The sequence below is a fragment of the Rhipicephalus sanguineus genome, chromosome 7 (assembly GCF_013339695.2).
Source record: "Rhipicephalus sanguineus isolate Rsan-2018 chromosome 7, BIME_Rsan_1.4, whole genome shotgun sequence".
Classification (NCBI taxonomy): domain Eukaryota; kingdom Metazoa; phylum Arthropoda; class Arachnida; order Ixodida; family Ixodidae; genus Rhipicephalus; species Rhipicephalus sanguineus.
The window spans coordinates 167369375-167441227 of NC_051182.1; the positions used below are offsets into that span (position 1 = coordinate 167369375).

At 45.9% G+C, this 71853-nt stretch overlaps 3 protein-coding genes across 3 annotated transcripts in view; 2 read left to right on the plus strand and 1 right to left on the minus strand.

Moving 5' to 3' along the window:
* The first annotated feature begins 12353 nt into the window (after positions 1-12353).
* On the plus strand, positions 12354-53811 carry LOC119400528 (MICAL-like protein 1). Its single transcript, XM_049417588.1, has 11 exons — positions 12354-12899; positions 19179-19513; positions 20316-20425; positions 28648-28833; positions 30681-32294; positions 39614-39782; positions 43321-43423; positions 44566-44639; positions 45838-45952; positions 52016-52065; positions 53506-53811. Exons 2-11 carry the CDS (start codon positions 19180-19182, stop codon positions 53679-53681), a joined length of 2931 nt encoding a protein of 976 aa, XP_049273545.1. The 5' UTR covers positions 12354-12899; position 19179; the 3' UTR covers positions 53682-53811.
* Positions 53812-60289: 6478 nt separating this feature from the next.
* Positions 60290-61070, minus strand: LOC119400527 (ribonuclease P protein subunit p29). Its single transcript, XM_037667588.2, has one exon. It carries the CDS (start codon positions 60990-60992, stop codon positions 60327-60329), a length of 666 nt encoding a protein of 221 aa, XP_037523516.1. The 5' UTR covers positions 60993-61070; the 3' UTR covers positions 60290-60326.
* Positions 61071-61641: 571 nt separating this feature from the next.
* LOC119400529 (DNA topoisomerase 2-alpha) overlaps positions 61642-71853 on the plus strand; it is a 24964-nt gene continuing 14752 nt past the window's right edge. The window contains exons 1-5 of the mRNA XM_037667590.2: positions 61642-62442; positions 64964-65152; positions 67516-67764; positions 68607-68801; positions 70943-71290. Of these exons, the coding sequence (XP_037523518.1) occupies positions 61831-62442; positions 64964-65152; positions 67516-67764; positions 68607-68801; positions 70943-71290 (1593 nt within the window). The 5' untranslated portion in view covers positions 61642-61830. The remainder of the gene's footprint in view (positions 62443-64963; positions 65153-67515; positions 67765-68606; positions 68802-70942; positions 71291-71853) is intronic.

Below are 71853 nucleotides of genomic sequence, written 5' to 3' on the forward strand. Positions count from 1 at the left end.
CGTGCCCAACGTTGCCCGATTTTACTGCGCGGCCGCCGACACTAGTAGCAGCCGAGCGGAAGTAGCGGGACCCACAGTAGCAACAACGGCGCTGCGGCAAAGACTTGCTCGGATGGGCACATTCAAAGCCGTCACCAAGTTGCGGTTGGTCTCGTAATCCTCAGTACGAAAGTGCAGCGAGCACACACGCAGAGGTTTTGACTGTTTAGCACACTGGCGCAATGGCATGACACTAAGCCACTTCGAGCGTAAGGGTTCATTCCGCGGCACCCAGTAAAAAGACACACCGGTTTCCTTGCTGCAGCACTGGCGTTGTGCACCATTCGGGCATCCGGCAATATCACACGCATGCGGCATTTTGTCGAACTTTCTGTCAGAGCGACTTTCACGAGCGCGCAAAACACGCACGGCAGTACGCGATCCCGAAACTACGACTGAGACGGGCGAGGCGCAGTTCGACGAAAACGGAACCTTTGAACCACGCGCGCCGTTCCCCATGGCAACGCCACGGAGGTTTTGTTTTCCATGAATCAAGCGGAAACGAACAAACAGCATTTTATTACGTCTTTTGATGCTCGGAATGTCATTTTTTTACTGCTGCTAGTTTGATTACTAGTGATTTATTCTAGGCCGACTTCCCTACGTCATCGGGATCACTTCGAAAATGTCCCACTCGTGGCGCTCATCATGTGATACATTTAGCTTAATTTCTCGGTAAGTAGGGCACTGCTGTTGGTAATATTGCCGTTTTAGAAGTTGTCATACATTGGGCTTTCACTCTGACATAAATTGTTATTTGCCTTTAGTGTCCCTTTAAGGAGCTTCGCCCCTAAAAAGAAATTGCTCAGGGTCATGACGCGCGCTGACGAAGGGCAGCTGGCGTTGCGAAAGGCCGCGTCTTCTTGCCCCCTTGTCACCCCCCTCCCTGCGTAGCTTTCAGAGCACTCGCGCTTCAAGCGTGCGACGAATCCTTTTAAAGCGCGAGACAGACTAGAGCACTGCACGGGCCGGATTTTACGGCCCGGGCCCGCTTTATGAAGCCCGAGCCCAGCCCGGGCCCGTGGTTCCAAGCCCGAGCCCGGCCCGGGCCCGGGCGTACTTGACCGTATCCAGCCCGAGCCCGGCCCGGGCCCGTCGTTCCAAGCCCGGGCCCGGCCCGGGCCCGGGCGTTCATTACTAAACTAATCCAGGGCGCGCTTGTTCATGACCAGGCCCGACCCAGGCCCGCTAGAGGATATTAGTTGTATATGATGATTATTAATGATGCCGTGCGCTTTGTAGCGGGCGATCGGACGGAAAATCCGGTGTGTAGTACATGCATAGAAATGTTGCTTTGCCCACGGTGGTAGCTCAGCGGTTAAGCTGTTTCGCTGTTAAGTCCTAGGACGCGGGTGCGATTCCCGCGGCCACGGCGGCCGCAATTTGGTGGGGGCGAAATGGAAGAACACCCGTGTATATACTTATCTTTAGGTGCACGTTAGAGAACTCGAGGTGGTCGAAATTGATCCGATGCCACTACGGCGTGCCTCGTAATCATGCCGTGGTTTTGGCACGTAATACTAAGGAATATAAATGAAATGTATCGTATGTGTCAACCTCGAATAAAAGACCGAAATCTTTATGCCTCCCATGGGAACAACCGTGATCTGGCCCATTGTTACTGCTGTTTATATACGTGTCACTTCAGCTTGGCACAGTATACCTTAGACCATGCAATGCATAACCTTCGCGTGTGCTCGAAGGCCCGACTTACGCCTATTAATGAGCGGGCCCGAGTCCGGCCCGCAGCCTCAAGCCCGGGCCCGGCCCAGGCCCGCGGCATCAAGCCCGGGCCCGGCCCGGGCCCGCACTTTGAAGCCCGAGCCCAGCCCGGGCCCGCTGGAAAACGCTTCGGACGGCCCGGCCCGGCCCGCGGGCCGGGCCGGGCCGGGCTCGGGCTTTCGGGCCGGCCCGGGCCCGTGCAGTGCTCTAAGACAGACGGTACGATTTTCCATTCGATGCGACGGCCGACGCGGCCGTGCGGCAGCTGGAATGGTGGCTCTCCGATGCTATGAAAGGTCACCACTCCGGTTTCCCCACGGCCGCGTCGGACGTCGCATCGCATGGAAAATCGTACCGTCTGTCTCGGCCTTAACTCCGCTCGTACTTGACGCATTCTAAAAAAAAAAAAAATCCGGCATGTGATTCGCGAAGCGTCATGCGCCAATACTGATACTATTGCTCAGAAAAGTGTTGCAGGGCCCCTTTAAAAACCAACGTAAGTCCGAGTGGACGCCGTCAAAATGCATGACGTAACAGCTAGTTGATGCGGGAACTTCAGGCTGGCGTCGCATGTTCTTTTTGCGCGTATTCTCGCTTACAAAGCGTCTTCTCGCGGTTAGAGTTGTGCATTATAGGTATTGTGAAACGGTAGTTTACTAATACGAGAAAAATCGTATGTCTTTTTAGTGCCCCTTAAAACATGACTAATCTTGCCTGACACATTCTGTTCGACGTATGCCTTTGTGCTTTTCTGGTTTTCACGTGGAGCATGAGAGCAAAATTTAGCTAAGGTCACGTCGTCAATGCTCAGTCGGAGGTGTTATTATATACATTCGTCAGGTACAGCGATCGCTTAGTTGATAATTAAGGTAGCACCTACAATAACGGAGCACAAACAGCTGATGCGAATAAGCGGATACCACTCGCCAAGCCCCAATTTCTGAAGCACGAGTGCTCAGCAGTATAGGGCAAATGCCCCAGCAAGTGCTTTAAGCAAATTTCTTAAAACCCCTTTGGTTTACGTATTTAAGGCTCCATGTGTAGACTTATGTGGTTAAGGGGAAGTGAACGAGGATTAAGTGATCTCTCTCTCTCTCTCACACACACACACAAAACAAAACAAAAACAAAACGAAACAAAAACGCACCATAAAAAGGCAAAGATGGGGGGAATCGCCTGTCGCATCACACCAATCATTGGTATTATGTTTTTGTTTACTAAAATGAAGAAATGGCACATGTTGTATACTTATGCCAGAGTATAAAGAATGCGAAATGCAATGATGAAATTCAACTACCTGCACAATACATGACTGTCCACTTCTAACGAAAAAAAAAAGTTATTTTCGATCAGTCAGTTGATCCGACGGAAGTTTGTTAATTGACCCTCTTCAAACCTTAAAGCGACACTACACAGAGGAAAAGCATGTTTTTTTTCTCTCGTATTACCATTTTGCAATACTAAAAGAACCTCTGTTATGCCGTGTATACGCTTGGTCAGCGAGAAAACGCGAAAAAAAAAATACTAACGGCGCCGCCGCCTTGAGTTTTGTTGCCACAGCTCGCCATGATATCATATACCATGACGGCATCTCATGGACTGCACAATTCCCTATAAAAAAATGAATCACGTTGCATTCTAGGAAGCCGAGACAACGTACTAACTTCATATAAGGGATAATACGATTTGCCTGAGTTCGATATTAACTATTCAACTTCAGCATTACTATCAGCCTTGTGGAGGCTCACGCTGATACTCACTTCTACTCACAGATATTTCAACGCACTAGCGTTCATACGCCAGCTCAGTATTTATTGATCAGAGGCGTGCCTTGACAGGCGGCGTTGGCCTTGAACCCCCCCCTCCCGCAAAGAAAAAACAAACAAAAAAAACAAGGTTTTTCAAAGGAAGTTTTTGATATAGATATCTCGTGTAACGGTCATATCTTTCAATAAAAATGTGCTTACTGGATTGCGATACCTGATCACTAGTATGTGAAGGTACGAGATCGAAATACGTATTGTATAGTGCACCGATTATGCGAGATATTGGCGTTTAAGTGCGTTGACATCCTGATCAAAAAAGTTAATTATGCGCTAACGGACTCGTATAATAATATCTGGGGTTTTACGTCCCAAAACCACGATATGATTATGAGAGACGCCGCAGTGGAGGGCTCCGGAAATTTCGACCATCTGGTGTTCTTTAACGTGCACCTAAATCTAAGTACACGGGCCTCTACCATTTCGCCTCCATCGAAATGCGACCGCCATGGCCGGGATCGAACCCGCGACCTTCGGGTCAGCAGTCGAGCACCGTAGCCGCTATACCACCGCAGCGGACGCTAACGGACTCGTGACTAGACTCACTCAGACTAAGATCTATAGCCGTGTGTCTGAGCCTGAGTGAGTCCGAATGAGTAATATTTAGGCGAGTTTGAGTCCGGCTGAGAAAAAGAAATTAGTGAGTGTGAGTCCGAGTGAGTGCAGTTTAGGAAAATTTTGGTGAGTCCGAGGGAGCCCTAAGGGCGAAATATATTCCATGAGTGAGTCGGAGCGAGCTCGACATTTTTTGCCGACCTATATGGTACCAAGTTTCAAGACATTTTATTGAGCCAATGTGGCCAAAATGCGAAGAAAAGATTAAAACCGGTGACACTGACATTCAGGTGCTGGGGTTTATGCGCAAAATAAAAAAAATATATATACTTCCAGTTTCTTTTCTAATAATGAAGCTATGGAGGCGAAGTCAACAACAGAATCAATAAACAGCGCGCCGTCCTGTTGTTTCCGAATTTCTCTGCCTCCGTCCTTTGCGCTGTTAATTAATTAGTTTATACCACGCCAACTCGCCCAGCTTTTCAAGGGTGCTATTGTTCCCACTGTAGAAGATACCTTTTTACTAACGTGTTTCACATGACCGTTCCACGTGATCCACATCAGTATTCCTGTTACCAAAAGTTAGCTTTCTCTAGTAAAACGAAAAGGTGCGCATAGAGACATCAAAAGGGTGGTTGTGATGACGAGTGATGCAAAAAATCATCACGTGGTGATGTCACCCTACGACGCCCCAGTTCGACAAAATTTGTTATTTAATGTTTAAGTTCTGTGTCCCTTTAAAGGGGTACTGACACCTTTTTTTCGAAGGAGAGCTTGCTCTGCCATACATATCTCCTGTATGCAGGGACGGCTCTGAGCAAGTGTGAAGCTCAGCGAATGCTGATAAGATATTTTATGATATTAAAGTCAATTTTTCCATGGCGCACCTACTGACATCGACACTAGCTTGACGTCAGGCTGCAGTACAAATTCTGGTGACTTCACGCAGCAGTCTGGCTAGTTGTGATGACGTTAGGTACCAAAACTTCCAAGATGGCCGCTTGTGCGTCATCAAAACTTCCAAAATGGCCGCTTGTGCTTCACCAACGTATACAGCCACGGTGCGGAGCGGCCGTGGAAACGTCATTATATATTGTCCGAGCACGTGACAAGAAGCTCATACCGTGTTGTGACGTCAGGGTACAGTAGGAACCGAAACTAGCTTTTAAAAACATACTGTAATTAGTTTTTCAGGGCGCACTCGCGCTCAGCACTACCTTTTCTAGGCTCTTGAGGGTTTGGCCTTTCATTTGACGCAAAAAAACGACAACTGAAAATATTCGTGTCAGTACCCCTTTAAATAACCCCTTGCAAAAGCTGTAACCAACGGGGCGCCGGAAGAACGCCACAAGGCTTCATTCAACCTTGCCCACTAATTCCGGCGTTCGCGTTCCTGCTCTGGGTCCACAGTGTGGAAGGTCGTACTGATGAAGAACGTCGTCGAAACGAGGCCGAGACGATGCGACGGCAGGCCGAGTCGGGAGTGGGAAGCGCACAAGGCTCGTTTGGCTGCAGTGGCTCTGAAGCGAAGTGCCGAAAGCGTGCAGCAAAATGAGAGCGGGCATGGAGGGTTAGCATTTGGTGCTGAAGCCTTGTGGCGTTCGTTGGGGGTTATTCCTTCTGTATCAGGGGTATTACGATATTGCCACGCGCCCTTATCTCTGTATTTTGATGTGATCGGGTTTCATCCACAAAAAACTGTTAGCATCGCTCGGCGCAGGTGTTCCCTCGGGAAACTTCGCGATTGTTTCAGATTGTTCCATTGAGATTACGCGCGGGACGTTATTAGTCAAGTTTATTCGAGAGCTTACGCGAGCACCAGCAGAATTTGCCTTGTCTTGGCACTCTTTGGCCAGAACCAGTGGTGTAGACAGGGGGTAGCACACCGGGCCCGTGCTCCACCCCCCCCCCCCCTCAAAATTTTTTTCTGCCATGGAATAGCGATCACAGAATACCTGCCCGGACCCCACGTCGGATCGAGGGTGTGCCCCCCCTCCCCCCTTCTTCCCCATCCCCCGAAACAAATTTCTGGCTATACGCCACTGGCCACAAGTGGGACTTGCGCTATATAAAACACCGCATATCACCATCATTATTTCCTGGGCACAAGTTCGCCCACAAAAGATTTGCGTATTTAACAGCCCGACTGCTTCCTCCTTCGCCGTCATATCCACGTGACAATAGGATTATGAGGCTCCGGAAATTTCGACCATCTGGTGTTCCTTAACGTGCGCTGACATCGCACAGTACATGGGCCTCTAGCATTTCGCCTCCATCGCGTTGGTTACCTAAGGAGACACTAAATTGCGAAACAATTGAATTAATATAGACTGATGAGTGATTTTTTCCAGAACTATGTTGTTAATTTCACCATCGTAGGTTTATTAAAGGTACACTAAAGAGAAAAAAAGATTTTTGTTGTATTAGTAATTACTCTTTCGCGATACCAAAAACACCACGCTTGCCACGAGAAGATGCTTGGTAAGCGAGAAAACGCGCAAAAAGAAAATGCGGGTGGCGACGCCACCTCGAAGTTGCCGCACCAGTCGACGTGACGTCATAGATTTTGACGGTGTCTTCTAGGGCCTGCTAAGTTCCTAATCGGTAAATATGATGCACATTGTCTTCTGAGGGAGCCAGAGACTTGACGTACCAAGTTTCAAGAAATTTCGTTTGGTTAACGTGGCCAAAATACGAAAAAAAAAAGAAAACACACTGAAATCCGTGACGTCACCATGGAAGATGCAGCACAGGGAGGTGCGACAAATTAACTTCAAGACAAACATTGAATCATACAAAAAAGATCAGTAAAATCATACAAAGAGATGCAGCGATATGGTTACGTAAGAATATTTCAACAAAAAGATTAGTTAGTAAACGTATGGAGAGGGATGTGACAAAATAATATCAAGGTTCATGTACATCACAAGCTATGCGTTATGGATTCAAAGACGTGTAAATAAGATGGTAACGTCGGGCATTCCACTACAGCAGAGTGGAGGGAATCCCAATGGGTCAAAGTTCTTGGGGGAAAAAAGATACAAATCTGCTTGTGTTACATAAAACTCAGAAAAAAAAAAAAAACTCAGAGGTTCCCTTATGCCCTCACCTAGGACGACTGGAAGGCGCAAGCCTCCTCCTCCTCCTCCTCCTCCTTCTGCTTCTTCTTCTTTGTATTGTTCCCGCCCCGCCACCCTCCGGAAGCTTTCTGCACCTAACGTGGTCTTGCACTGCCTCCGTGATCGGCCCACATTTGACCAAGCTACGATGTCATGCGATGACGTCATCATGTGACGTCACGATGAAGTCATAATGACGTCACAAATTCTGGTGATCTGTGACATCATGATGACGCCATATGTGGTGACGTCATCGCGTGATGATGATTTTTTGCATCACTCGTGTGGACGCCGGTCAATTTTGGCGTTTGATGAGGCATCTAAGGCTTTCGCCTTAAAAGTAAGGCATTCACTCAACACCGTTAATGTCGATGCATTGGAGTCTGTGAAATGGGAAGTACCAGGCACGCTTCAAAGAAGTTATAAATGGAACTATCCATTCGAGGCCTTTATTTTACGTTAACTTCGTATCAGTAATTTTATTCACCGCGAGAAAAGCAGAGACGCTCACCTCGCCTTTTCTACACTGTACTTCTAAAGCTTGCGGTTTCTTCGAGGTATATTCGAACTAAGGAAAATAATTACCATCCTTTACAACTCCATTGCAAAATGCGTTATTTTTAGAGCTTATTTATTGTTCGCGTACTGGCGTGAATGCAGTGTTCCAGACCAATGCTTGCTTTAAATGAAACAGGTGTGTGTACGAGGCGTTGACCGATTACTGGGCGGTTTTTTTTTTTTTCGGACTCCCTCTGTTTAGGTGGTGATGACATTAATTGACATCTAATTTTAAATGGTCACCTAGCCTATGTGGTCTAATCAGCTTTTACTGTATACTCCTATGGCAGTGTGCCATTTTTTCCTATCTCTCTAATCTCTATTAAAACTGTTATCTCTGTATTTTACTGCTACCCATGCTTGTAATGATTCGGTTTCTATCAATCTCCTCTCTGTTCCGTCTTCTTGTCATGAATGCTTATATAGTCTTTTTTCCTATCTGGACTGTTTAGCAAATAATGATTCCGCCCTCGATGAATTCCAGCGCTTCTGGAAGACGGGCTCTCCACGTTTCTGAAGCGACATCAAATTCGGAGATTGTGTGCAGTCCATTTGACATTGAGGAAATGGGCTCACATACATTGACGCATGCACAGTATAATATCATTCACACTTGAGCGTCCTCATAATTGATATAGCTTGCAAGTGACTTACTGATTTTGATGGAACAACATATTACAATGACAATGTACGGAAACGGGTTGAGAGATGTACGTATGTACACTCGGCCGTGGTACACTTTTGCGTGTTACGTAATTGATACTACAGCACCGCACGTTGTTTTCAGTGGATGCAGGCTATAGGCTATTGCGCGTCTTCGTTTGATAGGCAAGACCTCACATGGGATGCTTATCGAAACCTTCATGTCATTTTATACCTACTACTAAGTCATTGGTTCTCAAATGGGGGTCCGCGAAACTCATCCTCAGAAAAAAAAAGAAAAGGAAACGCGTTGTTTTGAGGCACATTATGTTCCGTTACAGCGGCCCTCTTCTGATTTTTTTGTATGCTGCACCGCATTACATTGTTGCATTGCGACGGAGCTGACTTATCTTTCTCCTTCTTCATGAGATGACTGTAAGGCGCATGTTGCAGTTTTCTACGACATATGCACGCGAGCATACTTTTTCTAGGTTTGCTTATTTCAAAAGCAAAGATAGCGAGAAACAGCTTGAATGTGGCTGCAGACCGCACAACTTATTGAGAAGCTGTTGAGAATTCGAAGTGGTGTGGCACTTTAGTTTGACCATTCTTTGCCACGGACAAATGAAAGGCAGCTACTTCACGCTGCATGTTGCGTTAATTTATTACCCCCCCCCCTTTTTTTTTTTTCTCTCTCTCACTGCAACGGGTCTCCCATCACTTCCACCGGTCCAGAAACATGCATGGCTGAGAACCACTGCTCTAAGTTGTTGCACATATGGACAGTGAAGTCCGCCGCGGTAGTCTAGTGGTTGTGCTCGACTATGGACTAGGAAGGTCGCGGGATCGAATCCCGGCCGCGGCGGCCGTATTTCGATGGAGGCAAAATGGTGGAGGCCCATATGTATATATATACGAGGGTGGTCTGAAAAGTTCTCAGCCTCAATAAGAATCACGCGAGCGAGAACTTGTAGCACTCATGTGCACGTTCATACAAGTCTCTGCAAGTCTCAGATGAAACGCCATCTAGTGCTGATTAGTAGTTTGGCTTTGAGAGTCGATCATAGTGGGTGTAGTGTGAAGCATCGGAAGGCATGGAGAAGCTTGAGTACCGTGCGGTGATAAAGTTCTTTGTAAAGGAAGGTTTATCTCCGAATGAAATTCACCAAAAGTTTGTTAAAGTTTACAAGCAAGATTCACCTTCATACTCCACAGTCAAGAATTGGGCTGCTGAGTTTAAGCGGGGGAGAGAGAGCATTGAAGATGGCCCGCGCGAAGGGCGCCCAAAAAGTGCAACAACTCCTGAACTAATTGACCGCGTGCACGATATGGTTTTGGAAGACAGGAGAGTGAAGTTGCGTGAAATTGCCGATGCTGTTGGCATCTCAGTGGATCGTGTATGTCACAATTTGCATGACGAATTACACATGAACAAGCTCTGTGCAAGATGGGTGCCGCGCATCCTTACTCCTGAGCAAAAACGCAACCGCATGACTATGTCACAGCGTGCTTTGGAGCAGTATAACAAAAATACAGCGGACTTTTTGCACAGATGTATAACAATGGATGAAACTTGGATTCACCATTACACACCGGAATCGAAACAACAATCAAAGCAGTGGACTGAACCCGGGTCCTCCGCACCAAAGAAAGCCTAGTCAGTTCCCTCCGCAGGAATGGTGGTGGCCTCTGTTTTTTTGGGACGCTAAATGCATTCTGCTTGTGGATTATCTTGAAAAGGTTAAAACCATAACTGGGGAGTATTATTCTGACCTTTTGACTCAATTGAATCAGAAAATTCGTGAGGGAAGACCAGGTTTGCAGTAGACGAAAATCATCTTTCATCAGGACAATGCGCCGGTACACAAAGGACATCTTGCAATGGCTAAATTTCACGATTTGAAGTAAGAATTGTTGGAGCACCCACCCTATTCTCCTGACTTGGCCCCGTCGGACTACCACCTGTTCCCAAAACTCAAAATCTTTCTTGGTGGGCAACGTTTTTCATCAAATGAAGAAGCGATTGCTGCTGTGGATGAGTACTTTTCAGGATTTCCACAGTCATTTTAAGGACGGAATCCTGGCTCTGGAATATCGATGGACCAAGTGTGTAGAGTTGAGAGGAGACTATGTTGAAAAATAAAAATAATTTTGAAGGTCCAAAACGCTTTTTTCTACATCAGGCCGAGAACTTTTCAGACCACCCTCGTATATAGGTCGAACTTTCCAGAGCCCTCCACTACGGCGTCCCTCAGAGTCATTTCGTGGTTTTGCAAGTCGTGGTTTTGCAATGTAAAACTCCTACCAATTAATATACTATATATATGGACAGTGAAGTTCCACTTACGTTTTTCAGTGTTGATGTAAGTGTCTCTAATATGCGTGTCACCGTTTTTGGCATTCAGTGACATTCACTTCAAGAAAAGCGAAGTACGAGACGCTTTCTTCGATCACTGATCGCGACTGGTTCTTTGTGCGCATGTCCTGCGGCGCGATTACCCAAGACCATGTATAACCAATTGGCCCCTATTTCTGCTCTTCTTGTCCTATAACGGTTCGGAAAACGAACCCGTTCGCTTGCCCTTGCGCGATTGGCCTGAATTGCGCTTGCGTCAGCGAAACGGCGTTTCGGGCCAATAACTCGAGGGGCGAGCTAGCGATTCGCACGAACCGTTGTGAGATAGTGCCTCGGGCAGATAACGACGTGACAGATTCAGTAAAATTTCTTTTTAAAGGGCCCCTAAACAACCTCTGAAAATACAAATATTTATTCTGTCCTGGGGTTTCCCGTCTTTTCGGCATAATTCGGGACGCCAGCAGTCTGTTTACGTGACGTCATGAGGAAGTAAGCTCTCGATTAAGTCCATATACGAGGCATATCAGTCGCGAATTGTCTCCTACCCGGCGTTGCCATGCGTTCGCACGCCCGATCTGCCTCGCCTCGCATGACTATCGTGCGCGATCGACTGATTTCACTTCGTTTCGTGCGTTTTCGACTGCGCAGAGGAGATAACGGCGTGTGGTTGAAAAGCGCGATATCCAGACAGGCTCAACGCTTAATGCCTACATCGTCCACGTGTTTTATGAAGAAATAAGTGGTGAGGAAGAGGTATATCGCCTGTGAGAAGTGTAGTGAAGACAAGAAACCACTCTCTCGTCTTTGAACATGGAATGGTTTGGGGCCCTTTAAAGCGAGCTTCACCTGTTCCGTTTCCTTTCTTCATTCCAGTTGAAATACGTGCCACTCGTATATCTTTGAAGCACGTACTATTGCTTACTACTACTGCCACGACCACCAATCTCGCCAGATAGCAACGCACCACGTCGCAGGGCTCCCTGTAGGGGCGCTTCTTTCTTATTGTGTTTTATTAAAGTGATAGCACCACCTGTTCCGTCTCCTTCCTAACGCCAGTTAAAATTCGTGCCTGCCTCACACATCCTTCAAGCACGTACTACTGCTTACTACTAGTACTACTACCACCACCAATCTCGCCAGATAGCAACGCACCACGTCGCAGGGCTCCCTGTATACGGGCGCTTCTTTTATTTGGGTTTCATTTCTAGTCTCCTCCGATTAGGCCACCACCGTCAGCTGTTTTACGCCACTGCCAACGCCACCTGGCGGCGGCAGCCGTTTTCACCCGCTACGTGACGCGGCTGCTGCTGTGGCGAGGCAAGCCAAGCGGCCGCCGCCGTGACCTGGTTTTTTTCGCGCGCCCGTTTTCCTTTTGCGTGACTACTACGGGCCCATTCGGAGCGAGTCTCCGTGCGGGATCCTCGCGTCGCAGCAGCCTGGCTGGCAGGTGGGTGAGTAGTAGCTGTTGCGTCGACGCGAACCGCCTGGTTTCGCGGGCTGCCCGATGGTGGCGCTACGCACGCTGTTGACGTTTCGCGCTGAAGTCTCGCTCGCGCCCCCAAAGAGGCCATGTTTTGGGCGTCGTGCGCTTGTGTACCGCGAGCTTGTGTGGCGCGTGCAACTCGCAGTTCTTATCGAGTCAGCGTTATCTGAGCGCAGCCGCTATCCGATAAAGCTGTGCGTGACGCATTAGCTCTCTCCGTTCTAAGAACAACGTGTTTTCATCGGTGTAAACGCGTGTTACCTGATACTCGGTCCACTGAACAACGGAGGAACTGTAAATCGCCATCCAGCGTGTCATTGGGTAGTTTGTTTGGACGCTCGTTTGAGAAGCCGACCACGCCTTCTCCGACGAAGAAGCGGTTATCTGTGCGCGCCCGATTATAACGGTCACTTGTCGCACTCTCGCTGGACTCCGGAGAGCATTGGTGTCAGCGGACCCGGTTGGCGGCTAACGACCCGTCCTGCCCGGTGGACCCCCTTTTTCTGGGAGCAACCGTTTTCTTTTTTTTTTATTTTGACGTCAGTCAGCGATGGTGGTGGGCGGAGTCATCGTCTTCGTCGTCGAGGCTGCCTAAACTGCGTGTGCGTTCGCAGTTTTTTTTTCTTCACTTTTATAGTCGTGCCTTGTGTGTTAGTGTTGTAGTTAGCGTTGTAGTTAGTGGCGCACTTTTCCTGAGGTATTTTCGAGGGTTTGTCGCCCCGTGAGAGTTTTCTTTCGGTGTTAACAGGTGTAGGTTATACTGGGTGTCGCTTAAAGTTAAATCATGAAGGGCTAATTGCGTGCTGTCCTGCAAAAACACCCAGGCCTGCGCGGAACACGCAGCACAGTCATAGCGAAAGCTAAAGGAGCGGCCGTTTTAAACTCTCTTGGGGCGACTGCTACAAGTACAGTTGCCCACAACGCCTTAAATCGTCATAATTTTGCGAAGTAGTGAAGTAGTCACTATGCCATTATTCATTATTCAGAAGCGAGGTACCCGTTACATATCTATGAGGCATTATGTGCACATCGTTGAAGCTGTGGTTGATGACGATGAAGAATTGTGGCTGAGTCCTTTGTAATGGGTGGGAAGATTTAAACCGTGAATTCCGTCGGAGCCTGTACGTTTCGACAACGTACCTGTCTTCTCCAAGACGGCAACTGCTTTCTTTAGCGGGAACGTTGGCTCCTTCTTTGACAATTCCTAGAAAAGTGTGTATGTACTATATGAGCTCTGCGAACAGCCTTCTTCTTATGTAGTGACTTGGTGCAAGGTACTGTTTGTGTTCAGTTCTAATAATAATAATTTCTGTGGGTTCGCGTGCCAAAACCACGGTATCATTAATGAGGCATGCTGTAGCGAGGGACTCCTAGTGATTTTGACCACATGGGGTTCCTCAACGTGCACTTAAATCTAAGTACACGGGTGTCATTGCATATCGCCCCCCATCGATGTGCGACCGCCGTGGTCAGGAGTCGAACCCGGGTCCTCGCGCTGCGCACTCCAGCCCTGACGTGCAGTTTCTGCTATATGTGCTTCTGCTGTATACCCAATTTTGAAGAAAAATGTCTTTTTTCGCAATTTGTATATGCAGAAAGTTTTGTTTACTTAGAAGGGTTGACTGGTTTGGGCTAGTTGGTAGCAGTTCAGTTTAAAGTTTGCGCTTGTCTGTTTATTCCTGTTCTTCGTTCTTAAGCTGTGCGCAAATAACCTTGCCGTTAAAATCACATAGAGCTGAGCTAGTTGGCAGGTATTCATGTTAGAACCCGGATTGATAGGTGTCACCTCTTGCCTGGGCATGCGCAGACAAGTTTTTGTGTCTACTTCCTTTTCCGCCGCTGTGCGCTTTTTCGTTGTTCGTCGGCGTTTCTGTTGCCCTGACTTCCCTCGTGTCCGCGTTTGCACGCCCAGTCTTTTAACATGAACCTTACCATGTTTTCTTTACTACTACGTTGCTGACCCGAAGGTCGCGGGATCGAATCCCGGTCGCGGCGGCCGCATTTCGATGGATGCGAAATGCTCGAGGCCCGTTCGATTTAGGTGCACGCTAAAGAACACCTTATGGACAAAATTTCCGGTGTCCTCGACTGCAGCGTCCCTCATAATCGTATCGTGGTTTTGGGACGTAAAACCCCGACAACTTTGCTACTACGCGTTCACTTTCCTGCAAAATGCATCTCGCCTCCTCGGCGACTGCGATACGTGAAATTGCGGTTTGGCGTGCGTGCCCTTTTTTGAACATCGTAGACGTGGGCGATCACGTTATTGAGCCTATCGTCATTTATGTCCCGATCCTCGGTGAAGACGAGACGCATGCGCGGCTGCGTGGGCCTCGAGAATGTGCCCACGCGCCTTTTGTGTGGCCGACGCGAACAGCCGAAATTTCTGGGTCAGCTTTCGTGCCTCGCGAAATTTTCAGAGCGACTGCATGGTGGTGGTACGAGCGAAGTAAGAAACCAACGGCGGTGCTCCAAAACTCGTTCGTCGCACCCCTGTCCGCTTCGGGTTCGTTTATTCGAGGGCTGCTAATGATTCGTACTAGGTCGTTCACGTTTAAGGAAAAGCGCTTCGTATAGGTATACACGCGCCAGTGGGACTTCAGCGTTTCTTATATCCAAAAAGGCAGAAGTTCAGGGCAATATGGAAACTTGAAGAGACGAGAAATTCGTGAACGCGAGGTGTCGCTGGAAGAGAAGTCCGCATGCTGAAACCTTGGTTCCAGCGAACTCGTTAATGTATTTAGCTGGGCTAGTTGGTATTGGCTGAATGCTTTGATAATGCCAGCGAACATGCGCAAACACTACGTAGAACTAGACTATACACAGAACTAGCGGTTGTTCTCTGTCTTTCTGTGCAGTTTTTGTGCGTGTTCGCTAGTATTATCGAAGTATCCAGCGACCTCCCATGTTCACGAATCTTTCAAGGTTTCTTCAATGTGTTTCATTGGAGCAGGTGTGTCTAAAATGACACCTGATGATGTTTATAAATGAAGCGATGGTTTTTCTGAAGTTTTTATGCAATACGTCGGGTGCGGTGAGCCTTTAAACACTTCGCTCTCGGGCAAAAAAAAAAAAAAAAAAGAAAGAAAGAAAAGAGCACCCGTTTTTCTTTCTGGTGAATCTTGACTTTCCACATATTTTTAACTTTATTTTAAAGATACGCGCTAACTGCGGAAATTTCTACCGCCTTGTATTCCTTAACGTGCAGCTAAATCTAGTACGTGGGCTTCTAGCATTTCACCTACTTCGAAATTCGTAACCACCGCGGACGGCGATCGAACCCGCGTCTTTCATGTCGGTCCATGGCCGAACACCGTAACTACGGTAGCACCACGGCGACTTTTTACTGATAAGTATCTCAATGGTTGATTTTATATATATCCACGTGTAAATTGTCAGACAGAAATGTATGGCCTCAAAGCGGCGAGGCTAGAACATTTCATACTTGGAAAACCAGCCTCGATTCCAACTGGCCCCAAGTTTTGGTGCTCGACTGCTGACCCGAAGGTCACAGGATCGAATCGCGTCTGCGGCGGCCGCACTTTCTATGGCGGCGAAAATGCTTAAGCCCGTCTACTTAGTTTTAGGTGCGCGTTAAAGAACCCCAGGTGGCCGAAATTTCCGGAGCTCTCCGCTACGCCGTCCCTCTTAATCATATTGTGGTTTTGGCAATAATTATTACTATTACACTTCTACCTTACTGCTGGAAATTTTGTTCAGCGCTGAAACCGTGCTTATTTTTTAAAGGTCCTGGTAGCGACCCACAGATACACTTGCGACCTTGAACTTTCTCCAACAAAGTCCTATTTGTTTACGATTGCGAGTTTTCTAGAATTGCTGCCCTTGGCTTCCACGGGCGACGACAGCGTCCTTATTTAATTGGCTGTCCTTCCGTTCGAAGGAGACATCCTCAAAGCCCGCGAAGAGCGTTTGAATAATTGCTGGTGTGTGTGTGTGTGTGATTGTCCTGTCCGCCAACGCTTGGCGTTCCTTTCCTTGTCTGCCAAAAGATGCCTTTCGCGAATGTTACCTGCCAAGTTTTCTTTTGGCCACTCGAGTCGTCACAGATATTTTTAAGCGAAGAGCGTCCAAACGTTGCGGAAGTGCCTCCGTGGCCTCCACACACGCTTTACCGAGATCCATCGACGCCATCGATAATTACGGCTTAGGAAGTTACGTGCTTCAGCGCCCGGCAACACTTACGGAACTGGTCGGTTCTTGCGAGGTTACGTCTCGAAAACCGTGCTGTGACAACCTACACTCGAAGAAGAAAAAATTACCTGTCGCTATTTTTGGTGAGTGCTGACTCACCGCGTACTTGGAGATCACGTGCCTCCCACGACTCTTCGAAGAGAGTATACTTACCCCCCGAAAGGGAGTTAATGAGTATAATTAAAAAGAGTCGCATGGGTAGCATGCCACGGAAGACTACCAAAATAAGTAAGAGGTAATCTTTGTTTCCTTAGAGTGTAAGAATTCAGTACAAGCACCGCCCACAAAATCACGACGCATTTGCCCTCCACACCTGTAAGAAGGCAGTGCTAGCTTGGGTGTTTTTGCTGTGTAAATGCGAATTCTAGGCTATTTCAGGAAAATGTTTTTCTCTCTAAAATGCCATTGGCTGGTACTTTTAATGAGTATATATGTAGTCTATTTATAGAGTTTTCTCGACCTTCAGGTTCTCAGCCTAAAACCAGTGCCACAAAAATACACCTGTGTAACAAAATTAACTACTTTTAAACGCGAAAAACACCGCTTGACGTTACGGCAATGAGTGAACGCAATTTTTTCTGGCGCGTCCATGTAATTTACGCGTCCTCTGCGCGCTGGCTTTTTCAGACGAGCGAATTCTCTCTTCGGATCCCTTTTTCTTTTGTCACTTCTATAGGCTCCAGGAAAAAAAAAAAAATGTCTGCAGGCCTGTTATAACCCGTTCACTTGTCCGGGCTGCCGCAGTAGCTGCTTCTATACAATTTGAGTCATCACACTCGAAAACCCGTCGAACGAGACTTTGCGACGTTCTCTGTATATATGTCTGATGCCGTACAATAGAGGCGCCCTCGTTCGCCGCAGGCCGGGTTGGTATGTAGGCTTCACAGGGCTACTACTCTATACAGCTCCCATCTTAACAGATGTGGGTGAATCTTGGCGGCTATTAAAAAAAGAACAAGTGAGCGTACAGGTAATGACACACTTGCGCAGCTTATAAAGCGTCAAGGTATTATCGGCGTGGCGTAATTTATACACCACTATATACGCACCAGAGGGCAGAAGACTGGCTTTACACGGTGTCCGCCGTAAGGCATCATTTCGAACTTTCGTGGGATCGGTCTGTTCTAAATGGGAATGGCGATGTGGACGAGTAGGTTTACGTTTCTGTACTTGCGTCGCGCTGCTCATCTTCACTATGGTCGGTTCTGATTAATAGTGTCTTCTGGGTTCTTACGTGCCGAAACGATGGTATGATTATGAGTCACGTTGTGGTGGGGGACTCCGAATTGACTTCGATCACAGGGGTTTCTTTAGAGTGGACCTAAATATAAACACACGGATGTTCTCTGCATACACCCCCCTCCCCACGCACTTAGCAGCGCGGGCCTGTTACTTCTGAAAGAACAACAACAACATATTCGTTGAAAAAAAAAAAAAAAACCGGAAAATGTTCATTCCATTCACATATTGCCATGGGTCTGAGAATTTGACACCTTTGATTCATATCATTGAATGGGTAACGTACTGCGCAAGCACTTAATGAAGGAAGCAGAAAAATACAGGAAAGAGCGGAGAAACTATGTGTGCCTTAGTTTTCATACTATTAATGAGAACTAACAGACAATAATGCCAAGGAAAGTATAGGGGATGTTTTTAGTAATAAATGTAAGGTAGTTGTGATTCTGTTAGTTCTCATTAATATTGTGTAAAACAAAGAAAACGAGCCCTTGAAATTAACACTTCTTTCCTTCATTCATAGCGAGGGTCTCGTTCTGGCAGACTTGATGCTTTCAGGTAGTATGCGAGGGATTATTGGTCAGCTGCCAGCTCGTAATAAGTTCACGTGCTACGTGACGCCAACAAGGCAGAAAAAGAGTGTTCCACACTCGCCGTCATGGCTACTGGCGGCGCTGACTGACGCTCCCACGTTTAAATGCACACATATACCCTATAAAGTGGACGGGGGGATGGCCGCCGCGGTAGCTCAGTTGGTAGAGCATCGGACGCGTTATTCGAAGGTCGCAGGTTCGGTCCCTGCCCGCGGCAAGCTATCTTTTCGTCCACTTTTCTTTCTTCACAACTACCTTACATTTATTACTAAAAACATCCCCTATACTTTCCTTGGCATTATTGTCTGTTAGTTCTCATTAATATTGTGTAAAACAAAGAAAACGATCCCTTGAAATTAACACTTCTTTCCTTAGTTTTCATACTGCACTTCCAGTAGTAAGCAATGCGAATCGACTGGACCAACACGTATTGAAATTCATGTCGTGTTTTGCTGGTTTGTGGGTCCGGCGGCTTCTATACTACGTAAAAACAACGTTTTCATCACGTGACCCGCGCTAACCGCGGATCGGTCCGCTTGTCTGTGCGAGATAGCGCCCGTGCAGACACGCGAAAACCCGGGGCGCAACAAAAGTTCGCTTTATTGAATTATTTGTGCGTGCGCTTGACTTCGCACTAAAACTCTGCCTGGGACCCCTATAGTCGTTGGGTCCCCGACCTCTTGCGTTCTGTTGCACTCTCCCCGCCCTCTTCAGTTCGCCAGTCGCCCCCAAGTAGAGTACAAATGAACTCGAGGCGCTTTGGGGTCCCGGCACTAAAACTCTCTATTGTGGCTGGGCTGTCGAGAAGCTACACTGTCGTGGGTGGCGGTTTTTCTGCAGCATGGGCGAGCGTCGTGGCCTGAAGGCGCTCGAGCTGTGGTGCCGTCGGGTGACCGAGGGCTACCGCGACGTCAACGTGGTCGACATGAGCTCGTCGTGGCGAGACGGGCTCGCCTTCTGCGCGCTCATCCACCACTTCCGGCCGGACCTGATCGAGTTCGAGTCTCTGCGCAAGGGCGACGTTCTGGCCAACAACCGATTGGCCTTCAGCGTGGCCGAGTCCCAACTGGGCATCCCGGCCCTGCTGGACGCCGAGGACATGCTGGCGCACCGGGAACCGGACCGGCTCAGCGTGGCCACCTACGTGTCACAGTTCTACCAGTACTTCGAAGGCAGTGAGTCGCCGTCGCCGCTGTTGTGGCGCTGTCGCGTTCCACCGTTTACATGTAATTAGAAAAACAGAAACAAAGGCTACCAGTGAGGGAAAATCTAATCGCGTCAAAATCGAGCCATAGAATATCGCACATACGCATCCAGCCTACGCACAACCACTCCACGGTAAAACACCACGTGGACAGAGCGCCTGCGCTACACATACATACAGCGACCATCTGCATATATAGCCATTCGGTGCCGGTAGGGATATTCCTCTTCTGCATAATTGAAAAATAAACATTCACGTAATGTGCGTCAATTTATGGTGGACTTGTAGATGGCCCTAAAACAGACAGATCTGTTATTCTAAACACGCGTACTAATCAACGCATTTTTAACAAGCGAGCTGCAATTATTAGCTGGCACGCCTGTCATATGGGCCACAGGTGTTTTGATAACCCGTAACACCGGTAGCTCCTAAAATGTGTATTAGGTAAAGCATTAACCCTTGCACAAACGAAAAGGCCATTCGGGAAGGCAGAGCAATACACCCCCATTTTAGCAAGCTATATGGTTAGGAAAAAAAGGTGTTTTGGTTGCTTGAAATCGCTTTAAAGGTGCAAAATGGTTTACAGTGCGCCTTGGCCAGGAGCATGCGCTCAGACTTGCTCGTTAATGAATGGTTGAAATACTCTAGAGTTAAGGAACTGTCGATTGCAATGGCGCTGAGGGGCTGCCACCGCATTGAGAAATAGATTCTGTTTAGGTATAAGTAGGCGAAATGGCGGCTACACGACCGTCTCGTACACTTTTTGTGCGCAGGCATCGGCTCCCGACGGAGAGCGGCGACTGCCGCGTCAGCGCTCAAGAGGCCCGCCTCGTCGTCCTCGTCTCCTCCTCCGCCGCTGAGCATCGGGCCCCCGACCAAGGTATGACGCCCCGCTGGACGACGGTCCCTCGCTGCGCGTTTTAGGGTTAGTAGGCCCGTCGGAACATCGTCGTGATCTCCTTATATCCACCACCAACCCCACCCGGAGCAGGGCTTTTTCCCGCGAGGGCCGCCGCAATGGTACCAAAGCTTTCCAGTCACTACACTGTCGTCGTGTTACTACGTGTTTTGTTTGTGTGCCCTTCTTGTCACGCCGTTTTTCACGAACAAGACTGTTTGCTCAAGTGTTCTTTGTGTACAGTGCAAAGGCAGTAATAAAAACGGCTGTTTGTCATCCATGCCAGCTCACATCGTTTCGTTGTGGTGCTTATAACGGGGCGGCTGCGGAGGAAACGGGGAACACTGGAATGGCGGTAAGCGACTCCTCTCTTGCAGATGGACCACTGCCATTCTCCCGTCGGTATATTGCAGCTTCTTGTACCCAGTTCGGCAGTTTGTTACTCTATATGTAATACTTGAAAGCGAAACCCTACTGCACCTTTGGTAATGCATCAAGACTTCCTGCAAGATATAACGAGCCGCAGTGCGAGAGGCACGCATTTCCCAGTCGATTGCATTGTTCCCTACGCATTCTACACAAAACGGCTGTCTTCTGTGACGTACATGAAAGCATAAACAAATGTTCCGCCCAACACAATTACATAACACGTACTTCGATGCACATAAAGGCGTCAAACGTGTTGAACATTTCTTGCCCAACTTTCCATCCTTTTGAATTGTGTTCGTATTGGTCGCGGGTTTTCCACACTGAGACATGATATGACCATACAAGTGGGAAAAAGATGGATACGACAAAGAATAAATCAACCTATAAATCAAAGCTATGGAAACGCTGACTCATGGCCACGTTTGGGAAAGCGCGACTGTAAGATAACCGCAGTGGTGGCGAAACTGTAGGGCGTCAGCTTCCAATGAGGGAGGTACCGGGTTCGATCCAGAGTGCCGGCCGGGCACCCACCGGTTTATCCCAAAGTATACAAGCGGGCTTCGAGTTGGTGCTACGGCAGCACGAAGCTTGGAGGACTTCCGAATCGCTCGCGTGGGACTAACGGCAACTGTAAGATACTCTGAGAAAACACCAAGCTACGAAGTCGTTGGAACACCAGCTCAAGAAAAACGCTGGAAGCATTTTTTTTTTGTTGTTGAACGAAATGCAATGTTACTTATGCATTCTTCAAATAAAGAAAAACACGGAATACAAGATACATTAAAATGGCATGTCGACAGGCTTCCATGGTGCGTGCATCTCATTATACACAGACGGCTTTCGTCCCACTTAATCCGGGGAAATTGGTGACTAGACCAGATCTCAAGAAGAACTTGGAGAAGGCCAGTGTCAACAGCTGCCGATTCAAGTGAGTCCGGACTGGTGAAAAATATGCCGAAAGTCACACACGTACGTCGCATGTGAGGAGCACGATTCTGATTGAGAAACACATGCGAAGCCAATGAGATCATAGGGGATAACACAATCGTTGGGGTTTTACGTACCAAAACCACGATATGATTACAAGGGACGCCGTAGTGGAGGGCGCCGGAAATTTCGACCACCTGAGGGTTCTTCAACGTGCACCTAAATCACTTAAATCACACGGGTCTCTAGCATTCTGCCACCATCGAAATGCTGCCGCCGCGGTGGGGATTCGATCCCGCGACCTTCGGGTCAGCATCCGAGCACCATAGCCACTAAATCACCGCTGCGGGTGAGATCGTAGGGGAAGTTAACTGGTTCATATCAATAAAATAGGAAGTGTTCAAACAGCGCCCCTCTAGCTTCGACGTTTTTACATTTGATATTTGTATATTTACGTGCGCATATACGAACACATGCACGAACATAAAGAGGGGTCGAACCCCTCCCAGACCCCCCCCCCCCCCGCACAAGAAATATTTCTCGCTACGCCCCTGCTATGGTGAGTATGTACATTGTTGCAGAACAGCTCAGAAAACGGGACGATGAGCACAAGGACAAAGCACCGAGTATTTAACTGGTTTCGTTATTGCAAAGGCGGGGAATATACAGGCAGGCGAACAATGACAAACGAAAAAGCGAAAAAAGGTGGCATCAAGGCTATCGAGTGGCTCGGACGGCCGGCATAACTATCATTTTCGATAATGGTTTGCATGGTGCAGGCAAAAGCAGATTTCGTGGAATGATAAACACGAGCAAAAAAAAAAAAAAAAGACAAAGGACCATGATTTGGCGGACGGTACAAAACTGATTAAAACGGCAAAAGCCGGACATTCAAAAATCACCGAAAGCCAAGAACTAAAGTCTAACAGTTTGTAAGCAAGTGACAACAAGGCCAAGGCAACCAGGAGCAGTAAAGTGAGAACAAAAGCATGTGACAAGCTGCTGATCACAAATTAGGCTCTAGGTAGCTAATTGTTTCCTGTGTTGAGATCTCGTCTTCTGCTACAATGTTCATGAACCAGCTATCCCACCTAAGAACTCTTGTGTTTAGTCACTCAATTGTAACTACACAGCAATGTTCGTGATTTCTCTGCTTGCTTTCCATTGGACAGAACTTGTGAATAACAAGTCGCGTACGCATGCGCAAATGCGTGCGCCGTGAAAATGCTTTTTTAATAAAAAAATAAAATAAAATGGGACATTGAAGGTTGCGCCAAATGCTAAAGTTTAACTACATTGCAATAGCAACAAGACGCAGGAAGGACCTCCCTAACATATTCGGCATTTATTTCTGAACAGTCAGAATCACACCTCGGAAGAAAATTAAAAGTGTTTGACAGTGCATCACTATTCGTGACTGAAAGGATTTCGATAACATAGCCGCTTTCCTTTTGCTTCATATGGTTGGAACTTCTCGCACAAGACAAAATGAAGAAATGATTAGGCGCGTATGCAAATTACAAAGCTACAAACCATTGGCGTAGGAGTGCTGTCTCTTGGGTTAGTTGGAATAGCATACTATGTTTTTGGACGCGCTTGAAAATCAAAGACATAGTGAGGAACACAGAAAACCACAAACGAAAGTCTAACAAAGAAGGTTCGTTAGCGAGTGACAACAAGGCCAAAAGGCGTTCGTTTGTGGTTTATGTATACCTCACTGTGTCCTAGCTTGTCAAGCGCGTCCACAGATACATTGGCGTAGCTAGAGGAAGCAGGGGGGGGGGGGTTCCAGCCGGTGTGCCTACGAGGAGTAGGAAAGTAGGGTTGGGAGGGGGGTGGTTCGAACCACCCCTCCCCTTCCGGAATTTCTCAGATTTTTCAGTTTTGCATGAGTCTATTTACACGCACACATACAAACACACGCAGAAACATACGTAATGGGTGATGATCTCCTCCCCCCCCCCTCCTGCTACAAACGCACCTCGAGAAATGGTTCGCAAACACAGCGGAGTCGCCGAGTGATCCAGTGATGATTGGTGCAACGCCGATTGCAGCGAGAAGAGTCTCGTGTTCTACTAGCTGGTGAAAATCAAATCTCCTATACACTGTTTTACCCAACAAAAATGTTCCTCGTCGGTCAGTGTGGTTTTCTTTCACCTTCTAAGAAGATCTGTCTGCAATCCCAATGCACGAACATATCGTAGGTGGGTGCAACGTACCAACGAATAAAGAGGAACACCGAGAAAGAGAAAAGAAAGACCAGGACTTTAACCAAAGGAGATCCCAATTTGGCTACCTTAATTGAGAAAGTTAAGGCGGAAAGTTGGGCTAGTTGGTATCCAGAATCAGGCCCGTAGCCAGGGGATGGGGGGGGGGGATTTTTGATACATGGTGTTTTACCGAAAATAAACAATGAAAATAGGCGTTTTTCTAAAATAGTGAAGGCTTTCAACAAGTGGGTCGCCCCGCGAAAAAAATTCCTGGCTACGGGCTTGTCCAGAATAATAGGTCATGGTACTCCTATTTCGCTAGTACAATGACCTATTACCTTACTTCTACTACGGACAGAAAACGAAAGTGCCATATGCGCAGAGTGTTTAATGTGCTGGGGAAGTAGGCCCAATTTAAAAATTACCAGGGGGGGGGGGGGCGTCGAGTTCTCCAGCCTCCCCCCCCCCCCCCTTCACCCCACATCCTTGTAGTCTTCGCCTACGGGGAGTAGGAAATAATATTGTAAGAAGAGGAGAATCTATACGAAGGCGCCACGAAGCATATAACACGGCCAGTGTTGCACCGAAGCGCGAAAAACAACGCTGGACGAGAGCCCTGAAAACGTCACAGTCGGAATTGACAGGCGTGAAAGACAAACAACACGGGAGAGCCCTTCCCGCGTCATGGCTGCCGACCTTGAGTTGATGCGGAAGGGCAACAGAAGACGAGCAAAATAGGCAGCAGTAAGTCAAGTGAGTAGCATGAACAGAAGATCCACGAGAGAAGTGGACAGAACAGTTGTTGCCGTATGAGAACCACGGGCGACCGAATGAGGGCGCGGCTGCCCCCCCCCCCCCGCTCCATGGAATTTTGGATAACATTTTCTACGCGGTAGCAATAAGCTACACAGCTTGATTAGTACACTCAGGTTCCGCATGTCCGCGTGAAACGGCTTTCAGGGTTGCCAGCCAACTTTTCACGTTACGCACTATTGACTAATCTTGCCGGTCATGTTACGGCAGTGAAGGAAAGGCTGCCTGTGCTGGATGCCCCCCCCCCCCCCCCATGCGTATGCACCCCTCTGCAAGAAGTTCTGCGGACGCCCTTGATGAGAACGGACGAAAACACATTCGATAAATACGTTTGAAATGCGCCAGCATGCCAAGGGGGGCTGGTCGTAATCGTGTGACTTGCTTTTTTTCTTTTACCTTTTTAATGCTTGGTTTATTGCCGGTTGCAAACGCACCGTTCGCGATAAAGAACTTGCACCACGCGATGGTCATCGCTTATCTTGGTCGCGTCCTTCGAAGTCTTGTATTTGAGTCGTATCACCCGCGGTATATGGTGTGATGGCTGTGGCCTTTATTTCAATAGCATAGTACTACTTGCCGACATAGAAAGCAGGCATATCTGTAAGTACAAATAAAATCAAATTTTAATTAGGCAAAACCATAACCAGTAAAAAACATATTGCATATATATATATATACTGATATACAAAAACACTAATGTTATTTAAAAAAACAAGTGTGTTTAAACAAAAAAATTTCACATTCAGCGCAGATAGTTGTTATTGAGGAGCGATTTCACAACACAGGAAAATATATATATATATATATATATATATATATATATATATATATATATATATATAGTTATTAAGCATTATTTGATACATTTACAGAGTCACTTGTTCAACTGTTCCATTCTCTTATTGATTTAGGAATTCTTTCATGGCTTTCATTCAGATTGTACGGCGGTGGTATGACGTCACACGGGACGTTTTCTGCCCAGGTCACGTCACCGCGAGCTTCTCGAGGTTGCGAGCATCTTAAAGAGCCTTAGATGCCCTATCAATCGTTTAAATTGACCGTCGGTGTTGACACGAGCGATGCAAAAAAATCATCTAGTGACGACATTAGCTTATGGCGTCACTATGACGTCTAAGATCGCCAAAACTTGTGACGTTATTGTGACGTCGTTATGACGTTACATAGCGTGGCGTTACATGATGACGCCATCACACGACATCGTCGCTTAGTCGAGGGTTGGCCGATCACAGAGGCCCACAAATGCCTCCGATTCGGGAGGCAGTGCATAACCACGTTAGGTGCACAAAACTTTCGGAGAAGGGCGGGGGAGGATCGGGACATCGACTGAGAGAGAGAGAAAAAAAAAAGATGGCTTTCGCCTTCGAGTAATCTTCGGGCGAATGCGTAAGGGACCCTGTGAGTTTTGCAAGTGGGCCCTTCCCGTGTGTAAAACGAGCCGACGTGCTCTGCGCGTGATGCGCAGAAGCTGGAAAGATTGCGTCTCCCCGCTTCCCGTGTCGCGACCTACATCGGTCACGTTCCACGCCGTGGCTTCTTTCTTGCGCCCGCTCGAAGCCCGTGCCCTGTTTGTCACGATTTCGTCTCTCTTCTTGTCGTTTGCCCAATGTGTACACCGTTATCAGTTCTGAGATAGTCGTGCAGGAAGACGAGGTCCTCAACGTGCGTGCGACACGGCGAATCGCTGCTCTTGCCGGCGCTAACGTTATCAACGGAGACCGTGTAACTAGGGTTCCGCGTTTTCGGCGTTTATTTTTGACGAAATTCAGCGCGTAAATTTCTTTTCCTTTTTTTTTTCTCGCGGAGTTCGTAACTTTTTTTCCCGAAAATTTTATGTTCTTTCGGCGTTTCTTAATTTTTTTACTTTCCAACTATCAGTTTATTTCTCTCGTTCTGAACGGTCACACTTTATGAACGAGGACGCCGGTTAACCACCAGAAGTGTAGCCAGAAAATGTTTTTCGGGGAGGGGGGGGGGAGGTGAAGGGGTCACACGTACACATTGTGTGTGCGTGTATGCAAAATAAAAAAAAATGGGCGGGATTAAATCCCCCCCCCCCTCCCACCGGTCGTTGTGCTGTTTGTTATTGGCTGGATGACCTTATAATCATAACACAGTAATAAACTTCTGACAGAATCTGACAGACTGTGTATATCCAGCCTTGATTGGGTGGCTGGAGTCATTATTCGTCATGATGTGTTCTTTACCAGTCAAACTATCTGTGAGTGGTCGCTTCTGGTTGCATCCGGGAGTGTGGGATCCCTAGTGTATGTTTTGAGTTTTCTACTATGATGTACCTCTGGAGGCAAAGGAAAACTTTGCCCCAAACGGCCACTCTCGCCGTCCTGGATCCGTTAAAAGTTGCAGCAGAAACTATAGCTTATGGAATTTCTACCCATTTTCTACGCTCGTTGCCTGCCAGAGCTTCAAGAATGGCCTTTGTCTAATTTAGCGTGCAGCTTTCAACTACATTTGTAACCGCTGCTTAGAAGGGCTTCTTGAGTACGGTGCGATGAGCGTGAGTAAAGCGTGCAAACGTATAGCAGTGTGATCTCTCTGTCGTTTTGTTCATTCCAGCTCACAGGAATTCGAGTTACGTCTCCGTTGAACTGCCAACTTTGTGAAAGTAATGCTTTCACGGTGGTGGAAAAGCGTGAACGCACGAAGCATATGTTGCTGAAGGTTTCTTCGAACTGGTGTCCCCAATATGTTGGCGATAGCACTAGTGCGCATGCGCAAGTGCGTACCATTGTTTTCGAGCGCATGTGCATACTTGTGACCACCGTTATCGCACCTCCCTGTGCTTCCCACACGGTGCTGAAGTTATCTCTGTTTGCTCTTCCGTGTTTTTGCGAAGTACCACGCCGCAGTTTCACAGACTTTGCACACACTTTGCAATTGGCTGCTGATCGTACGATCGTGGGGCTCATTGGCGCGCACTGTCTCTGTGAGGTAGCATTGCATCCCTAACATTTAACGATTTCTTTGACAATACTTAGTTATGCTTTCGCTGAAGACGCGTATGAGGCTACCTAAAATATGTTTTGCAAGATACATATGGGGTATTAGGCGTATGTATGTTAATTATTGTGTGTATTCAAAAGAACCTGTCGATGCAAAGGAGTACGCACTGACGTCATCAAGGCTGCTATTTCGTTGTGCAGCCATGGCAATTAAACTCTGTATTGTATCTCTACATCTCCAGAAGTCTTCGGAAACGCAGTGGAAGCTGTGAATCGTACAACCAAATGGAGAGCTTGCAAAACAGTGAGCGCTCTCCCTCGTGCAGTATCGCCCAACTACAACGTTAAGCTGGCATAGGAGGTAACGCGCTTTCGGTGATATCTGGACCGTTTCACGACCACCTAAATTGTGCTTGGTCGCTCGTGTTTCACGAAATAGCGATAGCGTGCCCTAGAATGGGCACTGCTCACTACTGGTCAGTCACTTATGCTGTATTAAGATGTTAAAGAATATGCATATATACCAGCGCGTTGGCACCAATCTACGATGAATAATTTGGCGAAACACGGCGAAACTTCTAGATGAGCACCCTTGGTCGGGAATTGTCTCTTCAGCGCATGCGCAAAATATATCTGCAGGCTGTCCATTGCGTACGTTGACGTCGCGTGAATGGTCGTCGTCCTGCGAGCCAGTTTCTGGTTTTTGGCGAGTTCACCAATTGGCATAAAATCTTTAGTTTTCTCGTGACGATTGTTATTAAATATTATCTACAAGGTCGCAAGAATGGCCGTCGAGAACAGCGAGTGAGTGACGTGATGCGTGGTGTGGTTGTTCTGCACTGTACAGGTCACCGGCGACTCGTGCCACACGTGCCGCAACCGGGTGTTCCTCCTGGAGAGGCTCATGGTGGACGGCCGTCTGTACCACCGGTCCTGCTTCCGCTGCAGTCGCTGCGACGCCGTGCTCAGCCCGGGCGCCTACAACGAGTGCGACAATGCGCCTGGCACGTACGAGTGCACCGTTTGCCCAAAGGTATAGGACTATCTTACGGATGGGTTTCGGTGCCGCCATATTGGACTGTTAACCGTGCAGTTTTGTATCTTTAACACTAAACGAACAGTGATATAGGGTGGTAGACGCATATGAAAACAGTTGGATTGGCGCATTCGACGTTCCGTGCCCTTATCAGTTCATGTCGCAATGTACGATAGTAAGAAAGCATTCGTTTAACAGCCCAAGTAGGCGGCGCCCATGTCTTACGTGAAATCGTCTGTATACACATGCGTGCCCTGAGCTGATAGTCGGCGTTTGGTGCTTGCACGCATTACCTTCTTTTATGACGTGCTGTATATACCGCACATAAAAGAAAAAGGATTGCTGACTGGAACGACAAGGACGCAGCGCTCGTTCCTTTCAGGGCTTGTCCTTTTCGTGCGGGCTGAAATTTCGCACAGATGTAGTACAGGTACAACGGCGCCATTCCTCACTGCTATATCGGAAACAAGAGTGTTCAAATAGACGTGCGTAAGAGGTATAATGATAGAAATTGATGATTCATGTTGCTTGGGAATACGATCGCGTAACTAAATAAGGACTACATCCTTGCTTTGTTAGGTATCATCCTTGCTTCTCGTGAACCGACCACGGTGGTCTAGTGGTTATTGTGCACGACTGCTGACCCGAAGGTCGCGGGATATAATCCCGACCGCATTTTCGATGGAGGCGAAAATGCTTGAGGCCCGTGTGCCTATATAGATTTAGGTGCATGTTAAAGAACCCCAGATAATCGAAGTTTCTGGAGCCCTCCGCTACGGCGTCCCTCACAACCCCATCGTGGTTTTGGGACGTGGAATGCCAACAATTATTACTGTTGTCTTCTCGTGGTCCTTGTTTAGTGGCGCGCTCTTATTTCCTATAGTAAGAGATGATAGCGCCGTCGTTTGTTTCCCTGCAGCGGAATAGGAACATTTCGAGTGACGTTGACTCAAGTTAACGACCACTTTAGGTTTATTGCGGACAGAACTAGTCATGCCTGGAAACGTAGCATTAAACAGAACTCTCCGCAATATATTATCTCTGTGCGAAACTCGTACGGAACTGTGCAAAAGGTAATGACGCAAAGCAAGGCGAAGAAACAAGAGGTATACAGAAGGGAGCGTCAGCTTGCAACTATATTGATTTGAAAAGAGCAGTGGCGTATATAGGCAGAAATTTGTTTCGGAGGGTGTGGGGGCACGTCCTTGATCCGACGTGGGGTCCGGGCAGGTAAGTTAGGTTAAGTGACATTTTGTGCTCTGTATCTCATGGCAGAAAGGAGGGGGGGGGGGGGGCACGTGCCCGTTGTGCCACCCACTGGCTACGCCTCTGGATGGTTCCTTTTTATGTATAGCGCAGCCAGTTGCGCAGTTATATTTGCGCAGAACAATCAGGTACAACCACATGTTTATGTAATCATACTCTAAAATAAATCCTTCTTGTGCTCTGCGCCGGGTGACCGACGTATCACTGATACAGACACCTCGTTTAACATTGATAAAATAGGCCTCCATCAGTTCACGTGCCACGGTATTGCTTATTTCGAGTATGCGAATATTTGTAAGATGTGGTTGTACCTGATTGTTCTGCGCAAATGTAACTTCGCAACTGGTTGCGTTGTATAAAAAGGGATCCTTTCTTCAAATAAATCCAGTTTACGCTCTTTCCTGTACATCGTGTTTGTTTGCTTTGCGTTGCGTCGTTACCTTTTTCACAGTATGAACCAACTAGCCCAACAACATGTTTTACTGAACGAAACTAAAGAACGTACTGGAAGTGTCGTACCTATATTTATGCAACGCTCAGTGCGCAGACATTAAGCGTCGTTTGTTTATACCGCGCAGGACGAAGGACCCGAGTTCACTCTCACGCGACAAGACGACGCACCACCGAAGACGTCGACACCGAAAGGCGCGCCGGCGTCGGTGACGGCGCCGCCCAAGCCGGAGATACCGGAAAAGAAACTCGAGCTGACCGAGAGCGTTCGCGTCGCCCGCAAGCTCTTCCAGAGCGCCATGGTGGCCGCCGACGCGTCACCGGACGCGACGAGGGCCAACGCCTCCTCGGCCAATTCCTCCTTGGCGGCCGACTCGTCGGTCGATTCGTCGTCGGTGGTCCGAAACGGCGGCGAGGGCTCGGAGAGTCCCGTGGCCAAGTGGAAGTCCATGCAGAAGCCGGAGTTGCCGGCGTTCCTGCGACGTCGCGACGATCAGCCGTCGACGACGTCGACGGTGCGGGAGAACATCAAGCGGTTCTCGCAAGCCGCCGAGGCGAACAACAAGTCCTCCGCTTGGGCCAGTCCACGGAGCACTCCCCGGAGCGCCGCGAAGTCCCAGGAGCCGTCGTCATCCAGCCCAGACGCGACGCGCCTCTCGGATCCCACGCCGCCCCGCGAAAATTCCACGACGCGACCTGCTCCTCGGGGTCAGACTACGAGCACTACTTCGCCGCGGAAAACTACCACGTTCGACTTACCGGTGATCAAGTCCGACGTGCCGCCCGTGGGTGACGTGATTCCCAGACCAGCGCCGCGAACTAGGACGTTAAAACCGTCCGATCTCGGTGTGGCAGCAAACTTTCAGTTGACCTCCTCCTCCGTGAGTTCAAGCTGCGGGTCGGACGATCAGGCGGACGGCGCGCCGTCAGAATCTCCACCGCCTCTGCCGTCGGAACCGCCGCCATCTTTGACTGGCGACGACAATGACGTCCCCTCCCCAGGAGAACAAGCGTCGTCGCCGCCCAAATTGACGAAATTAGCTCCAGAAGACGACGATGCTTCCAGTTTAGTAGAAGCGAAGTCCGCAACACCCCGCGACGAAGGTCACGCCCTGAGCCGCGACCAGGAGTCTGAGGACAAGACCAGGAGACCCGAACAGGAGTCCGAGGATACCGTGCCGAAGGAATCGAAGGCGCCGCCGTGCACTGGCGACGACGTCAAGCTGGACGTCACGACAAACGAGGACAAGGTAGCCCTGAGGGTGCCTTCCGTGGTGGAGCCTCCGGTGACCGCCTATCCCACAGACCTCAACCCGTTCGGTGAAGAGGAGGAGGAGGAAGAGGAGGACAAGGACAAGGAAGAGTACCCCGAGTCCCTAAACCCATTCGGTGATGACGACGAAGACGACGACGACCGCAGCAGTGCTTGCAAGACAAGCCTGTACGACGATTCGTTGAATCCGTTCTCCGAGGGAGACGACACGTCTTTCTCGAGCACGGCGTCTCCGCGGAGGCCTTCCCCGAGAGTGCGCAAGAAGCAGGCTGCTCCGCCTCCTCCGATCAAGAAGAACGATGGCGTCGCCGCAAAGGACAAGGACGATGTCAAGGACAACGCTAAGGACAAGCAGGAGAAGGACCAAGCGAACAAGTCCTTACAGGACACGCCCTCCAAGAGCACGTTCGCATACTGGAAGCGAAAGAAGCGGCCCGCGCCGTCTGTGCCCGTTCCAGTCCGCAGAGAGGTGGGTTGAGTGCATTCAGTCAATAGAAGTTCAATATAAATCAATATAATCAATAGGGAATATAATTCAATTCAATAGAAATGGGTAACTGGTGGTAGCACGGAGGTTTTGAAATAGAGCATCTCGAGGGGCTAGTTGGTGCATTCTAGTAAACGGCTGTGAACTAGGTGTAATTAGGAAAAGGACAATGCGAAAGAAGACACACACAACAGATTGCGCTCGATCTGTTGTGTTTGTCTTCTTTCGTATCGTCATTCTCCTAATTGTGCGCAGTTCACAATCATTTAGTCGAGGTTTTAAATAGAATGCTAGAAATGTACGGTGCAGATACTGTTCAACGTATTTCTGTGTTACCGGTGAAGACGCCTCAAAGGCTTGGCAAATTTATTAGAGCTCGCGTTACCATTGCTCATCTGGATGCATTACTTTTGTCGGGTGTAGTGATCTTTTATTTTATAACTAACCTAGCATTTGCTTTAGCAGAACAAAAGCACTTCATCTCTAATCGGGCATCACGCGAAAAGGCTATGTTTTTGAGGTAATAAACTATGGGCAAATACTGGCCTTGCTGCTGAGAAGTTGCGAGAGCTTCCACAGCATTTTTTAAAGGCCTCCTTGGGTGGTTTTGGCCGCGAGATCGAGCGGAGTCGCCGCCTGGCGGCTACTGGCTGAAGCGCGCCTAGTGTGGATTACTCCCTGCGTCGTCTGCCAGCCACGTCGTGTTTGCACGTGCGCGTACGCCACGCACGTCCTCAAAGGGTGGTTTGTTCCGTTACGTTAGCGCAAGTTTAACTGCTTGTGCGCGTGCTCAACACGATGTACAGAAACATCGGACCTTGTTTGGCTGTATATGAATTGTAATAAGATCAGTAAGTGCACTTGTCGAGAGTGCTGTGTGTGGTCGTCGTACCCTCCGCTCGCCAGAATCATTTCAGATTGGCTGCAGCTTTCTGGTTCAAGCAAATCATAAAGTGCACTTGGCATCGTCACAAACATGAGTACTAAACAATGCGTGAATGCAGCGCTTTAGCGACTCGGTGGTAAAAAAAAAAACGAGGTCCAATAGTCCATGCAGGCATGCACTTTCCCGTTGTTGTTAGGTGTATAACTGTGGCACTGTAGTTTATCGGTTGGGCTTAAAATGTCCTTTTATTGTATGGTCGTCGTCCCCTAATGATATTTCTATTAAGTAAAGTCTGATACTTCGGTGCTTAAACTGTCGCCTGAAGAAACAGAAAATAGAATAACACGGAAGTGATAAAACCGAGTTGCCGTGCGCAATTTTAACTTGGGGCGAACTTTATGCAGAAACACCCGTGTCCTTAGATTTAGGTACGCTTTAAAGAACCCAGATGTTCAAAATTAATCCAGACGGAGTGCCTTACATTTATGTCGTATAATTTCACGCAAAACCTTACCTTTTTGTACATTATCTAGAGCGTTTGTGTGACGGTTTTATCGATTGACGGAAGGCAGCGGACATTATTCGTTTGAAAAAAACATACTTGTCCCACAAAATAGCCGGAACTTTACTGCACCCCTGTAATGTACGTAATCAATCGATGAAAGCTCTGTGCTGAACTGTTACCTTTTTATACTGCTACTGAAGCAAGAACAAGTGCGTAGATGTTAAACGTCTCCGTAGCGCCAAAGCGCTGTCAGCCTCGTAGCTTATCTGACTAAACTTATCAACCATCCTACATTTCATGGCGAATTGAATAAGAAAACAAAATGCGTATGCGCATTCGTCCGAACAGTGGTATTGAACACATCGCACAGGAATACGGGCTTTCTTTCTTTCTTCTTTTTTTGTCTCCTGATGAGCAGGAAGTGAACACTAAAGTACTTCAGTCGCGCTACAGCAGTGCGCAGTAGGCGGAACACAAGCTGTACATGTACAAATAAAACAACAAAAAACGTCATATAATGCGAAAACACAGACTGTCACCCCGGGCGAGGATCCCTTTCATTGGCAAATTGCGCCTCTCACTTGTTATAGTGTATGGGCTTCGCGCATCGATTCGGCACTGCAGAGCTTAGATATATTACCAGTAAGCTGAAGCCAACGCCTTTTATTCACCGACAATCAGCTCAAACCGCTCACAACGAAGCGCCGCGGTGTGCATTTGTATACGCGCCGCCGACCGCCTATCCACACTACCGCAGCGACGGTGCTGCCACCTATAGCCCGATCTCGCGGCGAATAGGTTCAGGATGCTCTCGAATACCGCGGCGTTAATTTAGAAAGACACATTTTCGATGGAGGCGAAAATGTTCGAGGCCCGTGTACTTACGATTTAGGTGCACGTTAAAGAACCCCAGGTGGTCGAAATTTCCGGAGCCCTCCACTACGGCGTCTCTCATAATCATATGGTGGTTTTGGGACGTTAAACCCCAGATATTATTATAATTTAGAAAGACAGAAAGTTAACCCACACCTTGTTACCCACACGAACCCACACCTTGTTAAGAAAGTTAACGTATAGTTGGTACGGATTCGTGATAAAAGAAGTTGGCGTGCATAGACGGACACTAGAAATCAAGACAACTCAAACACCGATTAGCAACTGAAAGAGCGCACTGCGGTGGAAAAGAAAGTAGATGCAAGACCCTATCTGCGCATGCGCAGGCATGCAGCACTACCTGTCAATCCGGCACACGTGGGGGTCTACGCGAGAGATAAATATTCAGGCATTTCATTTCTTCTTTATGCAAGCTAATCTCCGGCTGGCTGACGCCTGCGATATGCCGTGTCTCTATATACCATCAGACGCGTGTCTTTTGTTTTATCGGAAAAAAAAGAGGGGGGGGGGGATTTCGAGGCAATTATTGAGGTCGGCGCAACAAGTCATTCTCTTAAGCGAGTTGGTTCGTTTTTGACAGTAGCGGTGTTGCGTAACTCTATGATTCCGTGTATGCGCTTAAAACCATTGGCTGCTGTCCACCCCTTTCAAAGGGCAGAGCAGCAAACCGTAATCATCAACGTGCCCAGCCCACGTGATCTCTCCTTTCCGCCACATCCTTTTAAACTGTGCACAGTAAGTTAGCCCAGGAAAACTTGTGTCGTCATAATTGGTTCAGTATACACGGAATAAATTAACGCGAAAACACGCGCACATGACAGAACACAGGCGCCCAACAACAGATGTTCCCGTCGCATAGGTTGTAAATTTAGCGCTGTCTGTCTCTTTCTTCTGTCGTCCTGCACCCCAAGAAAAAAAAAAGAAAAAAGGTGCATATGTTACTCTTTTTGGCGAGTCTTGACCTGCCCCGTATACGACTGTCTTTAAAGAGACGCGTTGACTCTCTATTGAGTCCCACGGCTCTCTGACGAGATTATAGGGATCTCCAAAAGGAGTTCATGTGTCTCTTTAAGGAGAGTCAAATACGTGCAAGTCAGGTCACAAAATTGAGTCGTAGGACTTTTTTTTTTCTTCGAGTGTGGTAGCTAGCACAACGCTCAACCTTGGCCAGCACTTCATGGTTTGCAAATGCGCCAAAAATGAACCCTACCACTGTACAAATATCCAAAAAACAAACCAAGCTGGTTATTTATTGAATGTAAAGGACCTAAGGCAAACTACTTTCGCCCTTCCTCAAGTTTAATTAGCAGATGTGTCACTAACGCAACGATGGGCGTCAGTCAGGTAGAAGGGCTACTGTTGCGTTAGTGGAACGCGACGGGACATTTCCGACGTTTAAATTTTGTGCAATAATGAAAGGGCCGAGGCCTGGACATCCTAGGTTAACCCTTTGAGGGTCGAATTTCTTCGCGAGATCCAGTCCAAAAATGTGTAATTTTTTATTGCTGACATAAATTCTCCAGACGATTCAATTTAAAAAAATTGTCTAAATTTTTTTTTTCGTGACCGTAAACTGACAAAAAAATCATTTTTGTTGTTAGATACACATGGTTTATTCGTAGTAAAATCAAGCAAAATCCTAAAAAAAAACTTGACAGTTTTTTTCTGACGTCTAGACTCATCAGAAAATCCTCGTCTGACAAAGTGAAAACCAATGAATCAGATTCCGATTCGGCACTTGGGGAATAGTCCGCATCGGAAGAATCGCTGCTCGATTCACCGGCAGCAGAGCAACCGGCGCGCGCTTCCATAGCAAGCGAACTGCGTCAGTGAGCGCACGGAAGAAAACTCTATGGTTGTGCGCCCGCCCTGAAAGCAGAATGAGTGAAAAAGCTACAGTTATCCTTCGTCTTATCGCCAACAAGACGTAGTTAGTTTTTCCGAGACCGCAAAACAGGAACCGCAATCACGGCGGCGTCGTTTGTGTAATTTAGCGCCGCACGGAAACAAATGTAATCATGCCCCAGGGAGCAATAAACGAGAGAGTAACAAGCGGTCACCCTTTGAGAGATTAGAAACCAAACAGCCATCAGCTTTGCGGGCGCAAGAAGAGAAAACCACCCGAAGGACGAAACCGAAACTAGCCAGACCGCGTGCGCGCGTTCTGATGCGCAACTGAAAGCCGCCGCGCCGCTTTGGAAAGCAAAAAAAAAAAAAAAAAGGAGAGACATCGACGCGTTAAAAGAATTCCACGTATTCCCGAAGCGTGGCAGCACATTCCAAGCAAGACAAATGATCGAAGAAGGCGCGCGTTTGAAACCAAGCAACCGCGCCGCGGTCGCGCTCGGTTGCGCAAGCCATGGCGCAAGCGATAGCCGGCGCGCCGTTTTGCGAAGCATAAAAGAAAAGACAACGGAGAGACATCGGCGCACGTAAAAAGTTCTACGTATTCCCGAAACATGGCAGCACAGGACAAGCGAAAATGATCGAAAAAGGCGCGCGTTTTAAAAATAAACGCTATGCCGTACATGTGCGACGAAAACCCTTTGGTACCAGGAAGCTTCTGCCGTACATGTACGGCGAAAACCCTCAAGGGGTTAAATACTGAAAAAGCCTCTCGGAACGTCCCGTGTAACTTAGATTATATAACTGGTTTTCTGTGGAGCACTTTCGTTTTCGCTTCCGTCGAGGTGGCCCGCTGTGTGAACTTAACGTGTTGGGTGTCGCGCTGCTATGCTCCAGGATGCGGGTTCGATTCCCCGTCACGGCGGTCGCATTTCGCCCCATCGAAATGCGACCGGTGTACACCGGTGCGCTTAGGTTACAAAACACCGGTGTACTTTGATTTATGTGCGTGTTAAAGAACCCCGAGTGGTCAAAGCTAATCTGGATTCCCCCCACTTCGCTGAAATCCGTGACATCATCATAGAAGACTTCAGCGGGAAATTTAAAGGCGTACTGACACGATTTTGAGACATCGCGAAAGGGACATTTTCCGTTTCCTTGGTTTGCAGTGTCAACGCTGTCCACACACCGGTGTCGGAGAACTCGTAAAAAAATATTTTAATTTGACTTTAAAGTTTTCGTCGCTGAGCATCTCCAAGCCAGCCATGAAATGTCACTGAGAAGCCGCCCCCTCGATATCGAAACCGAAAGTGTCTTTTTAAGGTAGCTGTAATTAAAATATATATGATGCATTCCGAGGCACCACAATACTCGTTTTAGGTTTCTCGACACCAGTATTTTTATTTAGAGCGACAGTCCGAAAATATTTGAAATTCGTGTCAGTACTCCTTTAAGAGTGAAACTTTTGACTGATTTTCTCATTCATTAATAAACCTATATGGCGGTGAAATTAACGACACTGGAGTTTTCAGAGTATAATTTGTCAGTCTAAGCTAATTTATGATTTCACTTTAGTGTACCTTTAATGCAAGCAGCGCCTCTGAACAAACATGCTGGTACAATACGCTGTATCTCGGGGGTCACGTGTTGGGCTGATACAAAAAGCCAAGGGAGTGAATTCGGGGATAGTTTTGACTGTCAAGGCTGGCAGCATAGGCATGCGCAGAGAAGGGGGGGAAGGGGGGGGGGGCAATGTTTGTAGAAGTGGTTCTAGAAACGTTGCGTGCATCAACCCATCGCTTATCACGGATGACGGCGCTTCCTCCCCGTGTGCGGCCGTCAAAAATGCTGACGTTCTTGCTAGCCGATGCCTTCAGCCGCGGCCGCTCATTTCGCCATGGTTCGCGCGCCGGTTGTTTCGCTCGAAGCACGTTTCAGAGCGCTGCAGTACAGTAGTGCGCGAGCGCAGTCATGTGGTTTTGTTTCATATTTCGCGGGCTTTCTTTAAACGCTGAAAAAAAAAAAAAAAAAAAGCAGCCACGCAGCATGTACACTGCCACAAAAAAATCGAATCGGTCGTTTTGAAATGCCCTCTGCAACATAACGAAATGCACTTAGTCCTAAAGTGAATATTAAAAAATTTACATGATTGATCTTAGTTAATTGACTAATTAAGTAAAATATAAAAAATACCTTAACGAGCACCGGATGATGGCAAACCATATATTGTTGGTTTCATTTAGTTAAGGTGTTCGGTTTTAAGTACATGAAACGCCTTGTATATATATACATACCAAATGTAAATATTTCGTGGGAAGGGGTGGGGGGGAGAAGTGTTGAAACCCCCCAAAACCCCCTTTGGCTATGCCACTAGTTATAAATGACCGCGCTTGGTTGCAACATCTGCCATACTTAACTTGCAAATCGAGCATGTTCTCTTTATTATTTATTTACAAATATTTCACACATGTACGATTATTATATGAGGGGTCTAGACAATAATTTTAACAAGAAAACGAGCAATGGCAGTACATTCAAGAACCAGGTAATATACAATGGCAAAATGTAGATATGGTTTAACATGTGTGTTTCAGTTTAATAAACTACTTAATCTGTGAAATTCGTCAACACAGGGTATTCCTGGAGCCAATGTTTTGGCACCCCGTGTTGACGAATTTTTCATTCCTTCCAGCTTCCATCTTCCCCTGAACTTCTGCCTACATAGTATGTACACTCACACCTCGATATAACGAACACGGATATAACGAATTACCGTTTATAACGAAGTACATGAAGAATAGCCTTGGTAATCGATACAGTGGTTTGGATATACTTTGCTTATAACGAATTTCCGGATATAGCGAAGTTATTTTCGTGTCAAATGCAACTTTGTCATAATGATGTTCAAGTGCATTATACAAATCTGAGTGGGCCTGCATGTTATCGTTATAAACATGGTTAAGTGATCGTATGGTTAGCAAAAACAGTCATAGATGGTATTTTATTTTTTAAGTGCCACACTGTCACGAATACAGACGACATCATCTGCTGAGTCATTCCATTGACCAATTGCATGTGGCAGAAGTGCAAACACGTCAAAGGCTTGGGTGTGGCCGCAAAGACGACTGAAACTATGCTGATTATTACGTTGATTACGATTGTTGGTCGCAGATCAAGCGGATTCCGTTGAAGGAGATTCAAGCGGAGATGGAGGAGATTGCCACCAAACAGGAAGAACTAGAGAGGCAAGGTCGCGAGATTGAGATGCAAATACGCGACCGCAACGGCAAGTACTCGAGAGATGGATTTGTTCCCCCAACTGCTGCTGCCACTGCTTCAGGTTTGCGGGCTACACCTCTTCCTCCACGCTCTTTCTTTCTCTCACTGACGCTGGTGGTGATAACATGCTGGTCTTGGCAACTAACGAATTTTACTTAAAACGCTCGCCCAGTTTTGACACGTTGAAAAAAATGTGAGGCACAGGACACTTCACAGCAGTGCTGATTTGCCATGTAATGTTTACTTCAAGGGTATGAATGACGAAACCTACAGGCATCTTTGAAAGTAGCAAACTTACATATTCAGTAGAAAGTGACAATTGAGACCTGTTGTAGTGAAGTTTCATGTGGCATAAAAATGCCTTCAGTATATCCGGTATTTATCAGATGGAACAAACCTGCATTGATTCTTTTAATGGGTTTACAGAGAAAAAGCTGCAACGGTGCAAATAAAAGATGGGGCTGTTGTACTACCTGCAGCAATTACTGCAGTTTCCATGGGGGTTATGCACATTGCCATTGAAACTAGCAGTTGCTAGACCACATCTTGCTCTGCATCATAACACTCTGCTGCAGATCTAAACTGCCGGGCCAGTAACTGCCCTGCCTTCTTTTTTCTATGAAGTCTTTCTCTTTGCGTTCAATCGAGAAGGGCATCCACTGGCTTTTGGTGCTGGTAGAACTTGTAACATGGTTACTTGAAGGTATGGTACTGTAAAGTGCACATCACATTTTTTTGCCTTTGTTGGCATATACTCAGAGAAAAAAAGGTAAATGTTTCCAAGTAACTTTCAGGGAGTTCTTACAATTTACTAACAGCCATATGGCTTTGTTTGTTTGATTTTTTCAAGGTGGAAACTTACAAGCTTTAATGAAACATTCACACATGCAGACACTGCACATAAATGTGCTTGTGCGCATGTGCAGAGGGGGAAGGAGGAGCCTTCATTGTTTGTGTGTGTATCTCTTGTGCTGTTCAGCTTTTACCAAGATGTGTTACCTGCAACTAAACGAGCCACAAGTTCTTCATGGTGGTGTTGTTCATTTGGGCTGCTTATTCGCTACCAACAGACAAGGAAATCATTTCTCTGCGTTACTCTTCCTGTAATAAGGAATGCCTTTTAAAATTTGTAGTGTTGACTGGCCCTTATGATGGTGCAGAGTTGACGCTGTGGGAAAGAGAGGATGTATGGTCAAACACATTTGCTGATGTGTTTGACCATACTCGGGTACAACTTTAGAGGTTGGGAGCATTTCCTCCTCAAAGGCGGATGGACACAAGTTTGCACCAATGAGTGCATTATAGGTTGATGTAATGAGCCAAATGACCAGTGACCCAGCCTTTGGTGAACATTGCTGAGGGCATGAACAGGACTATTTCATTACGTTTCGGTCATCTGGGCCTTTCCCCACTTCTTAAGTTGTACCCAACTATAGGTGGCTTGGTTTTGTAGGCGTGCTTCCATAATCACTTATCGGAAGAGTTTCATGTTCTTCCTTGTAATTGTTGCCATGCAAAAAGCAGATTATCCAATGAAATTTGTTCTTTGCTTGGAATGCACTATGTGGTGTGCATGTTTTTGCAGGTGGTCCTCTTGCCGTCACACAGGTTTGCCTTAAAACACAACCCACTAAGTTCACTTGTGGCTGACGTGTGAACTTCCAATTTTTTATTTTGCAGAAGAAAGATTTGCTGGATTTCATCCTGGAAAGTGAAATTTCCTTTTCATGCTTTCTCTGCTTAAAATGGTCCTGTAAGGGTTCTTGATTTTGGCACTGATAAACTCTTCAAGAAATTTGGGTTAAAGAAATGTCACATTAGAATGCCCTTGTGCATTCTAATGTGGCATCATTTCTAGAAAACACTTGAGGAGGCTACTGGCACAAGTGGCGGCCAGGGCATAGCTACAAACTTTTGAGCAAATGTGTGCTGTAGAGTGCGTCTGAGCTTTATGTCATATCAAAGCAGGATTGAAAAGAGAAAGGGAAGGTAAGGAGGTGGGTCCATCATGTCTACAATTGGTTAACAAATCTACTTGATTTTAGAAATTGCAGGATTGCTTGCATTGATTTCTGAACCTAAATATGTGAGGACCATTCAAATGTGCAGTTTTCAATGTGGTGATTCGAGATGCAAGCTATGAAAGTTATGGAACGAATAAAGTGCCAACGAGATGAACACAAGAAGTGACATGGACATGTGCTTTCTGACAAATGATTCCTTATTGAAAGAAACATGAAAATATATATATGCTTGGACTTTGCATCGCTGATCACATGTAATCGACATTCATATGGTGTACAGGGCCATAGAGGCTATAAAAAATTGCATATAAAGATGTAACTCAAATAAGAATCATGGCTCTGTGATCTGTGACACGTGGTGTATAGGGAAGTTAGCCTGCTGTTGAAGTGGGAGCAGTAGGGACTTCATGAAAAGGCTTATGGTTACTAGAACCTAAACTGATCACAGTGGGGTTGTTGCTGAAGGCAGAGTATGGTGTAGCGAGTTTGCTTGTGCACATGTAGATGGTAAGGACACACAAACCCTGGCTGCAGAGATAATGAAAAGGTTAAGATAGCAGCTGCTCGCTGGAGCCTTGCACACACCATGCTTGTGAGAACGGCAGTGGTGGCGATGTGTAAGAGCTTGCACGCCTTTTCACTTGTTTTGTTTGCACGAATACGGGATGTATTTTGATGCCGTAGTAAAACGAATATCCTTGAATAAGTCAGATCAGTTCTTTGGAAACCTGAGAGGTTTATGGAATGTTTGCAAGGTTACAAGAAGGCTTACGAAGGTTTGCAATTTTGGAATATTGACATCTGTCCTTTTGTAGCACCAAACTACAATTGATCAGTCGATCGATCACTCACTCACTCACTCACTCACTCACTCACTCACTCACTCACTCACTCACTCACTCACTCACTCACTCACTCACTCACTCACTCACTCACTCACTCACTCACTCACTCAATCAATCAATCAATCAATCAATCAATCAATCAATCAATCAATCAATCAATCAATCAATCAATCAATCAATCAATCAATCAATCAATCAATCAATCAATCAATCAATCAGTGTGTATTGCTCTGAAAGAAACCATTTTAATCATCGAAAAATTCGTCCTGGTCCAAACTGTGAACTCACAACAGGGCACGATACAAACTAGTGCATGCGATTTTTCTCTCTAATGAACCTTCTTGTAGGCATCCAAAGAGTTGATTTACCATATTCACTGTCCCTGCTTAGAGTTGTCAGTTTGTTTGTCTTTATGCTAGAGCGTGCTAGACTTGTGGTTAGCTAAGATTGTAGAACAACCAAGAAGTCTTGGTCTAGGGTTCAAATCCAACACCAGGAAGAATTTCTCATCTACTAAGAAACTTCATCTTTGAGAAACTTATTGGGGTGTCCTTCATTGCCTTGTCCGACGAAACAGGTGAATTACGATTTTTCTCTAGGTGGTCGAAATTTCTGGAGCCCTCCACTATGGCGTCTCTCACAATCATATTGTGGTTTTGGGTCGTAAAACCCCTACAGTTACAAGACAATTTTTTCTCCTAAAGGAGTGTCTGCTTCCTACCTGATGCAGATGCTGAGCCAACAATTGAAGAGGAGGAGATGATTATGCAGCTTTTTGAGCTCGTCAATGAAAAGAACAACCTGTTCAGGCGGCAGGCCGAACTCATGTACATGTAAGTCCCAAAGTTTTCTCAGCTGTATTATTTTTTTTTTTAATCAAGCAGCATATTACCAAACAAGAGCAGACACTACAAAGGCCAAGATGTTTAAATGTCAAGGTTTGCGAAAAACCATACGCAAGAGGAGGAACAAAAAGTGGTCTCGCATTCTGTTGTCATCTTACAAAAGTGAACGAAACATTAAAAATATACAGTTTGCTCCTAAAACAGCGAAATAAACATTAAAAAAGTGTATAGTTTGCTCATAAAACAAAAGCAGGCATGCGATATTTGGTGGTGCAGTATTACATGCACTTAGCATTGTAAACATAGCAAAATACCAATAGCACAAGACCTTGAATTGATTTATGCAGCATCGGTGGGAATAAGCCTTATAAATTGAATGTGAGGAATTTTCTATTGAAAAATAAAAAAAAATCTTCGATGTTAACTTTAGCCATATGCATATATTAGTTTGTGAAGGTGGCTCGTGTCATGTTAAAGCTACATCTGCTTTTCTTAAACTCCACTTTCCTATCAAGTCCCGACTTTTGATTTTTACCATGTGTTGGCTTCATTAAAATTGTCACCTTGGTGTTGGTCTCCAGATGTGGAAACTCATGGGGTCCCTTATGTATTCACCTAAGATTACTTGAAGGGGAAAGTCATCTGTTGTGGTTATTTTACCATGCTCTTTATATCGATATTTAAATTTCATTGATTAAACTTTTACTATTTAACTCATTACCCATTTAATTTGTTTTGAGGGACATCATATTATATGCGCAATCAGGCTTTCACTCTCATTTGTATGACCCTTTTTCTTTCACTTGTCTTATGTTGGCTTTTCATTGAAGGCCACACTCACGTGATACACATAAGGCTTTCGCCGTAGTATGCCAAGCGTGTTGTTAGCCAGTCTTAGTCATGGTGGGCCAGCCCATCATATCAGCTGATGGCATGACTCCAGTGCAATTTAAGGCAATCTTCTGAAGGTGTTGTGTTTTCTGGGCAGTTGCCAGCAGCTCTAACGTGATTAATGTTCAAGAAGCAAAGAATCAGAGGTACACGTTGATGTTTCATGAATAATGATTCTGATTCACATGAATAGACATTGCACTCGATTGTCGCATGTTCTGCTTTCTGTATTTTTACAGAAAGCGCTCCCAGAGGCTCGAAGAGGAACAAGTTGAGCTCGAGTACCAGATACGCTGCATTATGACAAAGCCTTGTAAGTGTTTCAGTGCTTTTGTTTAGAGGAAAAATTCTTGAATGCGGAGTGTCGCTGAAGCCAACGTTTCGACAAGAGGTCTGGTCTTCTTCAAGGCTGTAGCCTTAAGAAGACAAGCTGTTTCCTTGAAGAACACAAGCTCTTCAAGCTTCCATTTCCGCTGAATGTCTGCCTTAATTGGACTACCTTTGTTTGCCATATCGCTAGAGCAACAGAAGGAATGACACTGTAATTTGGAACATGAAACTGTTCATGTCATGCATACTTAGTATCATTAGCAGTATTTAAGTGTAACTCTAGGAAAAATATAAGCATGTGCATGTGTATCCTTTGTTTTGCTGAACTACATATTGACTGCATCAGGAGGTCTGTGGTTTGCCATAAGTACCGACTTTCTTTTGTTGCGAATCTTGCAAAACTGTTGCCACAGCTGTCCATGCTTTGAGATCCCTGCCCTGAAGGCCTCTTTGACACTGCACACTTCACACAACTTGGCTGAGCCATTTCCACTGTGTGCATTTTGCTGGTATTGATGTTACCACAACTTAATTGAACGAAAGAAGGCGAATCTTTTTTTTTTTTTTTTTGTGAAGAGCTCATTTCTTTGTTAGACAACACCAAATGAATCCAACATACAATTAGGCCGGGGATAGCAAAGGAGATGTTAATTGTTGTCTTCAACTGTAGTGCATTATTTTTGACGTAAATTGAAGTGAGCTAAAGTGGACAACAAATCGCCCTTTCCATTGGTGGGATCTGAACCCATAACCTTCGAATTGAGCGTCCGATGCTCTACTAATTGAGCTATGACAGAAGGTGCTTCCTCATCCACTTTAAAGACAACATTTTAATGTCTCCTAAGCTTTCCTTGGCCTAATTGTCTGTTGGATTCATTTGGTCGTAACTTAATTGGCAGCATGAGAGTAGTTATTACAGTCTTACGTGCTGGGCGTGGAGGTGTGATACGTGAATCCAAACCATCGTCCATCAGGTGAAGATGGAGGCTTAAAGTGATAAGAAATCGTTGAATAGGGTATGTCCCTGGAGCCAATGTTTCGACAAGAGGAATCGTCTTCCTGAAATGTTGGCTCCGGTGATGTTTATTGTTTGACAGCTTCTCAGCATGTGAATGAATGGTGCGCTCGAAAGCATGCGTGAGTATTTTGTCCACTCATTCTCTTTGCCCTTTTCCTTACAGTGAACCAAAAGTGCGACGACGACGCCAAGCGGGAGGAGGAACTGCTCCAGCGGCTGCTCGAGGTTGTCGAGGCACGCAACGAAATAGTCGACAGCCAAGAAATGGATCGGCGGAGGTGGGCATTTCTTTTGCTGTTGCAGTTGCACTTACACGGGTCCTTGCCTGCCTGTCACTGCATCGTACGTCGGCAAAGAAAGTAGAGCTCACTCAGACTCACTCAAGAAATATATGTTGCACTTAGGGCTCACTCAGACTCCAACTCACCAAAATTTTCCTCAACCGGACTCATCTGAACTCAGACTCACAGCTCGATCTGAGTCTGAGTGATCCAACTCACGAGTGAACTTGCTGACTGATGAACTGCATAATGCAGCAGCATCAAGGTTTAAATCGCAGTTGTTTAAATAGGGCCCTATCTACCTGGTTGCACTTTTGAAGCTGCGACTAAGTATTTGTGATGTTGTAAAGGTGCCTCTGTGAAGCCCCATCTCCACCATGAGCAAAAGTTTACGGGACGCGAAATTTTGAAAAAGCTATAGTACTTCGTTTTATCTGGGAACATGAAATCCTAATACTCCAGCCTGTAGTTCGTATTAGAGCACTGCACGGGCCGATTTTTCCGGCCCGGGCCCGGCCCGGCCCGAAAACGCCATGCTCCGGCCCGCCCGAGCCCGGCCCGGTGTTCCTAAATGTGGCCCGTACCCGGCCCGGGCCCGAAAGGTTTGGGCCCGGCCCGGCCCGGCCTAGGGATGGTCGATTAAATTTTTTAATCGATTAACCGTTAATCGTTAATCGATTTAGCCTTTAATCGATTAATTGCTTTCTGTGGAATCTTTTAATCGATTAATCGATTAATCGACATTTCGAATGGGTGCTTTAAAACCGATATCTCTTTATTTGAGAGGCATCGTTCGTGTTTAATATGGGCCCAAATCTTTTTATTAGACGCGTTGACGATCCAAAATTCCCACTTTCGAAAGTGCCGACGACGGGCCCCTTGTGTCCAGTGTGCGAAAATTCACTCTTTCGCACACTGGACACAAGGGGCCCGTCGTCGTTGGTTGATGTCGCGGATTCAAGAATCTGTGGCCATCATCCCTGGACTATTCGGCAGCAGGTCGTATTTTCTCGAAGCCTGCCTACTCGAGCTCATCGAAACCGGAGGCGCGTTCGGGGACCACACTGGTTGGAAAGTCGCAGTTGAAACATGCAGTGTGGCGGAGGGTGAGGAAATCCCGAGAAAGGTAAAAGAGAGACGAGGAGAAATTAAATAAGACGCTCGCTCTAGTAAGCAAGGCATCTTTTCTCGGTTTGTCGGTTAGATATTGTGGAAGCCCTACATAATACTATAATTGCGGACTGACGCGATCTTTTTCTTGAGGTCACCTATGCAGAGATTACACAGAAATATACTGGCCTCAAACAGACCATCCGTACAGGCAACTGCGGTAAATAGAAGGAAAGAAGATGGCATTTAGGGGCTCGTTTTTCTTCGTTAGACACAATAATAATTAGAACTAACAGACAATATAGTCAAGAAAAAGTATAGGGGGTGTTATTTGTAATAATTGGGATATAAATCTGAAGAAAGTAAAGTGGACGGAAAGATAACTTGTCGCCGGAAGGGACCGAACCTGCGACCTTCGAATAACGCGTCCGATGCTCTACCACAGAGCTACGGCAGCGGTCACACCCCCCCCCCCCCCTCCCCCCCCCCGTCCACTTCATAGGGTATACGTGTGCATTTTTAAATCTAGGAGTGTTAGTCAGCGCCGATCATGCACAGCCATGACGGCGAGTGTGGAACACTTTTTCTGCCTTTTGGCGTCACGTAGCAAGTGAGCTCATTACGAGCTGGCAGCTGACCGATAATCCCTCGCATACTACCTGAAGGCATCAAGTCTGCGAGAACGAGGCCCTGGCTATGAATGAAGGAAAGAAGATTACTTTTAGGGGCTCGTTTTTCTTTATTAGACACAATATTAATTAGAACTAACAGACAATAATGCGGAGGAAAGTATAGGGGATGTTAAGGGTGTATGACAAAGAAAAACGAGCACCTAAAAGTGACCTTCTTTCCTTCATTCATAGCGAGGGTCTCGTTCTGGCAGTCTTGGTGCCTTCAGGTAGTATGCGAGGGATTATTGGTCAGCTGCCAGCTCGCAAAAAAAAAAGGTCACTTGCTATGTGACGCCAAAAGGCAGAAAAAGAGTGTTCCACACTCGCCGCCATGGCTGTGATCGGCGCTGACTAACACTCCTAGGTTTAAACGTACATGTGTACCCTATAAAGTGGACGGGGGGATGACCGTCGCCGTAGCTCAGTGGTAGAGCATCGGACGCGTTATTTGAAGGTCGCAAGTTCGGTCCCTGCCGGCGGCAAGTTATCTTTCGTCCACTTTACTTTCTTCACATTGATATCCCAATTATCACAAATAACATCCTGTATACTTCCCTTGGCATATTGTCTGTTAGTTCTCATTAATATTTCGGGAAATAGAGTGACATGAGTTTCTGCCTCCCGGCTAGAAAAAAAACAGCAGCTGCGCCAGTATACTCCGCAGGTTTCACCTGATCTTTGCCGTAACACGGCGCCACTCACACCTTTTCAATCGTGCGTACATCCTGAACTGTGAGCGCTATCTAGTGTACCAGACATTACAACATAAATTGCGCAACTCTCCTTTCTTGTCACAGCAGAAGGTTTTATAAGACCTTCTATATAAAGGGTTTATAAGACCTTTTATATAAAGACCTTTTATAAAAGGGTTTATAAGACCCATTTCACAATTCGCGAGTGCGCATTCCTGCGCTACATTTTCTCTCAACTAATGGCAGCAACGTTCGTGCTTCAAGTGGAGACGAGGTCGTAGTTGCGCGTGCTGGCGTTTGTCAATTATGCGTGTTCGTGTCAAGAGAGCCGAGTCTACACTTTCCGCGTCCCAGCGCAAGCAAACCGCGCTTGAACACTCTGTTTGAAGAAGTGACTAGCTGCCATTAATTGGGCTAACTGCATCGTAGGAAAGTTAGCTCAACAATTATGAAAATGGTATATATACCCTATAAGATGGAGAGTTGGGCTAGTTGGTATACAACATAATAAAAGATCGTTACTAGCGTCCTTCTCCTCTTTAAGCTAACAAACGTGTCTTATTATGTATATACGGATTACCTAATCATCTCCCCATCATCGTACTTCATCATTCGTTTTCCCCCGTTGCGTTTTCCCCGGTGCAGAGTAGCAGGCAGGGGCGTACTATCTCAGGCCACCCTCTCTGCCTTGTAATATATTTTCTCTCTCTCTTTCATTGGTAAACAATATTTTATTTGCTAAAGAGTAAAACAGAACGGCACTAAGAACCAGTGAGGAAATAAGCAGCGCATATTACAATGCCGCACTTACACAAGAATCGAGTAAAATCTGAGAGTTGAATAAAATACAAAGAAAGTTTCGATTTACACTACAGGTGACGAAAACTACTCGTTTATCAAATGTAAGCAGACATCCGTTTATGCGGCAACAGGATGAAACAGCGCGGCAAAAAGCAAACACGAACAAAATAAGCTAGAAGACGATGCGCTGGCACGTATGAAATTTACAGAAAAAGAATAAACTTCTCTTTTGAAAGTTGGCGAATCCACGTAGTCCCCTTTCTTGTTTTGTTTCATGGGGTTGCTGCTCCGAACCACATGTTTTTTTTCTACTGAGCGAAGAAATGGCAGTTGCCCGAGATGCTCGGGCGACAACCGACACCTCCTTTGGGTCGCCACACATCCAGCATGCGAAAAAAAGGCGCTCGGATGCTACTGACGTTGCAGGAATTGGCAAATACTCCATTGCAACGTCAAACACATGATCTAGGCCAGTTCGCATGCTGTGCCAAGTCTCAAGTGAATTCGGATTGGTGCGGCGATCGACTACAGGGTTACTATAGTATGTCTTGAACTGAGAAGGCATTTAGTTCATCGGATCGTACTCCAGTGCAACGCAATTGCGTAGAAGTGCGCGATCGACGGCATCCCAAATAGAACCAGAAAAAGTAGTAGTATTCGGCTTTGCAACTTCCTGCGTCTAAGGATAGCGCGCCTCGCAGTCATGCGCTCCGGCCAAGGGGCGAGGTTGGGGGCGGGAGTGGGGCAGGGGCGTAATCAAGGGGGGGGGGGGGGTGGGGGGGTTCAACTCCCCCCGAAAGTTTTCAATTTTGCATGTGTATATATACACGCACACATACAAACGCACGCACAAACATACATAAAGTATGGTTGAACCCCCCCCCCCCCCCCCCCCCCCCCCCCGAAAAAAAATTTCTGGCTACGCCCCTGGAGTGGGGGATGCCGTAATCGATTAATCGAATAGTTTTATTCGATTAATTCGATTAATCGAAAGACACAAATCCATTATGATTAATCGATTAATTGTGGGCCTTTAATCGATTAATCGATTAATCTTTCATCGATTTTACCATCCCTAGCCCGGCCCGTTTCAGCTAGTTATGCCTTGAGCATAAAGGAGGCACTGTCCAACCTTCGGTTATTGTGAAGATACCTGCCGACAAGATATTTGCTAGAGATTTCTTTAGGAACTTCTTTCAGTGTCACAACTTTCACCGGTACTGTGTATACTTTCGGTGAATTACGCGCGTAACACTCTTGCGAAATGATTGCAGGGCAATATAAAATATAATTGGAGTCATAGCTGGCTCTTTCATGTACGCACGCAGTGCTAACCACGCAATCTCATTTTTGCATTTCAAAGAACAACTACAAAATATAATACCTACATAAAGTGGAGAAAAAAGCATGGCAGACATTTTTAAATTGAGTCTACATCAACTGCAAACGAGCTAGGGCTGTTGAGTAAAAGTAGCAAGTCTCCTGCAAACCTCATCTATTGCACAATGCAATGGGGAAAAAAATGTGCTCTATCTGCATCTGGGAGGAATACGCCAGGCTGGGCAGCGTTACATAAATTAAAGCTGTCGTGTTGACTCCTCGGCAGGCAACTGCACCCAACCTAGACTACGTTTTCGTGTTCAAAACAACAAGGTTCTTTGTCCCACCCTTCTTCCCTGAGTCACCGCCACCGTCACCGACACTCGGGAAAACGAGTGTCTCTATGGTCTGGCGCATCGCCACTAGTAATGGGAAGATCAACGGCGTTTGCCCTGGGATAAGAGTCGCTCCGCATCTTGCACTTAAAATGCACGAAAAACAGCTCCTGAGATATTAATGACCCAGAAGTCGCGTTGGCCAGTCTAGGGGCATGCGAGCGTAGCTGCATACTCGAAATGTTTCCCTAGATACAAACGCGCACATCTTATACACACTAATCTAGGCAGTTTACTGTTGTTTTCCTTACACGGTACCCAAGAACGTCTTTCACTCACTATAATGGCGGAAACTTATATTAGGTGTTTCTTGAAATCCCATATGTAGCATACCGATGGAGCAAAATTGTAGACGTCTTGTACTGTGCAATTTCTATGCACGCCAATGCACTCCAGGTGGTTTAAATTACCCGGAGCCCTCAACGACGGCGTCTCATATAGCCTGGGTCGCTTCGGGAAGTTAAACCCCACAAAACAACAAAAACAAAGCCACACAACGTACACGCGCAATTATACCTGTACGTATACCCGGGCCTAATACGGGCCTGGCTCAGGCCCGAGCCCGACCCGAGCCCGAAGACCAAGGGCCCGAGCCCGGCCCGGGCCCGATCCAAGAACCCCTTACCCGGCCCGGCCCGGGCTTTCGGGCCGGCCCGGGCCCGTGCAGTGCTCTAGTTCGTATTGCAACCAGTACGGTCACCAGCTCGTGTAGAAGCGTTGTGCTATAACAGAGCAGAAATTCGCATTTTTAGTGAGGCCTGCATCCCGTAAATATTTGCTGATGGGTGTACTTACTGGCTTTTGCTAAGCTCACCACCCAGAAAATGATATTGCACCTGTCACACTTTTTCCCATGTGAAATAGGCCCTTCCCTCCCAAGCTAATCACTGAGAAGCTCCACTAAACGAAGTCTTTTTGTCTGTTTATGTAATTGAAGAATGTAGCTGAACATGGTTGAACTTAGTGGAATCTTTTCTTAACTCTTGATGCTTGCAGTACACTTGTTCTGCTAGTTGATTAAGGAATCAATCAGGATAGGGATGTGTAAAGAAATGCCCTTTCTCATTGCAGGGTGATGCAGGAGGACTGGAGCATACAGGAGCAGATGGCACAGAAGCAGAGTAAGTATGAGCTAAAGTTGCAAGGAGGGATTGTTGGTATGGCATTTCTGAATTACTATATGTTACCACAAGTAAATGAGGACGCAAGAAAAGGCCCACAAAGATGCGCGCATGACGCTACATGTGTCTTATGTCCTCATTTATTTGCACTACCATATTAACTCGTAAGTGTAACCCCTGGGGCCTCATCTGCATCATATGAAACCTAACCTAACCTAATCTGACTTCTACAGCAGGGAGTATCACTCAGCTAGGGAAGCCTCCATTTAAGAAAGTACTGGCGGCATTTCTTAGTTCATCTTTTGCTAAATGGAGTTACCCTGATAGCAACAGATAGGAGAGCAGTAAAAGGACAACAGCTCTGCATCTGCTGCGCTGTTTTTAAATTTTAGTACCTCTTACCAACTCACCCAAGCATCGACTCTAGAGGTGTTAAAACGTCTTATCTCAAAGTTCACGACGTCGGTATGTGTCACCACAACCAAGTGGTAATGGCAACATTTTTTAAATTCTTTGTTTTGTTTTGGAATCAAGACTGGCAACTTTTGCTAGCTTTTTATGACACTCCCATTTGTATCTGAAATGTTAAATTTTGAGCGAAGCCTCCTTTATATCTACGCTATCTGGAACTTGGCTTTTCATTTTGTCTAGGATTTTATTCTAGTTGGGCCGTTCAACGCACTTTTCGTTGCTTCCACTTGCACACGTGATATAGTACAAGCATGTTCTCTAGGGTGCTCACCAGTAAAAATGAGTACATGAGTAATACACATCTTTTAGGATCAGAACAAAACTGTAAGTATTCTGAAAAAATTCGCAAGCCCTTCCCCTACCGGGAAAATGGGGGCAAGTGAAACGCGGTGTGTGTGTGCGCCTGACTTAGTAGTACTTTGCTTTCTTCCTTTTGCATTGTGCAATGTTCCCTCCCAACCGTTTCCTTCCTCCATGCCAGGAATTGGACCGTCACCCACGAGCTTGGTAATGCAACACTTGTGTTGCTACAGGCAATAATGACGGTTATGCATTCACATTCAGGCAACAATGAAATGCAGCAACATGAAATGACAAGTGGCCTCGATAAAAGGTCAAATGCGTATATCCAAAACGGCTGATTGCCGTCAAGCCCAGAATCGAGAGAGCATCAGTTATTGGAAAATGGCTCATACTACAAATACACATGTAAACTGGCGCACGATTGAGGGCTACATTTCCAGACACTTGACGGTGCAACCGAAATTTGTAATGCATACCAAGCTTCGCTTGAAAAGATAAGTAAGATAGCTTATGGCGGCGCATGTCAAAAACAAGGACGACACAGAACTGATGTGTGTTGCCACAACCACCCACAACTAACCAACTAGCCCGCTAGTACGTCTTGAGAGCTGATTAAGTAGGGACACAAAAATGATAAGCTGTACACTGTCTGTTTTCTTTTCCCAGGCGAGATCAAAGAAAAGATGGTCACACCCGAGCCCACACCCGAGAAGAAGCACAAGAAAAAGGACAAGCACAAGAAGAAAGACAAGGCGGAGAAGAAGCGCGATGAGATGGGAGACGAGGAAAAGCGCAAGTCGCTGAAGAAGATCTTCAAGGAGAAGCTTGTGCTGTCCAAGTGACTGCGCTGCTGTGTTGAGTATTGAAAGCGAGCTTAGGACTGGCTGGTGTCGGCACACGTTGGCTGGCACGTGTTGCTCTAGATGAGTTGTACATATCGTTCGTAACAGTGATGAATTATGGGCAGCTGTATGTCGTGGTTGATCCCTTGTTTGCTGCAACGACCAAGCGTTCGTTGTAAGTATCTATTGTGATTTTGTGTAAAAGAACGTATTTCTCAACTCTTACAAATCACAGAAGGAGCGATTCTCTTTCTCATTTTCTTCTTGCCAAATAAGGGAGTCTCTTTTACGTGATCACTGGGCGCAAACCTGGCAACATCTATTGCTGTCGAGTTTTCAGACTGCCAGGGTGGGGCTGGGGCCCTATGTGGGCCCAGTTTTTTGCGTGGGGGGGGGGACAGCTCCCCCGGAAAAGTTTCACGTCCGCCCCGATAGTTGGTGCTTATGGCAACATCGATCTTCGCTGGATCGTTGGCCATGTGATTGTTAGTTTTGAAGGCTGGCTCACATGTGGTGTTTCCTTGAGGCAACAGGGGCAAGATTCATGAAAGCACCTTGTTCTGTATCATACAGAAAACTCCATAGCAACTTTACAAAGGCCCGTTTGCAAGCCATTGTTATGTGACGTTCTATGCAAGTCCTGTCATCTGTGATTACGCAGCCCTTTTGATGTTTGCTTGACATTGGTACTGGTCGAAATCAAAATTTCTCTGTGTGCTTTTGTTTAGTCTTTATTTAATGTAGTATTTGTCAGATTCAGTCGCTGATCATGACTGCAGTGCGGAATATCGTGAGAACCAGTGGAGTGCAGACAACGAAACCGACCTTTTTAAAAACATTGTTTTCCTGATTTCAGCACCATAAATTATCACAATCAAAGCAAGTAACCTTGTATTGGAGTTTCTGTTCAACAAACTTTTCTTACATCACATATGCACACAGCAGGACTTTGCAACTAGCAAAGACACATGCCGAGACAAAGTCTGTGTGTGCTACCCAAAATTGACCTCCAGGCATGGCTCAAAAGCAGCTTCTACATTGCATGTGCTCATTAAAAATGACAGCTAGCATGCTTAACTAAAAAATGTTCATGCAGTTTTGTTGTGGCTGTTAGATCAGTGCTTTCTAACAAGATTTGTAGCTACCATAAATAGTGCAGTATAGGCTGCAGAGCATTTTTTTCCCCTTTTACTGCTGATGGAGCAAAGCATTGCAGCATTTTTCTATTGTCATCGTCACTGATAAAAAGCTTGGTATGGAAGTGGTCAGTTTCTTCACACAAAGGAGGCACCTGTACCATCTAAATATGTTCGCCACTTGGTTCCCACTTAGTTGTCATATCCAAAAGGATCTATTAAATCAATGGCAATGAAATATTCCTGTAAGTTGCAACACTTTATTTAACATTTGAACACAGCAGCGACCGTTCCTGGTTTTGAGGTATTTGGGGTCTGCCAGAAAAAAATGAGATGTGTTCAAGTGTATGTAGAGCTGACTGGGCTCCATGAAAATTATAGCCAATATTTTATGACATGCTAGGTGAAGTTCCTGGACGATAGCTGCAAGTTTTGTAGAAGTGTCCTTTTCATTAAAGGTGAAAGTAACTGTATGTGACAGTTGATTCCAGTTCCGGTGCCAAGAACAGAAGTAGACGCCAAAGATGCTGTAGTGGATACTGCCAAATTATGTAATTTGGCAATGTGTAGTTTAGCATTGTGGTAGCATTGAGTCTATGCTAGAAAACTTAGAAAGCTTTCCATCATTGCAATGCAGTATTTTTCCTGTCATCTTTAAGTACTGAAGTAGCTCAAGCAAGATGAAGGTGTGGCAGAAAAAAGGCAAACTGGTGTCGTGTACAGTCAGTAGCGAAAGTTTAGGGACCACGAGACAAGAAAAAGCTGAATATATCTGCTGCTTCGACCGGCAGCCTTGAATTCAGATTTTCGGCCTATTCTAAAATGCACCAACAGCCGTTCTGTGCAGTTCAAATAAATAGTTGCAAATTGCTGGGAAATTTGAAGTTTTGTCAGACCTAGTGGTCTCTAAACTTTTGACGCCGACTGTACATCTGAGTGTTCATATTCTCATAAGTGTCGTCTTTCTCGCACTACACTAGTGTCCCAGGATTCATCTCTCTGCATTTACCTTCTGCGATAATGAGTAAACCTCTAATCTGTGCACAGTACTCGCAGATTGAAACAGGGCAATTTAGGGCTAAGTAATGTACACACTTTTGTCTCCACCGTCTTCATTTAGGATCATATCGGTGTAATTTCAATTCGAACATGTAGATAAGAGGCAATATTATCTTTAGAGACCAGATTCGTCACGACATGATGTGGTTAGCTCGAGCAATTGCAAATACCAGATGTTATACTGAACAATTTGATGCCTGATTTGAATTCGTGAGTACTGTACATATATCTTTATCAGCCAACTGCTTCATTTAATAGATAGCAGGCAACACTATGGAAGCTAAAGACTTCTATGCACTGCTTACATTTGCAATGATGACGAGGACAGAAGCCGTGCATCACGCGTGAAAGGCATACTATATAGTTACGTCTCGCGTAATTCAGAGGAACGATGCCTTTGTAGTGAAATGCAATGATTATTTATTGCATGGAAGGCTTTGCAGATCTGAACCTCTTGCTGGCGAATGAGGTGAGCGATGTGTCTGCAATCTGCAGTCGTAGCACACTGCTTGCAATTGTGACCAACACACACTGCATGTTGCCAACTGGAAGCACAAAGAAACATAATGAAAACATTTTCCCGGAAACCTGTCTGGCTGAATTGAAGAATTCTAGAAGCTGAGATAGCTTGAGTTAGAATTTTTGAAATGGACCCAATGTTTTAGGACCCGTTCTGCCCCTTCCTCAATGTAACCGAACTGGTCCCGAAACATTCGGTTCATTTCAAACCATTCTAGCTTCTAGCGAGGAACAAAACTATACGATTTGTTGTGACCTGATGTCTGCAAGTTGTGGCTGAGTGCATCTGTGTATGACACATTTATGACAGTTAAATGACAACTGCATGGCAAAATACATGTGGAGAGAATTCTACGACCATACTACTTGTGTAGCCTCTGCAGTATTGTCTAGACAATAATAAAGCTTAGGGAATACGACATCCTAGATAAAGATTACAACAATTACTTAGAAAGCTTAGGGAATGGTATGTTGCAGATGAAGATTACTATTAGAAAGCTTAGAGAGTGCTATGTTCCAGAAGATCACAATGAACTAGAAAGCTTAGGGAATACTATGTTCTAAATAAAGATTACAAAAGTTAATTAGAAAGCTTAGGGAGTGCTTTGTCAAGTTTACAACAATTAGCCTAGGGAATACTACATGCTTCAGATGTGCATGTACTGTCATCATAGTCAAGCAGTAAAGCACATTGGAGAAAACATTCCTCCAGAATGCCTGCAGTTATCATTGTGACTCATTCTTAGTGCTGAAAGCAAAATGTTTCTATGAAAATGTATATTCACAGAGAGTTCCACTTTGCATTAAAGGGCTATGTTTTTTGTCTGTTGTCCACATTACGGTACCGGAGCTTCTGACAGTAGGAGGTTGAGTTCTAGATATCTCTACAAAATACTCCAAATGTGCGCAAAAGTTGTTGAGCTGGTTGCCACAGCCATTTCTTTAGTTTATTATTATTACTATTTTTTGCACCTGAATATATTGCATCGCAATGTGTTGACAATGGTCTTCCCTCAGTCATAAATATGCTTGTCATCTTTTCCACTCCTTGAAAAAAATGATTACCCTTTCTAAAAACTTGTTTTCTGGGAATATTCTACAGCACCGAAGCGTTCTAACTCATGTGATACTAAAAAATCGCTATTGGCACTTCCTTGTTTGTCGACCATTTCTATTTATTATGGATGTTCATTCCAGCACTTACTTCTTCGCTAAACACAAGAGCTTGGGCTAACGTACCTTGCTAGAAGGTATTCTTTTTATACATATCACGCAGTTATGCAATATTTTTCATTGACTTCATCAGCATTGCTTGCTCAACGCCTAACTGTAATTACATAATTTATTTGCACGTTTCAGTTCAATGCCAAGACATGTCACACCTTACTTTTAAAGTGCAAATTGACGTGGAATTGATTCTAATTTGTGCAATTCATCAACTTCACACGGACAATATGTGCCTTTATTTTCACATTTGCATAGTCTTTGGTTGCTTAAGTACATATTGCTGTGAGACAATCTTTTGTCGAACAAATGCAGGCGTCGTATTACTTTAAGAAGGCTGATGCCACAACAGTATAGCATGAACGAGGTGAATACTATAAGGTGAATACTATTGATTTTTTAATTTGTTACAATCCTGCAAATAAAACGGACCCTGGAGCCAAAAGCATAGGGAAATAATTGTTACGCTCAATTGCAATGTATAAAAAATAAGGAAATAAAAGTGGGCATGCAGAAAACTTGGCCTGAGTGGGAACCAAATCCACAATGTACAATCTTTTACGAATGATCTTAATGCTGTAGGTATACCCTTGTCCACGTTTTATTATTATTATTACTTTAAAGGGGGGAGTGTGTTATGTGCACACGAGGTTAAGTATTAGTTACCACTACTCATGCTGGCGAGTGTTCCACATGAACCACCAGAATATCTGCTGCCATGGTATGGCATGCAGATCTATGGAAAAACTATGGCACGCGCATCAAGGAAAGCTATGGATTGATTTGACCCATGGACTCCATGTGGCTCTAAATGAGGCACCTCTGAAATTTACAAACGGCACTTGCATAAGCTGAGCTTGTAATAAGGATCATTGCCAGCAGCCCGCACTACTGAAGCCAAATCAATAGACCCTTTTCATAATCCGCAAGTGCGCTTCTCTGCGCTGCATATTTGAACAACTAATGGCGGCATCTCTTTTCCTTAGAGTGGAGACGAGGTCGTAGTTGCACGTGCTGAGGCTTGTCTATTATGCGTATTTATGTCAAGAGAGCCGAGTCTACATTTTCCACGTCATAGCGTAAGCAAAATGCACTTGAACACGCTGTTTGCAGTAAGTGACTAGCCGCCATTAGTTGGGCAAACTGCATGGCAGGAAAGCAAGCTTTACAATTATGAAAAGGGTCTATTGAACGTTTTTCTGTAGTATATCTCGTGCAATGCTGGAGGCAGCTATTGGTGTCTGCAACTGGCATATTACTGTGTTCACTTATGTTATCTGAGCAAATCAAAACATTTTCCATTTTACGTGTGAGTCATAGCACCGACAGTAAAGCAATGTCACAGGTTTTCCTAGTTTTCCTTCTTTCGTCTATACATTGTAAGCTTCCAGGTTGTGTTGTCAATCAATAAATACAGTGCAGTGCTTTAACCTAAGTTTTTTCAGACTTAACTGTGGCTGGCAAGTCTTGCTTTTTTTTCTGGCATAATAAGTGAAAGGGATTGTCGTGCAGTGAAGCACACTTCATGCAAGACCAGGTTGAAGGTTCAACTTTGGCTCACTTGGCTTCAGCCATGCCAGAAAGTTGAGAAACATGTTAATACACAATGAGATCATTTTATGCTCCCTTGCTATTGTTATTTCTTTAAAATCCTCTGAAACATCTTCATTTCCTCTGGAATATGGGCCAGCTTTCGTGCAATACTCGTCCATTACCATTGGTACTTTTTCGCTAAACATGTTGGTGCTGTGCTTCTTCAAAAAGAGGGTTAAATAAGACGTAGGAAATATTTTTCAATTTTGGTTCCAAGTGCCTTTAAGTGTCCAGTGTCAATGCTTCTTATGCTACAATAAAGAACAGTGTCATCATTCGGTGACTGCTCAAAGACCCTGTGGTGTCGTGTGTGAAGTGCACCGCAATCAAATGTGTGAACCTCTGTAGCGCCCAGAGGCCCGTGAAAGGCCAACAGCTTTGTGTGCCTAGAACTTGGCTGTTCTTGTTGTGAAGCTGTGGATACGGAGTTCGCTACTGCAGACCTTCCTATCAAGAATGAACGGTGTGCAAAATAAAGAATGTCTCATCACCTCTTGGTGACTGCTGATTGTTCTCTTTTAAACAGCGGCAACTGTACTGTAGTCAGGCGTGTCAATAGCTGTGACGCCCCTTGAGATCCATCAACCACAGTATCCGACACTTTACTAGGGGCAACTGTGAAAGAACAAGATAAGGGTAATGGATCAAGGGCTCGTTTATTTGTCACACACAACCTAATGAACTTAACGTGAGAGTTCGAGCTCGTGCCGTCTCTCTTCTAAAATTTTTTGCACTTCGTATTGTTGCGAACCTAATGAACACAAGGAATGTATTGGGGACATTGCGGTCCCCTATGCATAGGGGACAATGTAGTCTGCTTTGAGCAATGTACTGTGTCACAACTTGCAGAGATTGCCTTCAACATATAGATAAGCAGTATGCGTTGCCTGAAGATCCCTTTGAGTGGGTAGGTGCCAATCCCAAGAGCATCATCATCATCAAGATGTAGACCAGCGGACGTAGATAAAGCAAGAACGTCCCAAGGTCACCGACAGGCACTATATGGTAAACAAATCTTTGTATTATCACACCACAGAGTGACTGCTGAATGACTGTAGCACCAGCAATTTCAGTAGCAAACTTTATGCAATCACGGCAGAGAAATAAATTACGATCACAGGCCGACAACACCGCGCGCTTTGAACTTGGCCTTCATCCTCTCGAAGCTGTGGACGCGGAAGTGGCTGCCGTAGATCTTGTAGATCCTGCCGTCCAGCTCGAAGGCGAACGCCGAGTGAGCCTTGGGCACCGTTCGCACCACGTTCTGTTCTGTGAGGAGGCGGAATACGTTCTTGGTCTCCTGGACTACGATGCCCCTTGCGCCCACGTACGACGGACAACGGGACTCCGAGACCGTCAGAAAGCAGCCCGTGTACTCGGCCTTGAGCAGTCGCGAATACTCGGTCACTTCGTCGCGCACGAGTCCGCGGAAGTAGTCCTTCCACATCAGATGGATGGGCAGGAACGACGCGTACGACAACTTGTTGTCCTTGTGAACGTTAAACATGCCCAACTTGCGCTTCTCGCGGCAAGTGAGCAGCCTGCCCCTCCTGCCCTTTTGGTCACCGCTTTTTTTCTTCCGTGCGATGTCCGGTTCGAGCACAGCGGTGTATCGCGCCAGATCCCCCAGCTCGCCCTGTTGCTGGCCGGCATGTTTGTCGATGAAGTTGCGCACGTAATTCACGGCTTGCGCAGGCAACGGAGGGTCGTACTTGATTTCTTTCGTTGTCAGGTAGACGTTTTGTATGGTGCCATCGCTTGCGCAGGTAGAGTCTGTCATCGTTGAAGCGGTTAGATCCAAAATTGGTGCATCACACCTCACGCATATAAACACACGTGCTCCTGAGAGACAGCCTTCGCCGCCCCGTCAGCTTCGCCAGCTTCGCCTCCAAGCTCGTCGCCAAATGGGCCGAATCTCGGAGGCTATAAATTGTCCGAGCCAAAGGCGACTACTATGCGCTTTTTTTTTTTATTTTCCAAATACGGCGTCTATGACGTAATTTTGACACATATAAAAAAAAGCGACTCTGCCATCAACAACTGATACTCTTTGATCGTATAAATAGAATATATATTAACTGTTTTTCTTTAGTGATATAAAAATGGCATTAACGCTTTGACTAACGTAAGCGAGAACCAAAAAAATCTTTCGAGATCGACACACAACTGACACAACTTTTCAGAGCATAGCATCCGTACAACTCTGTCGAATTCTGTTCACATTTAAAACTAATGTCTACATTTTTTGCTTCAAGCAGCTTTCACGAAGCAAGGCCTCCGAGAGTTAACGGTAACTCGCTAACATAGACGCTCGCTAACCCTCAAATTGAAATCTCGGAGGCTATGCGCGGAGGCTGCGCGTCGCGCGCGCCGCCGCTTTCACAACTTCATTCGAAACTGCTGTTGGTCCTGTTTCGGTGGCGGGCTCGCAACCGACCTCCGTTGCCGCCGTTTAAAAAAAAGAAAATGTCTGTTGCGTTAGGCCTGTCTGCGCGGGCTTCATCATTCAGCGGCTAGCTCGAGCGTTCAACGCTACCACTCCCGCTAGGCTCTCGTCTCTGGTCTCCGCATCTGTAGCGCAGCTTCGGACGTCGTCTACGACGTCGGGGAGCGGCGTCATGTCTTCGGACGGGCTGGAAGACCTGGACGGTTTGGCCGCGGCGGAAGACGGACTGCAGAATGGCGAAGCCGCCGCCGGCGCCGGGAACAAAGGAGGAGCTAAGGGTCGGCTCTCGGTGGAGCGCATCTACCAAAAGAAGAGTCAGCTGGAGCACATCCTGCTCCGGCCGGACACCTACATCGGCTCGGTCGAGCCGGTGACGCAAAACATGTGGGTCTACGACGGCGAAGAAAACGGCGGCATGAAGAACCGCAACATCACCTTCGTACCCGGCCTCTACAAGATATTCGACGAGATACTGGTCAACGCGGCGGACAACAAGCAGCGCGACAAGAACATGGACTGCATTAAGATCGAGATCGACGCCGAACAAAACCGCATCTCGATCTGGAACAACGGCAAGGGAATCCCCGTAGTCGAGCACAAGGTAGAGAAGATGTTTGTGCCGACGCTCATTTTCGGCCACTTGCTCACCTCCTCCAATTACAACGACGAGGAGAAAAAAGTCACCGGAGGCCGCAACGGCTACGGCGCCAAACTGTGCAACATTTTCAGCACCAAGTTCACCGTGGAGACCTACTCGCGTAGTGAGAAGAAGCTATTCAAGCAGGTGAGAGCTAGGTTTCTTTTATAAATACCGGTGTCACACGGTGCACTGATGATCGCGATTAACCGCGGCCGGGATCAACTCTCTCAACGGCAGTGATTGGCTCCCTTCTGAAGCTTGGCTTGAAGGAGTCGATCGCGATCAAGAAATTCGATCGAGATCATGCGCGATCGTGATCAAAAGTGACCGTGTCACACCAGTATTTAAAGACGCGTGATCAAGCTAGCGTTCCGAAGTGAGACCGAAACCAATTAAACCATTAACTGGGGAGTGGTAAATATGCGAACAGCTAATCCCGAAAATTGAGACCAGGTGAAATAGACTCCTTAAAGTAAGTGTCAGCAAATATATGTTGTTTTAGCAGTGAACCGCAAAATCGGTACGTGATCAACTGGGTCTCGTTTGGCAAATGAGCTGCGTTGCTAATTTCTAATGTGATTTGGTTTTTGTTAGTTTTAGTTCGTAGGTCATGTAATGCGACGATGTGTAGAATGTGTTCTGTTTAATTTCTGGCTTCGAACACGCTTCAAACTTTGTAAAATTAGTTTAACAAGATAAATGCCGTTTCTGAGACTCGCCGCAATTGCCATTGTATTTGGATGAGAGATACCGAGTTCCTTTTATATCTTTTGGTGACATTGTGAATGAAGTCGCAGATGTGTTGTTGGCATAGCTTCAAACATTATAAGGCATTCCTTAGCCATGACACATTGACTGTTACGTCTCGAAATTAGTATTCCTTTCCATCTTCCTTCAGGTGAGGTAAGTTTAGTGGAGGGCCAAAGTGACATTCTGTTAACAGTAGAAATCGCAAAAATGCATGGATTTGTATATATCTTTTTCGATTTAATGTATCATGTTTGCAACATGTTTAGCGATCATTGTCATTGTGTACTTATGTGTGTGCACGCAGTGAGCGATCATGTGAGTGACAGTTGACTGTGCCCTTGCTGCTTCAGTAAGAGATGACATGTTTGTTAAGACTGTCTGTGCTCAAAAAGACGTCACCGACCGTCATGAGGGTTGTTGGCTTACTCCCAGGGTCAATTTTTTTTGCACCTTCATAAATAATGAAAAAGTGGGCTGCAAATCGTCACTTACATAATTTTAATTTTATTTACCTATATTGCAAGCCCTTCTCGGGCCCGTGCAGGAGTGTATACAAAGAATGCACAGACAGAAGAATAAAATTAATGCATTGAATTGCTTAGCACAGTTGTAAAAGAAGTGACAAAGACATAACGATCGAGTGTACATAAATTGGTGCCGATACAAGATATCATTCAAATCTATGTATGAAGGAGTGCCACCTTTAATCATTCGTAGCTTCCTTGATAGAAGGCTCTTCACTTAAATTATGGTGTGTATGGTCTTGTGGTAGCCTAACTGCTTACGCAATAAAAACCTTTTCAGGGACCCTTCAGTGCCCCTATGCTTTCTCTGGCCTTGCTGCCTCTTCATATTGTTACAAAGCAAAATTTAGTTCTTCAGACAATCACCACATTTTTTGCCCGGTGTGCTGGTTACCGTGAAAGCCGAAAGGTATATTACTACCAAGTGTTCCTTAATTTGGATTGTATGGAAGAATGGGACTTGTTCAAGGGACTTGTTTCTTGCCAGGCACAACCAACAAAAGCAACAGACAGTTAAGCCAGGGAAAGCATAGTGGACACTATTTGTTATCTTTAGCTGTAGCGCAGCGATTATCACCTAAATTTAAAGGAATTAAAGTGGACGATGAAGCACCTTTTCTGTTGGGGGGGGGTCCGAACCCACAACCTTCAAAGTAGGTTCCTTAGAGGTTTTTTGGTGCGGTTCAGTTAACATGTGCCGAATATCTAGTGGCCTGCACAACAGCTCTTTGGCCTGTTTCTTTCAAAACAACGAAAAAGGTACTTGCGTAACACCACTTATACATAATGAATAACCTTCTTTAATTACATAATGATAAATCACTGCCATAAACATAGCAACTTTAAAGACATTTCACTAAAGCTCTGCACCAATAATGAAAAATAAAATCCTGCTATAACTGAGTCTAGATGAGGGGTCTTTCCAAACTGTTTGTTAGGAAGGCTGCAATTCAGATTGTCCGAGCACACAGACAAATAATGCTTTTGTACCTTGAACAGGTTGTGGTCATACCTTTTGTGCTGGCATAAATTTGGGGCAGCCTGGATATGATTGTCTAAGGTGCTCCAAAAAAAAATGATAATTTTAGCTGTGGAGCTGTTCTAAGTTGAGCCTGTGCCATGTGCATGTCTCTTCGGTGTCACGCAGGGGCAGGTTCCTCTCATCACTGCTAGGGCACTCATAATGATGATGCTGTTGCTTGAAATGAAGGTGATGATGGGGATACACATGATCTCACTGGCCAATCAAATACACTCGCGCGCTTACAGCTTCGCTGTGTGGCAGTTTTCATGGTGTAGAACTGTCTGAATTTTATTTTCAGACTTCTCATTGCACATTCGCAATTGCCTCACCGCAACATGCCGACCTCTCCCACTTTCTTTTTGCACAGGTATGGGAGGACAACATGAAAAAGACCACGGACCCCAAGATCCGGACGGAGCCAAAGGGCGACGACTTTACGAAGATCACCTTCCAGCCAGATCTGGCAAAGTTCAAGATGGAGAAACTGGACCCTGACACGGTCGCCCTTCTCTCGCGACGGGCTTACGATGTGGCTGGTTGCACAAGAGGTGTCAAGGTAGCTACACCCTCCCTATATTTCGCCGTAAACTCGCGCGAGTGGTAGTGAAAATGCGAATTGAATGGTCTCTGCAGTTCATTTCGTATTTGATGGCAGTGCTCGCAATATTGCCGAGCAAATGTTTGGAGTACCTAACTTCCACTCAATTATTTCCACTCATTCAAATGGGTATCGACATGAAAATTTCCACTTTTTTTTTATTCCGTCACATGAAAGGAGAAGTCCTCGAGAGCCTAGAAAATGTACTGGTAAGCATGAGCGCACCCTGAAAAAAAACAGTATGTTCTTAAAAGTTAGTTTCGGTTTCTACTGTACCCTGACATCATGACACGGTACGAGCTTCTCGTCACATGCTCGCGCAAGATATTGCGACATTTCCACGGCCGCTCCACCCAGTGGTTCCATTGTTGATGAAGAAGCAGCCATTTTGAATGTTTTGGTACCTAGTGTCGTCACAACCAGCTGTACCAGTGATTAAAGTCGCAACAGTGTAAATGTCAGTAGGTGCAACATGCAAAAATCGACTTTAATGTCAAAATGTCTTATCAGCATTTACTGAGCTTCACACCTGCTCAGAGCTGTCTCGGTGTACAGGAGATTTGTCTGGCAAACTAAACTCACCTTTGAAAATTCGTGGCAATACTCCTTTAATAAGGATACATTTCACTTGTGTCAGTTTGTTCGCACCCTTTTAAGGAGGTTTGCAATGCTATTGTATTGATGCCTCATGCATCTGGCAACCTGTTATTGCATCAGCTCATTGCTTTCTTTGCCATGCCACACAAGATAAGCTCTTGACTGCTTCTTAGTTGCCCTGATTAAGAGGCAAGTTTAATGTTGCTGCCAATTTCTTCGTTCAAAGGAAAGCCTGTTAGAAAATTAGTGGTGATTTCACAGCAGCATATAATACATGAACTTTGTCTGGTTTAGATGTCTGAATAGGTGCAGAATCGTAGGTGCATTGGTTTTCTAAAATCATGTCTGAAAATCTTCTCTGATGAAAGAACTGTACATCTGACGGTCTATGGAGTTTGATTTTTTTTTTCTAAGTGCAACAGCCTTCGTTGTACTTAGTTCAGGAGGTGCTTGGGAAACAGTTTCTTTTGTGATTAACTTTATAAGTTCGAGTACTTAACTGAAGCACTTGTAGACGGTATCGCATCTGTCAAATAATGTTAATGCACCTTCATCAAATTTTTTGGTATCCTAGAGAAATGACTTTCACTTTAGCTTTGTGTTGCGTTAGAATAGGGAATATAATGCCCAATGAAGTAGCAGTGTGTTAGGATTTTTTATTTTGCATGTCTTCATTTAAATTGACCCAATTGATAAGTCTGTTGCTGAAGTTGAAAAAATTGCTGCCCAAGAAATTAATTTTGTTTACTTTAATTTTGAGCCTCAAAGTGCTTCATACCATTTTCTTTTTCTGTTTGATTGTCTACATGGTCTGCACTTGATTTTAAGTGCACAGTTTTGGCATTCACGTAGAGATTACAGAATCTTCTTGTGGAAACTGTTATGGTAGGTTTGCACGTAAGATGTCTGACTGCTAAACTCGAGGGTACGAGTTCAATTTTCGGTCATAGTGGCTGCATTTAGATGGGGACAAAATGCAAAGAACACGTGTGCTTGGATTTAGGTGCATGTTAAGGAACCCCAGGTGTTCAAAATTTACCGGAGTCCCCTGCTATGGTGTGCCTCTCTATCGTAACATGATTTTGGCACATGAAACCCTAGCACTTATTACATTAAAACATTGTTCGACAAATTAGTTCGTTATATCAGATATTTGTTTAACAAATTGGCAGTCTGGCTCGCACAGTAATCCTGGATATAAAAACGCATGCACTGTGCAGAATGAAGTTTTCCACAGTGTGCATACATGAGAGGTCTTTTTCTACTTCAACAGCTTCAGTTGTCGGGAGTCTCTCCAATTAGCTTCTTAGTCTCCTGGCCATGTCCGCGGCATCTGAAGTGCTTATGACCTGGAACTGTATTTTTGTGCCACAACCCATATGTTTTACTTAAATGTGGTTGTGATTTGTCTTTCATTATTTATTTTGCCTTTTTATGCTACCTTTCGAGTTTGTGCCTCGTGCAAACCAAATATTTGTTCGTTCCAGTCGCTATCGTGGCAGCTGTCGCGTTTTTGGTTTCGTCATAAGAAGAATAAGTGTCACTGCAATGCAGCGTGACCAACCAAAGTTCATATTTAGTTCGCTATAACTGATAATTTGCTATTCATTGTTCGTTAAAATGAAGTTGACTGCATTATAATCCTCTTGTGAAGTTCTTTGGCACCCAGTTCTGAATGAGCCGCGACCCAGCTTGAGTAAGCAGTGCTACGTCGTCATGTGCAGGTCTACCTGAATGGCAAGCGGCTGCCCGTGAAGGGCTTTAAGGACTACACGCAGCTTTTTGTGAAGGACAAGGAGGACGAGGCTGGCAACCCGCTGAATGTGGTCTACGAGAGCGTCAACGACCGCTGGGAGGTGGCGGTCACACTGAGCGAGTCGGGTGATTTCCGCCAGATGAGCTTTGTCAACAGCATTGCCACGACCAAGGGTGGCAGCCACGTCGACTACGTGGCTGATCAGCTCGTGAAGAAGGTTAGCCTGTTGAAGCATCGTCATCAGGCCCGTGGCCAGGGGCCCATTTGAACAAAAGTTATGGTATGTTGAACATTCGCAAGTGAGTCAATGTGAAGCTGAAATTTCGCTCACAAATGTTCGACATGCCATAACTTCTGTTCAAACGGGTTTAGAACATTCATTTTTGCGGCACAGCACACAGTTCTGATTCCAGATTATTGTGATATGCTAATTTACTTTGCAACTCTCTCAGTTTAGGAAAAATCTTGCTCAAAAGGCACATGAAACATTTTGTATTTTGGAAACTGCACATTATACTAGAAAAATGATGGCATATTTGAAATCAGCACACAACTATGCATAAACTCAGCAAGTTTAATCAAAATCAATGCAGAAAAAAAAAATTAAGTGCCACAATACCCCTTGACCCTTTCTCTCCCGTTGACGAGTATAGTCGTCATAAAATGACCAATGGTGACTGTACTCTTCATCAACAAAAATTTGTCTCGCATTGAATCAGTGACGACTATACTAGTAATAGTTGTGTTTCTTGGCGCTAGATGACCACACTTGTCCATGTGCCATTTGTGCTCGGCTGTCATTGTATTGCCATGCGGTGAAGCCATCTTCGAGCTATCTTTGTTACGCAGTTAGTGAAAGAATGGAACCCCATTAAATTGAAATTTAAAAAAAACATACATCTACAAGTTCAGTGAAAAACAATCTCCGGTAAATATGGTATACAATTCTCTTGTTTTTTCACGGTAGGGAAAGGATTGCGCTCCCTTGACTTGGCTGTGAAGCACTTCTGTTGGAGGTGCATCTTGGTCGCTCACAGAGTGTGTTGTCTGTCCACGCAGATTCTAGAAAGCGTGAAGAAGAAGAACAAGGCAGGTGTGAAGATCCAGAACAAGCAGGTCAAGGACCACTTGTGGGTATTCGTGAACTGCCTCATCGAGAACCCCACGTTTGACTCCCAGACGAAGGAGAACATGACCCTGCAGGTCAAGAAGTTTGGCTCCAAGTGCGAGCTCAGTGACAAGTTCTCCAACCAGGTGAGTGTCGGGGCAAAAACGCATTGCAGTCGTGGCAACGGTTTCGAAATCTTCGTGAGTCACAGCAGCTTAGTGGAGACCACAATTCAGTGCGCCGACATGCACCTGGAGGTGTTGGAAATTGCTAGGCATGTGCCAATATTCGAGCACTTCGAATATTCGAAGGAATATTACAGTATTCGAATTCGCTTCGAAATGAATTTAAATTATTCTAAATGTCGAAGTATTCGAAATGAACGAATAGACGTATATATAAACCCCCTGTAAAAGTGGTTTCACTGCAGTGGAGGGGTGCTCTACCGTGAATACACCTTTCCAGGGGAAATCTGCACTGCCGCGAAGCCCCACTTCAAGGTTACATGAACATATTACCCTCACATCGATTCATCATTTTTTAAGTTTAAAAGCTTGTTATACCAGCTTATAATGCTCTAAATATAGTAAATTTTAAAACAACACATTTTACAGGTTATCACTTGCATTCTACCAAAAGTCAAATCCTGCTACTATTCAAAGTTGCTTCCAAAATTATTCGACCAAGTCACTATTCGCTTCGAACCTACACTTTACTATTCGCACAAGCCTAGAAATTGCATTGCTTTCACATTTAGCTTAGCTTGTCAGCTATTCCGCCTTACGACGGCTGGGAAGCATGATTGTGAACAGCCATTGAGAATTGTGTTCTCGTGGCTTCCATCGATTTTCTTTGTGGCGTCTTTTGGGATGATTTACTAATTCTAATATTAAAATGTGTGAATTGAAATTCTACGCTGTCTTACTTACATAGCATGCCTTTGCACTCTGTTCACTCACGATGTTCAAATAAAATGCACCTCCATTTGTGGGAAGAGGAACGTTTAATGGAGCAATTGTTTCCTGAAAGACCTCTATGTGAACGGATGTAAATTGACAATGAACTTGAAACATGAAGGACTGAGGTTCTTCAGCGGGACTTCACCTTCCGCTTCTTGCATAGATTTCTATAGAACATAAGAACCTTGCCAGAAGCCAATAAATACTTCTTTGCTTTGCCGAATTCCCAATTAAACATTAGCAACCGTGTACTTCAGGTACAGGAAACACGTATATTTTGAGTAAAAGGATAAATAGTTTATGCGAGTAAAAAAACAAAAGGATAAGAAAGAACTGCTGCACCAGTAAACCTTGTACGACCTAGAGGTGAATCCATGCCAGAGGTGAAGTAGGCAAGATGAAACGGCCAAGCACTTGATGGCAAAAAAATGGATAATGTAAATTGTAATTCAGTGTGTATACAGTCATCACATCTTGCTGGATGTATGTGCAGCAGAATTCATGCATGATGGACATGGGTGTTTAAAAATGTCGCCCGCATTTTCCCACAGGGGGAACTCAAGTAAATGCGTCGCAGAGTGGTGGGGTACTGCGTGAATGTTGCGTTATTGGGTATGGTTTGGGAATGCTTAATTGTTACACGGTGCGCAAACCAAGTACGACTTGAACGGCTCCAGCGTACATGAAGTTCCGGGTCCGCAGCTTGCTTCAAACGCTTGCGTTCAGCGTCGTATGCTCGTCTCTTCGCAGCCTTGTCTTCTGCGTTGGTTGCTGTTGTTGACGCCGACGACGGTGAGGGCGGGGTAACGTTGCCTTCAACGAGTGGTGGGACGCTGATTGAAGGTACTGTTGCTTCCATGGCATCTACTCGAGTCAAGCAAAGCGTCAAGTCAAGCGAAAGCCAAGTAAAGACGCCCTTGACTGAATTCCGAACGTGTGCTCCGCTGCTTATATACACACTGCCCGCATTCGTTCGAGAGGAGGGAGGGAGGGAGAGTCCTGCTGCCGGCACGAGACAAGCCAAGCATGCGCAGTGGGGGTGTGGACGGCGGCCGATGCCGCAGGTGCGACTAAGAAATGCTCCGAATTTAAAAGAGGTCACAGAGAGAATGACAGTTATCAAGTGAAAGGTTCCCAGCCCGAAGTCAAGGCACAGTGTATAACCGGTTATCTGGTAGTCCGGAGCCTCATTGGAACTTTTCCACAATGTTCTGTAAGCAAACAGTGAAAAAGGTAGACAAGAATGCGAATGGGACATCCTTGTCGTGTCGTCCACATGATGTCTCATGAGCGGTCTTTAAAGCAGGGACATTGTGCATGAAATGCAGGTTCTCAAGTGTGGCGTTGTGGAGGCCGTCATGTCGTGGGTCAACTTCAAGGCCCAGAAGCAGCTGGGCCAGAAGTGCTCGGCCAAGAAGCACTCCAAGCTCAAGGGCATCCCCAAACTGGAGGACGCCAATGACGCGGGCACCCGCAACTCGGTCGACTGCACCCTCATCCTCACCGAAGGAGACTCGGCCAAAAGCTTGGCTGTCTCGGGACTAGCCGTCGTCGGCCGGGACAAGTTCGGTGTGTTCCCGCTCAAGGGAAAGATTCTCAACGTCCGTGAGGCCACCCACAAGCAGATCCTTGAGAATGCCGAGATCAACAATGTCATCAAGATTATGGGTCTGCAGGTATGCGTTCTTAATCCAGGCTTCAACTTTAGAAACGCTTTGTATAGTAAGATCTTATTCATTCGATCCTCGTTAATTAATAGAGTAAAACGGGCTCTCCCTCGAACCCCAAATGTAAGATCCATTGTTTAATGGTGGGCAATATTATGAGAACTAGTATTTTTTCACGAAGCAGAAGTTGAATGCTAGTTTTTACTAGGTTAGATTTAATACTAGTTTTTCTCAATTCTCTGCTAGAAACAGAATTGCGAAAGAGGCGCTAGCATTCACCTCAAGCTCAATGATGGAGCCTCCTTACACACAGCTGTCAGTTTGAACAGTGCAAGAAAAACACTGCAATTGTTTGCACATTTTTTTATTCTTGTGTTTACCAGTGGGCGTGATATTGCATTGGCTGCATATCTTCAAAATTGCATAGTTGGTGATTGTGCCAGTAGCAACCATTGGCTCATCTGCAGCAATTGTTGCAAAAAGTTTTATTTTGATATGTAGCACAGGGCATTATGCAGTGTCACAAATGCATTGGAAGCCGTCAAAAAGGAAGAACTATGTTAAGAGAAATG

Bases quoted from the DNA above. Each gene is read 5' to 3' on its own strand.
- LOC119400528 (XM_049417588.1), top strand. From the start codon at position 19,180: ATGGGCGAGCGTCGTGGCCTGAAGGCGCTCGAGCTGTGGTGCCGTCGG. The intron at 20,426-28,647 runs TGACGCCCCGCT...TGCACTGTACAG, and splicing joins TCGGGCCCCCGACCAAGGTA to GTCACCGGCGACTCGTGCCA. The intron at 45,953-52,015 runs GTGGGCATTTCT...TTCTCATTGCAG, and splicing joins CAAGAAATGGATCGGCGGAG to GGTGATGCAGGAGGACTGGA.
- LOC119400527 (XM_037667588.2), bottom strand. From the start codon at position 60,992: ATGACAGACTCTACCTGCGCAAGCGATGGCACCATACAAAACGTCTAC.